Here is a 70,592-nt window from a genome sequence, read left to right as displayed (position 1 = left end):
TCTCAAATAGTTCGGGCTCGATTTTCGGTCACTGGGATTTTTGCCCACCCCTAGATCCACCTTACCTTTCACCGTATACATAAACATTATAGTATCTCTCACAACTACTACTGAATCTTAGGTCCCACATCTAATACGACTTGGACAAAATACGTTGCCCTTGTTCTTACTACTTAGGGCTACCTCCTCTTCTTCCAAAGATGGACCACGAGAGAGAACCCACCGCCGTCCTTCAACGCTGCCGCCTCCTCCGCGGCCGCCCACTCCGACACCGTCGCCACGCTGCTGGCCGACGACGCCGCGGACGTCGACGCTACCGACACTGACGGCGACGTGTCCGAGCCCGACCTGAATGGCCCACGCCTCCACCCCCTCTTGTCGCTGTCGCTGCTGCACCAGCTCTCGCCGCCGCCGCCGGCTGCCTGGTGGTTTCTGAAAGAACTTTGCCTCAGTACATGCATGCCCGCGTCATCTTCCACGTCGTTGGCGTCCGCTTCGTCCGCGTCGGAGGTTTCGAACCGGAGGACGAAGACGGCGGCCGCGTCCGGGGAAAAGAGCCAGCCGTGGAGGTCCCACGTGACCCGGACGCGGCCGCCGGGAAGGTCGAGCCTCTCGCTGCCGCGGAACTTCCATCGGAGTCGGCGGACCTGAAGGGCCTTCTCGCCGTCGACGGCGACCCACATGGCCGAGTCCTCCACGGCGAGGGATACCTCGTGCCTCTCGCCAGCGACGGCGACGGTGGTGGTGTACGCGTCTCCGGCCGCAACGGCGACGGCGTTCTCCAGGCGGGAGAGGAGGAGCCCGGCGGACGCGGGGGTCTCGAGGTCCCCGGCGGCCAGTGCGAGCTCGCCGTCGACCGAGACGTGCAGGGAAAACAGGGACACGGGCTCGGGCCGGCGGCCGGCGGCGAAACGGGCCCGCGAGAGGTCCCACGAGAAGACCACGACGCGGCCTCCCGCCGTGGAGAACCGCTTGGACCCGCGCCGCCGCCACGGGAGCCACGGCCGGAGCACAAAGCGCGCGGGCGCGACGTCCCCGGCGAGGCGGAGATCCGCAGCCAGGAAGAGGCCGAGCGGGGCGCGGGACCACGTCAGCCTGATGGTTCCGAGGTGCGTCCAGTAGACGGACGTTGACTCGGAGGTCGCCGGCGCCGGGGAGGGGTCACCCGCGGCGGCGAAGCAGCTGGAGAGCGGCATGGGCGCGCACGCGGCAACGGAGGCTTCTTGCTAGGTTTTGTGGGCGACTCGGGCGGGAGTAGTTGCACCAGTGCGTACGCAGCGGCGACTTGAGAGTGAGAGGGCGACTGCGAAAATTGACTTGGTCTCCCCTTTCTTTCTGTTTTACTTTTATCATAAAATACAACCTATTATATTAATTAAGTGTTTGTGTATTATAATAAAAATATAAGTATTAGATATAATAATATAAAGCAGTCAAGAGTAATAGCATAGTCAAACTAAGTAGATTATTTTTATTAGTAAGTAGATCAAATACCTATAACATATGAAAAGATTATAAGACGAGAGGGAATATAAAAAAATAAATAAACTCATATTTTATACGGTAGAGATTTTATTATTTTTTTCAAATATAATTGTGAAATCACCGTAAAATACATGCGTGTGAAGTCTAACGAAGGTTCAGGCAGTTTTTTTTGCTGCGACATCACACATGATCGTGTGCTCACTGTTCACAGCTACCTCTCTGTGGCCGGCGAATCACGACCGTTGACATGGCCACATAGTCATAAATTAACTGGGTCCCATATGGTATGCACCAACGACTCTGAAGTCTGATTTCTGAACTTGGTAGGACCTAAGCTTGTAAAACGTGTATGTAGTTTTCCATCTTGCGAAAAGAGCCTGTATGCAGTTTCAGTACTGCCAAGTAATAAGATTACAATTCAAAGTCTGCAAGAAAGGGCAACTGCAGTATGCAGTATGCTGACAATTTCCGGCCGTTAAATTCTACTCGGGAGTCTGAACACTGATTTGTTTCCAAACCTAGGGTCTACCACAAATCTCTGTCCTATTTTGAGTGTGTCAGGAGGATCTGATTGGGATTTAGTTCAAAATAAAACAAACCTAGGCCCAAACATGTATCCATGTGTTTTCATTAAGGGGAATATGCACGTCTATAGTACTTCCTCCGGTCAAAAAAAAGGTGTCTTATAACGTGTTTAGTTGGACTGCATTAAGTTTGACAAAAGGCATGTGTTGTCGAGAATACGTAGTTCGGATGTTTAAAGATGATACGAATAAACCTGTCGTAAAAAGAAAACCCTTCCATACCTGATATCATGATGTATAATGATAAAATTCAATGGTCAAAATAGTGCTCAGTTCAGTGACTTCCAAATGTAAAAGATGCCATTTTTTTAGTTGAGGAGACAAAAAGAAGTTAGACTTAGACCAATAATAATATTCCCTTCGGTCAAAAATACATAACGTTTTTTATTCTTCATGACTTTTTATGTAGAATTTTAACTATTATATTTTTATTATAATATAGTTATAATATCTAATAAAAATATAATATTATAAAAGTATTTTTCAAGATAAATCTACACACATAATTTTTATGTTTTCAAACTAAATATTTTAGACCCTATTAATGATCAAAATTTAAAATTTTGATTAGATCTCAGTGAAAATGTCGATTATTTATGACCAGAGGGAGTAACGGTCAAAGAGGAATGCATATAACAGATCTATGTTGGTGTAAAGCCATCTCTATTAGATGTTTAAAAATTCATCTCTATAACACTATTATAGTATTTTCTAACACTACTCACATCATTTTTTTTTATCTCCAACAACTACTATATTTTCTAACTTATATTACTCTCCTACTTCTTTCAACCCTACAGTCAGACATAACAGTGTTTCAGATCCTATGTTCCATCAGCAAATTTGCCCGTTCACCGGTGGCTAGAGGAAGATAGACCAGCGGCCAGCGGTAAGACCAGCGGCACGATGATGTGACTTTATTTTGGGGATCCGCTGGAGCTGAGCTAAGGAAGCTAGATTATGATGATGAAGCGATGATGTCCACTGATATGAACATCTGAAACTTTTATTCGAGCTGCGGTCAAAATAGGTAGTTGAAGGTTTGACCTCACCTGCCTGCTTGGCCAATGTGTACGCTAAGTGCCGGGTGCCGCTACAGGCGTAATTGTAAATTGTCTAGTACAGTTAAGCATGCTTTTTTAATAATAGAATAAAAGTATAAAACATATCTCGGGTTCTACATCTGCAGATGCATACAATTAAGCACATCCGAAGATGCATACAATTAATGAGCAGGGATGGATCCACCTTGAGGGTTTGGGAGGCTCTCCTGGTCGCCCGAGAAGCCCCTTAAGCTCTTTCAATTTTTGGTATAGAAGATGAAAAAAGAAAAGGAATAAGAGGAAGATTACTTTCTATGTGGTGACCTGATCCGTCACTGGATATGAGTACATACTTTTGAATTTTTGCTGCTTGTGTGATCCGTCTGGTAGTGTAAATTAAAGTTAGGAGTTATACCTGCAGATATTGATTTGTTTATGAAGCTGATGATAAGCAAGTTTTGCTTTGCTCCGATTTGATCAAAATTTGCTATGGCGTGTACTCACCGGTTTGGTCAAATTTTTTAGAATCAGGGAGCTTAATTTACTAGTTTTTAATACAATTGCACTTTAAAAGCAAGCACTCTTGCTAAAGTAAGCCACCTACTGCTAACTCTAATACATAATATATTAGGAGAAATATCCTAACCCACATATATTGTTAAAAAGTCGCCACTAGAAATTTCTCTAAAACCTTTAGGCTTCAGATCCAAAGCAGGAAGCCTCGCTTTCAGAGGTTGTAGGCCCCTCTAGCTAATGTCCTCCAAGATAGGAGAAGAAGTCATCATCCAGAGGAGGTTATGGGTCGTCTCTAATAACCCCTGACACCTCCGGTCTCACTAGCCTTCTGGAACCCTAATCTTCTAGAGGCCCCCATCTTCTGAAGCCTGGTATGCTCCCCGGAGCCCGTAGGGAGGGGTCATCAGATCTTGAAGAAAGATCTATCAAAGAAGGTCCACCAACAATCCTTCATCTATAAGGAAGTGATTTATATTTAATACGATACAAGTGGAGGTCATACTGACATCCTCGACGTAAGTAGAGGATGTCCTAACATCTTGGCAGTGCGGTGTCACAATAGGCGACTGGTAGAATACCACAACTTTAAAGCCACTTACACCACTGTATTGATATAGTAAATATATTCTAAATTAAGGGCAAAGGTATCTCACCTAGACCTATACTGTGTGATTCAATCGGCTCTAGGTCCCTAACGTATTACGTTATTTGTATCATTGTAAGGGCATATATGTACATCTACACCTTGAATGACCCTATACATACAGACCCTTGGCCATCAGATCAAAAGACCAATCCTTTTTACTATTAATATATTTGTTATTCCTTTCTCTTCACTTTTTCTTCAAGCTTAGTCACTCCTATGAGTGAGCTCTCGTCGTATTTATTCGTGCAAGATATCTTTTTACGTCAACATGATACTTTTTATGCTTCGCACAAATGTGCAGCTTTGTTATAAGCACGATTAGCATAAAAATAGAAAAATTCAAAATACTTCTGCTAAACTCTTTGGTATCATGGAGGATTAATGAAGGTTCCGGTCAACTTTGTTAGTCTCCTATTTGACCTTTTCAATTCAGAAAAAAAAAAGATTACGAAGACAGGTTAAAATCCCACTGGGCCAACCCATATATCAGTTTGGACCAACAAGTATGGGCCCCCACTGCAGCAAAATGCATTACTATTTCTGTAAAAAAATTGAAACATATTGGGATCGTTTGGTACGGATTCAGATTCTGGATTTTTTAGAATGGTCATATCCATCTAAAAAAAATCTAGTATACAGAGTTGTAAGTGGATTGAGGATATTTAGTTGAGACATATATTTTTATTTTAAATAAAAAATAAATGTTTTTAAAAAAATATTTAAACCACTTTATTTTGTTATATAAACTCTAGATCCAATATGGATCTCAAATCTAGAGTTATGCCAAATGGAGCCATAAAGTGCGATCACGATTTTAGTCGAAATCATGCTATCACCTTTAGTTTGTGCACCAAATAAATATGAACAATTTGAAAGAAATTAAATATGATGCCTATGTAATGTCATATCACACTAAAATTTTAGCTTCAAAATTCAAATGTGTTCTCTAAATATCTTTGTTCGATGAGATACAATTCAATGGATACAAAGGATAGAGATGGGAAATGCAAAACCATACAGGGTGTTTGCACATATGACTTATCTCAACCGTTCATTCCTCCCATCTGATACTCTTGATTCTCCTTGCCTACTCTATGATTTATTTACCTAATTCTACAGTACTAATCTCAACACAAATGAATAATACTAGTAAACCATATATATGCATGTACATATGAAAATTTACCTTATAGATAGAAATGGATTTTGGGTCGCCAGCAGGGCTTTGTATGGTTGCACTTTGTGGTGGCAAGTCGGCGCCTTGGGGATCCAGAATCCAGACTCTTCGCCGCCGTCGACCCCTTGATTCATGGTTGTTTAAAACTTTTCAAAGATACAATAAACCCTCCAAAAAGATATTTTCAAAACTGAACCCTTTCGCCATGCCACGAGAGCACGTTTCACTGGCCGCCGTGCTAGCTTCTTGCAGCGTCAACAGTGATGGCGTGGCCAGAAAAAAATACTATTAATTTTGGAAACAATTGTTTAGAAGATTTACTTTAAAATGCTCTCAGGGAAAGGCTTTAAAAAAATCTTATACATTTACCACCATTGCATCGCTAGCCTTAACCTAGTTAGAAAAGATGCGTTGTTGGCTTGCTGCAGTTAAGTTGGTAAAGGGTATCACTAGTGTTTAAGGTGTCAATGATTCTCAAGATTAGTCACACATGTGTTGATTTGACACAAGATCTGTTTATGTACGGTTGAGACTTATACCTAATTCTACGGTAAGTTGCACTCGAAAATAAAATTTTCTTCATAAGAGTTTCGTTTGGTGATAGTTGGCAAGTGATGGAGAAAGAGAGCAGAATCCATATAGAAATAATATTTTATTGTTTGAGACTTAACTTTAAGCTTAAAGACCGGTCATAGCAATATAAACTTTAATAATTTCTGTTATTATATATAAGGTTGGATCTTAAAATCATCCTTTTGGCTTACGACCCCTTTTTTTCACACACTACGCATGCCCTGAGATGAATTTTGACTGTGGCATATAGAATAAAAAGCTTTACAAGCATACCCATCGCTTTCCAAACCAAAAAAGGCAGTGGATTCTTTTGACAAACGCGGCCAAACGCGCGGGCTGACGTCTCTTGCATCGCGAGTCTCAAGGGCAGAGGACCGAGGCGAGGCAAGGCGAGGCGAGCAGAATAATTAGGCGGGGCGCATGTGGAGGCACATGCCAATATGCCATGATGAACTGAATCCTCCCCTAGATCCCACTCCATCAATCAGCGGGTCGCCAGTCCCTTCTTCGCCATTGCTGTCATGGATGACGCACTGCACAGGCGACAATGACCCCCCCCCCCCCCCCCCGCGGATCGTCCCTGCCATTGCTGAAGCTGCATTCAGCTGCTGCATGCGATGCGATGCAGTGCAGTGCACAGTTCATGGATTCGTCAGGATTGGGTACCAAGGCCATAAATTAAGCGCCTTTTGTACCTGACGCCAAGATTCTGACTGCGGATTTCAGAAGCACTTTGCTTGTGCGCAATCAAGTTACTCTGGCATAGAATGTACCACGGGCATGTAGCAGCTGAATGCATCGCCTCTGAAGCATCTATATCTTCTAAAAACAATATAAGAGACGCTCCCAACTGATTTCCAGTTAACAGCATTATCTCAAGTTTGCAGTCAATGTCGTGTTGCTATTCTCATCGGTTCAACATGCGGTGAAGTCTGTATGTAACCTCCTTGTTCAGTTTACTCGCCATTCAGAAGACCTTCCCAAGGTTCACGAAGATCAAAACCACTCCATTAGCTTCAACATTAGAAGCTCGTTGGAAGCACATGAATTTCACAGGAAATAGTTCAAATTTCCGAAGTAGACAAGAAAAAAAATCCAGCGTTGAACCTGATGGTAGAAAAAAGATGGCGCAATCCAACTTTGTTATACTCTGACGATGCTACCGTATACACAGGCTGCTCAAGAACTCGTCTGGCCAAAGTAATCTCGAGTTCTTCCTGGCATGGCTAATGCTACTAGCTCACTAGCTCAAGAGACAGAGAGACGAAACATAGCAGAGGATGGAGAGAGAGGGAAGCGTGTAGTACAAGTGTGCAACTAGTAGGAGATCTCCATGGAGAAGTTGGAATCTAGCAGCTCCTCGATCATCTGATCCACGTACTGCTCCTCAAGAAACCCCCCGCTCCACTCCGCCGCCGCCACCGACGGCGAGGGAGCAATTCCCATGCCCGCATTGCCGGTGGGAATCGTCGCGCGCGGCTGTACGGCAGGCGCCGAGGCGGCCGTCGTCGAGGCGTCCTGCTTGCCGCGCGCCTGCGCGGCCTGCACGGACGCGAGGTTGAAGCGGTGGAGCTTGGCGACGAGCGCGGGGGAGAGGAGCGACGACGATGCCTGCCCGTCGGCGCCGGCGCCGGCGGAGGCGTCGTGGGGGAAGTTGGTGCGCACGCGCGGGCCGCACATGATGCGCGCCGCCTCGTCGTAGGCGAGCGCCGCGTCCTCGGCCGTCTCAAAGGTGCCCAGCCAGATCCTCGTCTTCCTGCAAAGAGTTCCAGAATCACGACGCCGCCACGGTCAGCTCCACGCCTAGGATCAATCGGTGCAAGAAACACGCAATCGAGCAGGAAGGTGTTCGGGCGGATGCGGATGGCTAGTTACGTACAATAGGGGGTGGCGGATCTCGGAGACCCAGGAGCCCCAGTGGCGCTGCCGGACGCCGCGATACCGTTGCTGCGGCCGCGCCATTGGAGACGACGCCTTGCTTGCTCTTGCTGAGGATCGAGCGGTTTGGTGTGCGGGCTGTGGGGTGGCTTTAAATAGAGAGGGAAAAACTGCTGGGGACTAAAATTCGCGGTATGTTTGAAATAGTGTTGCTATATTTTAGATGCTTGAAAACAAAACTTTTCTCAGCCGAGGAATCACAGTCGTTGATCATCGGACATCCTTCCTTCTATCTACTTCCTCTGGATACCTGTCAATGATCTTCTCCTCTGCGTGTGCCGGTTGAATCAATCCCTCGCATCACCCACCTCCACCTGTCTCTAACAACTCTCCCGCTTAGTTAGCAGTTACGCTAATAAATCTATTTTCACGCTTCCCACCACCAACACCGTCAATCGGTTATCCTTCGTTGTCCGCATTTAACGATACCTGTATCACCGTCGTTACATCATGTGTGTCTTCTCTGGACCGACCTCCCTCTCTTAGAAGCTCTTCTTAGCTCAGAAAAAAAAATCACAAACCTCATCGGCAGTAACCCCGACCCCTAAATTCTTAGAATTCAAGTGTGTTGATACGGTCATCAGAAAACTTTTAAGTAATCAGATGTCTGAACTCAAGCGTGTGTTTGACAGGCTTATGAGTGGGGCCCACCGGCCCTTGCAGTAATTGGGTGCGTGGTTCCTGGGGGCCACCTAGGCTGAACATCCTTTCTTCTCTCTGCCTCCTGGGTCCTGGCCAGCCGCAAAGTATGCCGCAAAGAGCTCTACCGAACAGGTCAAGTCACTGTCCATTTCCCGTTTGGAATGGAGGTTTTATGGAGGGATCTTACAGGTTTGGCATTCCAAAGGAAAGGGACATTGTTCACGAATTTGTAACAGAGAAATACAGCTCCCAGTTCCCCAAAACGCATGAATCTAAGGGCACCCATAGTATCTGCAAAACCAGTTCCAAAAAGAAGTCGTAAGCCAAAAAAATATCTTAAGATTTGGTTTTATATTTTTCAAAAGACAACTTAAGATCTTGACGTGTCTTTAAATTTAGAGTCATATCCTAAATAATAAAATATTATTTCTATATTGATTCTCTTCTCTCCACATTTTACCACTAATGAAGACTACCAACCAAAACTCTCTTGAATACTTTTTTATTTTAAGTGGGACCTACTTTAGGCCAAATCAACATAGACATACCTAAACCAAACTAACACACGTGAAACCCATCTTAAAGCTCATTAAGACCTTAAACACTAGTGATGCCATGAGCACCCACCGTATGCCAAAGTTATCTCATGTTCTTGTCGACCCAAAATCCCAAATTCGATCTAATGTCCCTGCTTCCAAGAGAATTACATTTTTGAACCAAAGAAAATATTACAGATAATTAATTAACAACTTTTTGACAGGAAAGAATTTTCAACTTTTTTTAAAAAAAAACTTGAATTTGAACACAAATATATTAGAACTTTGAGTATAGTCATTAACTATTAAATAAATAAAAAGTTGACTTGGAACTGAAAATTTAACTTTGAACTCAGACTTGGAACTGAAAATTTAACTTTGAACTCACAGAAATCGAGACTTTCAAAATGCAGATATGGCCTCTTAACTTGGAATTTCAACTTCCAACACAAAACTTAGTTGGCTTTCTCTACTTTTTTGTAGTTAGCGTTTCACGGGTAGGAGGCAGCGGTTTCAATTCTAGCAATGGCGAAAAATATTGGTGGCGAGTCCAACTACATCAGAATACACTAAGGCACATTTGGATATATTTCAATTCAGTTTATGTGATTTAGTTAAATTTCGAACTACAAATCCCATATTACCATAGCAATCCATCGATCTATAACCTAAACAATGTATATCACGATATTTTCTGCTTAACCTGTGTTACATTTTCCCTCTTTGTTTGACAATGTTTGCCCTGAGCTAGAGGGTATCCAAGAAGTCGAGAACTACTAGTGCCTTCAACTCATATAATATTGCACAGCCCCATCTGACCTTATCATTGCTTGGTGGAAATTATATACCTAATCCAATGACTATGGGAGAAATGTGGTAATTTATGCCTAACTAGCCTTTTACCTACAGTGAAGTCCATGATTGATCAGCTGTATGGTAGGTAATCAAACAATTGATATATGCTCTTTAAAAAAAGAGAAATTTAGTACATTTAGGTTCAGAGCTTTGGATTCCTCACAAGGGTACAAAATATATGTTGGGATCTTGGTCAAGAACAGTACTCGCACAATAGACTAAGTAATGAAGAGTTTAATGCTTGTTCTTTGATATTACATCAGTTGAATAGAAGTATTTATAACGATACTTCAATCACCTTCATTATCATTACATATGTACACTTTATCCATAGGAATATTTCACTTAACCCTAGAAATAATTCCAAAATATTTCTAGATATCAGGCTATGTACATTTGTAAAGTCCAAACCTAACCATGCCCGACATATATCCCAAGGAACCCACGTCGAGCCTCCCTTCGGGTCTACTGCTGATTTCCTTCTGGTCATCTTCTCGGCATACCCTGTTTAACTTGTATGCTTCTCTCGGGATCAACCTTCGTTCTCTTGCCAAAGGTCTTTTTATTGTATCCCTTCGCATTCCGGGCTTCGATCTCCGCTTTATGCCCGGGCATCAGCCTTCACATCATGTTCAAGCTTCGTCTTCCAGGTTTTGCTATCGTTTTCACCCTTTGGTGTTCCTCTCTTCATATGTTCCCTTCGGGATCGTTGTGATGAGAGTATAGCCGATCTTCTGTAGGTAATATGATAAGTCGATTGTTGGAGTTTTGATGCTGATAATTCAAAGGCTTCGACCAGAATAGATAAAAAAAACCCACGAAATCACTACACCGCAACTCTGTGTTTATCAACCGTGCCAAGACGCATTCGACCTCACAAGAAGACTTTTTCTACAAGCGAATCGAGAATACAAACAAGAACAGGTAGATGCAATCTGAATCATACTAATTACCATTGAAATACTTGAGTTGAGTTCCAGAAACGATATACAGTGAAACTATCTAAAACAGAATAATCTAAGAAAACCCGAACCTAAACTACGACAACTATTGTATATTTATAGGAGGGATGTGAGGAGATCGATCTAAGCTCATGTGGTCTGAAAAGAGGCGTATACAGCTTGAACTCCAACCTCGACACACTTACAAGACCATGCAAGGTCCATAACAGTGACACATCATCTTATTTCATCGACTATGATTAATCTATTAGGAATCTAAGGGTGAGAGCAAATCCATTGTAAATATCTCATCATAAGCTTTTCAGCAAGTACAAGAATGTCTCAATTGGACCCTGGACGCGAAATTTATGCTCATGTTATTGATGTGATATTTTGAGATTCCGAGTAGATTTTAGAGACCAACTAGGGCTCGACTTTGAGTCCGACTTGGCCTTCGACTAAGGCTCAACTTTGAGTCTGATTTAGCTTTCGAGGGATGATATATAAATAAGGTTATGATGCCTTTTCATGTTCTTAAGCAGCAACATTAACAAAAAACTTATCACATCGCTTATCAAAAAGTATTTTATATGTATCTAAAGAGTGATGTGCTTATCACATCGCTTAGTGTCTACTATTCTCTGCTGTACTGTATGATATTTGATCTTACCCTTGTAAAACATAGTAATAACATCACTATGGCACTATCGGTATTGCTATCTTGTCTTGGAGTTGACTGATGTAAGCGAAATCAACAAAAGAGACCAAGGTGGTACCTGCTTCAACACTATATCCTTTTTAATAATCATCACGGTAACACAGGTGGCACGCTCCGTGCAAGAAATACAAATTTACTTCATCCATGTCACAGCTAGAATATACTCCATGTGGGCCACTAAAATATCTGCTTTGGATATCGATAATGTTTTAAATAGTTAAATTGTAACTTTAGAGAGAGTACTCGGCTCAAAACTACTTTTTATTGCAACATAATCCTGGAGTGGATCAGACAACCAACCAGTTGGAAAGCTGCAATGTCTGTCCGGATGTGTTGCTGAAATCACCTCATTGGGCTGCTACATCGTCAGAGTGCATCTATCCATGCCATCCTGTCGCATTGGGAAGAGCAGACGCTGCGCCTTGGCCTTGGGAAGCGCAGATCGAACGCGCCGCAAAAGACAAAAACCATCGCAATATATTCGAGTGCCTGCTGCTGATGCGACATGGATACCACCTCTGCAGCTGCAAATTCTGCAATCTGCATGCATGCGTGGAATACCTGCCATCGACTGGTCTTTTGTGCATGCACCGTATCCAGCACAAGATCTTCGTTCGTGTGGAATCTTTACATTTTGATCTTTTTAGAAACATATTCTATCACTAGATTTTTACAAAAGTAACTTTTGAAAATAGATCTTTTTATATAACACTATGATATTTGATGTCATAGTTGAATAGCATAGGATCGTGATATTTAATATCGTACTATTGATCTTTTATTTTGAAATTAAAATATCATGCATGATAACTACATGACGTTAATTATTACGACTTTGTGTCATTCAATCACAACGTCAAATTTTATAGCACATTAAAAATAATCTATTTTTTGACATTATTTCTAATATACCCATCCGTAGATTTTTTTAACAAAAACTAAATTCTAAAAATTTCACCTTCGTTCGTCTCATCTTCTTCTTCGATGCTAGAAGTTAGAGGGTCCTCAACAGTGGAGTCAAGTAATAGACTATATTACAGCTAATCTCTTCAATAGTTTATTTAAATGGTTGTTTATAGCTGTTTTTAGTGCTTGCATATACGTATGAATAATAGTGATCCATATTAAACATAATCATTGTGGCTATGCGTGTGATCACAGGAAGACAACAGCATGAAACAGAATTTCACCACTTCGAAAATATAATCTTCGCAAATGACAGCCAAAGAAACATCTTTAGAAAACATGGCCACATGACTAAATTCATCAGCAAACATGGCCACAGGTCCTCTCTGTCACCATGATTTTTACGAGGCTTTAATAAGGAAACTGGTACTTAGAAGTCCATTTTACTAAATAAACAAGTAAACGTAAGATCACTACTATTAAGAAACCATACTATTTTCATTCAGAAGATGCATTTCTTGCACAAGAACCACCAAAAAAGTACAAAACCATCTCGCGACAGGGACCGCCTTCAAAACCTGTTAGAAAAAACAATCGGACCTGATGAATTGTCAGCCAAACAAAATGGCCAAGAACAGGACACCATTTTGCGAATGCCAAACTTTTTTAAAAAATAGCAAGTACTGAATCGTATCAACACAAATGAAAACAAATCAGATTGTGCAAAATCTAAACAAGAAACTGATCAAAATAGTGTCAATACCTCAGCTAGTGTTGCCGAACACCTTCTCCCTAATCTTCAAGCCTATCATGTGCTGAGCTTTCACCTCATCAGTCATCTCCCGCTGATGAAAGATTTGTACGTTTCTATCATAGCCGCTCCTTCCGGAGCCTCACCGCCTCAATCTTTGCACGTGAAATGCACAGCTGGCACTATCATTTTGTCATGACGTTTAGTCACGGAACCTCGAGGTCTATTTATTAAAGTTCTCTCTAATTTAATTTTTTTAAAAATAATTCTTCAAAAAAAAAGATTACGTGGCTGAAAGTGATTCTCTAATAATTCTCTAAGATAAATTATATAGAGAAAGTGATTCGGTGAGATAAGTGAATCAGAAAAAACTAGTTTTTTTAGCTTACAACATCTAATTTATTTCAGAGAATCACTCTAAAAACTGCAACGTTTGACAAATCTCATACTAATTCTACTTTAGAAGTTGGTCAGAAAGCTCTGTTAAACAGATCGTGAATCTCCATGTACTTGTTCATGTCATCGTCCAAATCAGATTCATCAACCTTGATAATGCCTTTGCCTTTTGCATTGCTTAGTTTCTTAGCTGTTTTTGTCCCAATTGGACGCTTCCTTTCTCCAGCATCTTCAGGCGTGGGCATGCTAACCCCCAACTCCCCCTCATCATCCAACTTCTTTTTGTTCGACTTATCAAGTTCCTCCAAAACTACATGCCACTTCGGTTCGTCACGAAGAATCTTCCAGCAGTGCATAACTATGAATGGACCTTCCTTATAGTCATCCAAATAAAATTCCAAAGTCTTGCCTCTCAACTGGTCGTAACTCACAACCAAAACCTCGCTAAAACACTCTCAAGTCTAGTGTAAGATAGTAACTTTTGAGTACCCTCAGATGTTCGAGGCGCACTCGAAAGTAGAGCTGGAACTTGGACCGTGCTATTTTTGCCCATAGTACGATGTTATGATATGGCCAAAAGCACAGCACGGTATGAAATATTTTAGGCCAAACCGGCACGGCTTGAACACAAGGGTCATGTCGTGCCTGGGATCTTGACACGATAGCTTGGGATGTGCCCGTGCCGATATGATACGAAAAGGGTACGACACAATCTGCATGATCATTTTTCTATGTTTATCCTCTAATCTCTCTGATACAAAGCGTGAGACACTAAAATCATGTTTGTTTTGTGAGAGATACTAAGAGATAAATATATAAGCATGAGAGACATAAGTGTGAGATGGTAAGAGATAAATATGTAAGTATTATCAGGCGATATGGAGCATGAGAGAGAGATATATGAGCATGAGAGACACGAGTGTGAGATAGTAAAAGATAAATATGTAAATATTGTTAGACGACATAGAGCAGGACCGTGCCTAGGCCCGCATGGCATGACGATGGTATGGCGTGCCGAGGGCCATGCTTGGGTCTTTCTGGAGTTGACTCATACCGGCACGGCACGATACGATGGATCGATCGTATCTAGTAAGCATAGTATAACGTGACACGAGACACGGTAGGATTGAAATGTGCCGGCACGGTACGAAAGACACTTCTTTCAACTACTTGATACTTGGTTATCGGAGGGTGCGAGCTGCTTTCGGAATCTTTCAGCTAACCACGACAAGTGTTGGTCGTACTTGCTGACAGGGGCGAAGATAGGGGGCATGCACCCTATGTATGATGCAATTCCACTTAATACATGCGTGTAATGAGTATCAATGTTTCAGGTATTAATGCTTTTTTAACACATTTAAAGTATTAGATGTTGTCAAGTATATTACTATCCATGGTTATTATGATGCATGTAACAAATTTTTTTTTGCCAAACTTTACCAATTAAAAGTGTTTGTCCTTAATGGTCATAATTCATGTTTTATTAATCTACTATTTATTGACCTGAGCTTTAGCTACTTTTATTTATAGAGATTTTTTAGCATCTTATATGGTAGACCTATATCGAACTAGTAAAGACAATATCAAAATGTTGAATGGATATATATCATCATCTATTATTTGAAACGTCATACATTTGCTACCGTGGGCAAATTTTTGTACCAAAAAGAAAAAAGATGTTTTTAGTTGATCACGAAACATGGTTCCATCGTAACACATTTATTTTGTTCTTCTAAAGAATTAAAAATAGATTAACCAATATTAAGAGAAAATTGTGCTTTTTCATAAGGATCAATAATATAGGTTCTAAAACCGATTCAAATTTGTCTCTCCTTACCTCTTTATCGTCCAATCCTAACTCTGTCTCTACATGTAGGATGTGTGACTTCCATCTTGAATGGCCTAAGTGACTTGTTAAAAGACTGGAAGGCATCTTTCAACATAGGCACTGAGTGACTCAACTGTCTTCTTGATGGCTCTGGCTTCCTCTCGAACAAAGTCTGCGTCTAGCCACAATTTCTTGATCTTCACTAAAAAGTTGAACAAAAAGATTTGACCTAGTCAGAATTATGACCGGCATGAAGTGACCTTGACTATGTCGAGAAGTGATGGAATTAATTGGTTGGCACATTTAACCCCTAGAAAATTCCGGTGCCCACAGAATTTCAAATAGATTGATGGAAGTAATTGGCTGGGCCATTTAATCCCTGGAAACACCCACACAATTTAATACCTCTGTTACAAGGAGTTGAAGGGGTTTTCCTTGACCGTGCCTATATAAGAACGGGTGTTGTGCACAGAAGAACTAAGCCTCAGTCATCTCCCACATTACGCTGCTTTGCTACTGCTACACATGTTTCCCCATCCCTCCGGAACCCTACCTTTGAGATCCTACACTGGGAGAAGGCAAATAAGATTTTTAGGGAGCACTTTTTCGTGTGACTTCTCATGTTTGTCTCCGTCTATTTGCGCACGGCTTCATACATCTACTTCGTCTACACCGACCATGTAGTGTATGGCTACATCTTTTACAGCAAGCGAACAACTATGTCATGACAAGCGTCACCAACGGTACCACTGAAGTCAACAACAGTACCGTTGTGACCTTCCCTGTAAACATCATGTATGTCTTGGAAATCCTTCTATTCGTGCTTTGTTTGCCTATATCTTGAAAACTAGCGTGTCTAGACTATTGGAGAATATTTTGATGATGATTCACAGCCTGTTTAGAGATATTCTAATGTTTAAATGTACTAGCATGTCTAGTCTATGTAGGAATATCTATTTGATCAAATTTGCTAGAAAAATATTCATGTCATATCTAATATTTTTCTGGATTAGTTTAATTCGGAAATTGCTTAATATTTCAACAATCCAAAAACCTTATATGCAATTTTCGTTGTCTGGCTTTTCTACTGCGTTAAAATCGAGTACGTTTAATGGAACATACTTCAAAAGATGGCAAAAGTCACCTTGTGGCTCCCCGCTATGAAAGTGTACTGTGTGGTAGCTGGCAAGCCTGAGGGAACGACTACTCCTGAACAGGAGAAATTGTTCCAGGAAGCTACCATCATCCTTGTGGGTGCCGTCATAAGCGTGATCGGTGAGAAATTGGTCGATGCATATCTACATATGCAAGAAGCCAAGGAACTGTGAGACGTGCTCGAAGCCAAGTTCAGCGCAACTAATGCAGGCAATGAATTGTATGTCATGGAGTAGTATCATGACTAAAAAATGATCGTTGGTTGTTTTGTAGTCGAGCAGGCTCATGAGATATAGTGCATTGAACTTGAACTCATAAAATGTGTGTTGCCCGATAAATTTGTCGTTGGAGGCATTATTGTCAAGCTCCCTCCTTCATGGAGGACCTTTGCCACCTCTCTAAAATATAAGAGACAGGAGATCTCCATCGGGAATCTCATTGAGTCTCTTGATGTCAAAGAAAAGGCACATGCAAAGGACACACATTCCAAGGGGATTGAGGACCCTTCTAGCGCCAACTTGGTGCAGAAGAAGAATGACGGCAAGTTCAAAGGGAAAAACAAGATCTCACAGACTACCAACTTCAAGAATAAGAATAATTCAAAGGAACATCCTTACTTTTTGTGCGGTGAGATTGGACACTGGGCCAAGGACTGCAAGAATCGCAAAGGCGGGAAGGGTCAGCAAGGACAGAATTCTAAATCTGCCAATGTGACTATTGGCAACACCGAGAAGGGAGTATCGGAGTATGGTAATTTACCTATTGTTCTTTCGGTTAGTCTACCAATTGATGGATTGATACTGGTGTTAATGTTCATGTGTGTGCTGATATTTCATCATTCTCTTCTTATCAGGTCGCTCGGGATTTCTCAGTCTTGATGGGGAATGGGTCACATGCTTCTGCTACATGGTATTGGTACGGTAAATCTAAAGTTTACTTTAGGAAAGATCGTGCGGCTACAGAATGTATAGCATGCCCCTTCTATCAACAAGAATCTTATAAGCGGTTCTCTTTTTTGTTGAGATGGGTTTAAGTTGGTCTTTGAGTCAAATAAAGTTGTCTTATCTAAGTGTGGACTTTTCATTAGTAAAGGCTATGAGTGTAGAGGCTTGTTTCACATTTCCCTCTCAGACTTTTGTAATAAAGTTGTAAACCATGTTTGTGATGGAGTTAATGGAGGTTGCATGATGTGACTTGCCAGTTTGAATTTAATCCCAAAAGTCATCTTAGCCAAAGGCTCTAAGTGTCTAGCTTATGTGCAAGCTAAGCAACCTCACAAGTCTCATAAGGCTACAGAGGAAAGAAACTTGGCACCATTAGAGCTCATAGATTCATATCTCTATAATATGAATGGTGTGTTGACGAAAGGTGGAAAGAGATACTTCATGACTTTGATTGATGACTTCACTAGATATTGCTATGTGTATCTGTTGAATTCAAAGGATGAAGCCTTTTCACTACTTTAAAATCTATAAAGTAGAAGTCCGATTTACACCCTCCAACTATCACAGAAGTCCAATTTGCAACACTAAATTACAAAACTAGACATACTGCAAGCCCTAAGTGACGAAACTGAAGAAAATACCTCCCGCACCCAAACCACTCCAGTTTCAGTACATGTCAGTGTGACATGGCAGTGATTTTTGCTAATGTGGCAGTGATTCAGGGTTAAAAATTGGACTTCTGTGGCAATTGGAGGGTGTAAATTAGATTTCTACCTAAAAAATAATTGCAGAAATGGGTGCACTATTTGAATAATTACAAAACTAGGTGACTAGACACATGTCGGCACATGGATTGCCGATAGGCGCTTGTCTGCAGAGGGTTGGCCTACTAGGGTTGCCATGCTAGATCCGCGTCGGCTAGGGTGGATCCATGTCGAGTAGCAAGAGCATGTCGACAATTGAGTGGCCGACAAGAGGCCACACATCCTAGTCGGTAGCTGGCAGACCGACAGGCCTTGTCGGTCGCCCGTTGGCCGAGATGCCCGACCCTGTCGGCATCTGGTTGGCAGCCCAGATGCCGATAGGCGCTGTTGTTTTAATTGGTTGGGACCGACTGAGCCTTCTTCCTCACAGAGAAAAGAGAGGTCTCGTCAATGCCAACTGGAAAAGAAGAGGGAGGTAGCGAAGGAGAGGAGGAGAGAGAGAGGCAGCGGGGAGAGGAGGAGAGAGAGAGAGGCAGCGGGGGAGCGACCGACAGTGGCCAAGGGTGGACCGACTTCAGTCGCGTGATAAGTTTTTTTATTTTTGTTCAACTGAGGTAGATAGGTTATATTTAGGTTAATAGTTAGGTTATATTTAGGTTTAAATCTAGGGTAGATAGCAAGTAGAAGTATTTAAGTTTACACCCTTCAACTGCCACAGAAGTTCAATTTTCAACCCTGAATCACTGCCATGTCGTGCTAACATGTACTGAAACCGGAGTAGTTTGGGTGTTGGGGTAGGGGTTATTTTGTCCAGTTTCATCACTTGGGCATTGTAGGATGTCTGGTTTTGTAATTCAGGGTTGAAAATCAGACTTCTATGATAGTTGGAGGGTGTAAATCGGACTTCTTCCATAGATTTTTAGTGGTAAAATCTGGAATACCTGACATGCACATTGATATAATCATGGAGTCTAGCGATGCTACATTCTTTGAGAATATTTTTACTATGAAAGACATGCTTAGCAGTTCTAATCCAGAGTCTGATCAAACTCCTGAGCCTGTCATTCCAACGGAATATGTTGAACAAACACTTGAGGAAAATCTTGAGGACAAAGACAATGAAGCTCCTAGAAGGAGCAAGAGACAAAGGACTATAAAGTCTTTTGGTGATGATTTCATTGTAAATCTTGTGGATGATACTTCTAGGACTATTTCAGAAGCATATACATCTCTGGATGCAGACTACTGGACAAAAGCAGTCAGTAGCAAAATGGATTCCATTATTGCTAATGGAACTTGGAAGATCACTAATTGTCCTTATGGTTGCAAACCTATAGGATGTAATTGGGTGTTTAAGTAAAAGCTTAGGCTTGATAGTACAATTGACAGTACAAGGCATGTCTCGTGGTCAACGGTTATACTCACAAAGAAGGCGAAGACTTCTTTGACACTTACTCACCTGTGGCCTGAATGACCACCATTCAAGTATTACTATCACTGGTTGCCTCACATAGTTTTCTCATTCACCAGATGGACATTAAGACAACTTTCCTGAATGGAGAGTTGGACGAGGAAATCTATATGGAACAGCCAGATGATTTTGTAGTAGATGGTCAAGAAGGAAAGGTCTGCAAGCTATTAAAGTCTTTGTATGGACTTAAACAAGCACATAAGCAATGGCATGAGAAGTTCGACAGAACTCTCACATCATCAGGCTTTGCTGTGAATGAAACTGACATGTGTCTGTACTACCGCCATGATAGGGGTGAAGGAGTTATTCTGTTCTTATATATTGATGGCATAATGATCTTTGGTACCAACCTTCATGTCATCGAGGAGGTCAAGACTTTCTTATCTCATAATTTTGAAATGAAGGATCTGAGAGTAGCTGATGTTATTTGGAACATAAAGCTGTTGAAAGGTGAAGATGGTGGAATCACACTTTTACAATCCTACTATGTGGAAAAGGTCTTGAGTCATTTTGGCTTTATGGACTGTAAATCTTCTCCAACACCTTATGACCCTAGTATATTGCTACGAAAAAACCAGGGAGTAGCTAGGGATCAACTAAGATATTCTCAAATCATTGGCTCACTTATGTATTTAGCTAGCGCCACCAGACCTGACATCTCGTTTGCTATGAGCAAACTAAGCCGATTTGTCTTTAATCTGGGGAGGATCATTGGGATGCTCTTGAGAGAGTTATGCGCTATCTGAAAGGCTTCAAACTGGATTTCTGATGCTGATGAGATCAAGACCACTAGTGGATATGTATTCACTCTTGGAGGTAGCACAGTTTCATGGAAGTCTTACAAGCAGACCATCTTAACGAGGTCAACAATAGAAGCAGAGCTCACAACATTAGATGCAACAACTATTGAAGCTGAATGGCTTCATGAACTCTTAATGGATTTACCAGTGGTTGAAAAACCGATACTGGCTATTCTGACGAACTGTGATAATCAAATAGTGATTACCAAAGTGAACAGTTCTAAGGATAACATAAAGTCATCTAGACACATGAAGAGAAGGATGAAATTTGTCAAGAAACTGAGAAACTCCAAAGTGATAGCTTTGAATTACATCCAAACGACTAAGAATCTAGTAGGTCCTTTTACAAAAGGTCTATCACGGAATGTGATAGACACTACATCCAGGGAAATGGGTATAAGACCCACGTGAGTCAACCATGGTAGCAGCTCAACCTATGTGATCATAGATCCTGTGAAGTAGGATATGAGAAAAATAAGCCATTGGTTAACTGGAGGAGAGTACCTTTACAAATCCACCCCGTTGGAGATGCAATACTCTCATAACCTGTATGGCAGGTTGATTTTATCTTAATGTATTTGTGGCTTTTATAAGCAAAGATATTGTCCTACAGTGCAGTCTTAAAAGAACACACCTATATGATCCCAACTGCTAGTCACAATCTATGAGATAGGGTAATCTCTAATAAGTTCATGAAAGACCAGGAGTACAACTTATATGCTCCAAAACCGAGAGGTAGCCTATGGCAGCCTAGTACCAGTAAAGACTTTAAGTGAAACTTATTCGCATAAAACTATCAATTCAAGGCTAAGTTCATTGTGCAGTTGCATATGAATGTAGATTTCTATTCTAGGTGAATGTTCAACCCTAACCAGTCTCCACTGAAACATTGGTATGCCAAACATTACAGTGGATTAGATGGCAATTCCATGTGCCTTGGGATCTGGTGGGGAATTGATGGAATTAATTGGCTGGGCCATTTAATCTTGGAAACGCTCAAACAATTTAATACCTCTATTACGAGGAGTTGAAGGGGTTTTCCTTGATCGTATAAGAATGGGTGTTGTGAGGAACTAAGCCTCAGTCCTCTCCCACATTCCCCTATTTTGCTGCTGCTACACACGTTTCCCCATCCTTGCTTTGACGTGCATAGAGTTAGGGAGAGCTAGCCTCCGGAACCTCTCCTTTGAGATCCTGCACCAGGAGAAGGTGAATAAGGTTTTTGGAGAGCACTTCTTCGCGCGACTGCTCATGTTCGTCTCTGTCTATTTGTGCAAGGCTTCGTACATCTACTTTGTCTACACCAACCATGCAGTGTACGATTACATCTTTTATAGCAAGTGAACAACTACGTCATGGCAGGCCTCACCAATGGTACCACTGAAGTCAATAACAGTACCGTTGCGACCTTCCCTGCAGATAATATCATGTATGTCTTGGAAATCCTTCTATTCATACTTTGCTTTGGTTGTCTTGGAAACTAGCATTTATAGACTGTTGGAGAATATTTTGATGATGATTCATAGCCTTTTTAGATATATTCTAATGTTTAAGTGTACTAGCATGTCTAGTCTGTGTAGGAATATCTGTTTGATCAAACTTGCTAGAAAAGTATTCATGTCATATCTAATGTTTTTAGAATAATTTAATTTAGAAATTACTTAATATTTCAAAAATAAGAACACTTACCTGTTATATCCATCTTCAATGCTGCTACCTCCAACGAGTGGGTGTTTTCCTTATTGGGGATTGCCTTCTTATGTTCTTCTGCAAGTCGAGCGGATTGGGCTTTCTCCATGGCGTACTCTTCCTTGAGAAACACGAGCTCCTTCTTGAGTCACTCATGTTCCTCCTTGAGGTGCAGGGTGCGAGCCTTCTCTTCCGCCAACATGAGTTGAAGCTTTTGTAGCTCAATGGTGGGGGTCTAGGAGGCCGTGAAGAGGACGCGCAACAAGTCCATGAGCGCCTCAAAGTTATTGGAGGTCTGGAAAACAAAAGGAATATATGAGGACAAAGGGGGCATGTATCGAAGAACTCCTGAGTAAGAATTACTTACTTGGATGATGGCTTGGCTCCTAGATTCTTGGGCTGACGCAGCTACCTAAGTGCAAGGACCTAGTACCTACTGGCAAGATAGGCAAAATCTGGCCCCCGAATAGGCTAGTAGCATGTACACCACTGGTCATTGGGGGATCGATGGGGACCTCAGATGTAGTGGCCACCACGTCCTTCTTGGTGACGACGACCATTGCCTCCTCTGCCACGCATGAAGAACATGGAGAAAGAGGAAAATTTTGATGCCCCATGCATGCTTTAAGAACATACAGATGATAATGCACCTATATTAGCTGAGGAAGAGGACAAATATAATGAAAAAAGTGCTACACTCTAATAAGGTGAGAATTATATTGATGTGCTGAAATTGCCCACTACTCATGCTATTGTACAGCAACCATTAGTGGATCATATTGCTGATTAACCTTTGTCACAAGATGATTTGCTTGTTTTTCCTTGTGATAAAGAAGAGTTGTATGATAATACTTCACTCATTTATATACCACAAGTAGTGAATGAACATTTTACTTTTATTTTGGAACCACATAATTGTGTTGAAAATAGACATGTTTTTTTCAAATTGCTTGTGAAAACGATGAGCTAAAATTGTTGTCTTCTTTAAATATTATGGGTTATATTAAATTTGATATTTTATGTGATCTCACTAGTTTAGAGGAGAGAATTTTTTGCCTATTCTGATTTTTCATGGTTAACTAGAAATACTTTACATATTATAGGCAAATATAATGATAAAAGAAAGTATATAGCGCATCAAGTATATATTTGATAAAATATGAAAACCTCCTTTTGTTGTGAAACAATATGATCACCTAGAGGGTTGCAATAGCCCTAATCATGCCATGTCAAGTTTCCCTAGTTTTGTTTTAAAACAACATGATCAGTCTCAAGAAGATGATCATTGTTGGTTGCTATCGTACACTAAATCCGCTCCATGTGCCTAAGAAAAAAGATCAAATTGTCATTTTATACACATCGGTTCAAACTGAGGACAGATTGTTGTCAAGAAGGAGAGGATGGCGAGACCACGTTCATCATGGACGTAACCATAGCTAGGTAATCCGTACAACTGGTATATTTTTGTGTACGTGATTTTTTAGATTTACATGATGTAGCAAAAATGGTCCTATTATGCTATGATTGTAATTTGGTGATTAATGATAATATAGTCAATGAGACTAACATGTTTGTCAAGAATATATGTTCGTAGGTCTCATGGATGCAATACATAAAGAAGTCACTGTAGCCGGGATAAAGTTTGGTCGAATTGAAAAAGTCCTAGAAAGATTTGCCTCACTAGATGATCTGGTGCTCTGTGTGTTGAACTCACCGGAGCATATTTGACAAAGGGAGAGAGAGGCCTGAAGACCTCACCGGAAGGTTCGGTGATTAGCGAGTGTACTCACCGGAGCAATTCTTCTAGAGAAGGGTATCGTGCTGAAGAATGAAGGCTAAGCCTCACCAGATAGTCCGGTGATTAAAGTATGGCAACACTGGAGTGTTTCTGTCTAGAAGGCAGAATGAAACAACCCACCGGATAGTCTAGTGATCGGAGGAAGATACACACCAGAGTATTTCCACCAGAGAAGGTTGCAACCATTAAAAATCAAATATCAACATGCCGGAAGGTCCCGTGATGAAGCAAGGCTACACCGGATAATAAATAGTGCAAAAAGGCAGAACAAAATCTAAGGCATCGGATAGTCCGCCTGATGAAGTGATGTGCACCGAATGCTAACACCGGAGCAATTTACACAGAGAGGATGCATTTGGCTCGGATGGCTCAGGATAACTCACCGCATAGTCCGGTGATGGAGATGAAGTATACACTGGAGTATCTGGTATTCACAGAGGCTTAAATGGGGTTCAACAGCTAGTTTGTGAGAGTGTACTCATCGGATGATCCGATGTTAGTAGTATTATTCTCACCAGATCATCCAGTGTTAACAACTTTTCTAAGCTGTTGGGTTAACAGCTAGTGCGCGGGTTTGAGACTATAAATATCCCTCCACTCAGTTATTTGATGGTGCGGCATACTGCTGAACTCTAGAGGAAGCTTATACATACTTAAGAAGACATTCAAGCCACCAAAGTGCTTAATGTGATTATCCAATGTGATTAAGCACAAGATTAGTGAGTGATTAGTGCTTATAGGCCTAGAGAGAGTGTTGCTAAGTGATTGTTGCCTAGAGAGTGGATCAATGAGTGATCCAACCTTATACCAAGTAGTACGCTGCCTTCTTGGAGTCTTGGTGACTCACTGGTAAGCTTATTGACCCTCTAACTTGGTGTGGAGCGGCGTCGAGAAGTGTGTACAGGGACGCAGAGACCCTTACCTTGGTAGCTCAAGCTCCAAAGTGATCAAGATAGCAAGAAACCGGAAGAGATGCTAGTGGTGAGACCTTGCCTTGGTAGCTTGGTGGCTTATCCGGGTAGAGGCCTTGTCTTTGTGACTTGGTGGCTCAAAAGCCGTGACCAGGTGCCGATCGAGAGTATATTCTTTATGAAGCTCTAATGTGGATTAGAGGTGGCATTCATAACATCGATACCACGGGATAAAAATCTCTTATGCCGAGTTTACTCTCTCTACCTTATTTACGTTTTGGTATTTACATTCTTGCAATTTACCTTTTTAGATAGGTTGCAAGCGTTTTGATTGGTAGAGTAGACTTACTAGATAAACCTAGAGCATATTTAGATAGAAATTGATATAGATTTATCTTGTGTAGTTTTTCGAGTCAAATAGATTCTAAGTGTCCTAATTCACCCCCCCCCCTTCTTAGGATGTCACCGAGCCCTTCACATGAAGATAGGCATAAGATGATGAACAATAGCATGCCACTGCTTCCCTTACTTCATGGTGATCATGATATTGTGTTGTACTGTGACAACTATGACTACTCCAACATATACAACTACTTTCACTATATGGCCGAACCTACCTCTGCTTCATCTATATCGACACAACTACAACCAGATCATGATAGATTGATAGCACCATATTATAAAGGTCATAATTATTTCATCCGGAGTTTAATTGAGGCGTATGAGTAGTTGATGGAAATCATATTGTCTTATATTTCCAATGGACCCAATCCCACATCAAAATTCATCCAGGAAGGCCTTCAAAATGTCACGACAATTTGCTATTTGTTTTTGCCAAATGTTACATTACCTTTTATCGGCCTTTGGGCCTTATAATTTCATTTGGGATCCAGACTCATGTTATTGTGCGCCCCTACCACTAAGAGCACACCAAGGGGTGCCCTAGGGCATCCACCTCCTTGGTTATCTCCCCCTCCATGCCTACCCACACCCGTTCTCTTATGTAGTTTGTTGCCATCACTCTTAGACTTGGATTTTTCTTTGATTATATCTACACACATTGTTTGTGAGGTTTGTGCTTCTGTACTGAACCTACTAGGCTACTACTTTAGTTTGTGAAACCACAACTTTTAGTGCTTAATCTAATTCACAATTTTTAGATTGCTTCCTCTACGTTCGTACTTGTGGTCTCAATTCGCATGCAGAGATTAGCCTTATTGGCTAGGTTAGCCATGTTTGTGCGTGATTGATAAACAATGGGGCCGTGATGTAGCAATCCATGAAGGCCTTCAAAATGTCGCAATAATTTGCTATTTATTTTTGCCAAATGTTACATTACCTTTTATCGGCCCTTGGGCCTTATAATTTCATTTGGGATCCAGAATCAAGTTGTTGTGCGCTCCTACCACCAGGAGCACACCAAGGGGTGCCCTAGGGCATCCACCTCCTTGGTTATCGCCTCCTCCATGCCTACCCACACCCGTTCTCTCATGTAATTTGTTGCCATCACTTTTAGACTTGGATTTTTCTTTGATTATATCTACACACATTGTTTGTGAGATTTGTGCTTCTGTACCGAACCCACTAGGCTACTACTTTAGTTTGTGAAACCACAACTTTTAGGGCTTAATCCAATTCACAATTTTTAGATTGCTTCCTCTACGTTCATACTTGTGGTCTTGATTCATATGCAGAGATTGGCCTTATTGGCTAGGTTAGCCATGTTTGTGCGTGATTGATAAACAATGGAGCCGTGATGTAGCAATTGCGAGGGTTGTGTTCAGTTGTGATCGGAAGCCTTATATCATCAATATCGAGTCTCTACAAATCGACTTATCATTACATGTCAAAAGATCAGGCCAAAACTCCTCATCATAAACTAGCGACCCTCTTCTAAGCAGAGTGGGGGGTCTAGGTGATGAGAAATATGTAATTAATAATTATATATTTACTCTAAATATGATATATCCATAATGGGTATCCACCTTTCACGTGTCCTTAACCCGTTTCGGTAGTTTTCATAACTGACATGGGGTAAATAAGGCATGTGCCGATATTACCGGTAATTAACCATGCTCGATGCGAACGTCGTCCCCAGATTAGGAAATAATCTCCTAGATATCTTGGAGAAGTATGATCCGAAAAATCTACGCTCAGAAGAGTCCAAGTAGGATAAGACTGCCTCGCCCGGACTATATAAGAAGAGGAGGAGGTACATCTAAGGCATCACAATCGAGGAGAAGGAGGCACAAATCGACATCCAAGAAATCGTCAGACAGAATAAGCATAGTCAGGTAAGAACCAGAGACACCCAACGAAAATCCACGACAAGATTAGATTCATTCGACTAGGTTTTTTAGACATAGAACATGAGAAATTTTGTCTATAGGCTTCGAATTAGATCTGTACACCCTAGTAGTAATCATCTTTTACTAAGATTAATCAAAACAAGTCATAATGTAAGGCTATTATCCTAATGGAAGCTTGAATCTGTATAAAAACTTATGTCTCTATCTCCGATATGCACGTTGTGAACAGCAAGTATCCCTACTTAACTATAGGTATTTGCTATGGATTTACTAATTATTGACATATACCAGCAGACAATTAGGGCTCTACAAGGGTTACCTCTGCATGTATGCAAAAATGGTCCAGACTTTCATGGCATGAAAGAAACCCATGCAATGCTGCATGAGTGAATGAGTGGTGCTTTGGACCAGGGCAGTTTTGTTCCTTTTTTCATGCATGTATGTTTGCTGGTGATCTGATCTGACAGATAGGATTTTGAGGAAGGGTCAGGAGAGTGATGTCATGTTCTGGGGGGGCCATTGGGAGATTGGGCAGGTTGCTGCAGTGTGCTTCTTTTGGAGGCTCATGGCATACGCCACATACACCAAAACTATTGAGCCATGTGGGTGGGTTATAACTGTAGGTAGTACTTCCTAAAAAAAATAGTTATTGTTTTAGAATTTTATTTTTTTCTTATATAGATGTTGTTTTAGATTTTCTAGGTAGTGTTTTTTAAACAACTTTTAATTATAATACTTGGAGGTTGAAATATGATTAAATCAAATTAGCATGGTGGATTGGTGGGTTGGGTTTATTACTTGGAAATAAGAAAAATCTATAGGGGTAGATATGTTAAATGTGATAGTATCGATTGTCACATTGGTTGAATGCTAAAATGACATTAAAAAAATAATCGAAGTTAGTACTTAGTATTTTTAGACTATCTTCAACAGATACTCTAAAAATTCATTCCCTATAATACTATTATAGTATCCCCTAATACTATTACAACATCTCCTATTTTTTTCATCTCCAATAGCTACCTATTTCCTACCTTTTATTACTCTCCTCTTCTTTTCGGTCCCACAGTCATACTCTATAAATAGTGTTCGCAAATTTGAAACACGCTCCCTCCCAACCGTATCCCTACAGCAGGTGATACAACAGCTATTAAAGACCGATACGGGAGCTAGGATCGGTAAAAGAATAGTATAGTATCGAGCACATTGTTGCAGACTCGATTTTGCAAACTTTGCTGGAGCTTGCCTTAGGCAGGGGTGGTGGTAAGCAGGATCTAGTCTAATCACTTGATAAGTGATAAGGATGGAACCTCATCCATGCTGGCTCTTATGTCTCTTTTATCTTCTTTTTGTTTGTGTGGACTAATTTCTTGCTGAGGAGGTTATGACGGGATGTTCATGTTGATTTTTTTATACAAATGGCAACCGCCAATTGGCTAACATATATACTAAACAATGTTAGGATCTAGCATTCTTTGCTACATGAACCTCAGAAGAATTGGGTGCATACTGCATCTACCTTAGTAGTAGGGGCATTAATCAGATTAGCTCAGAACATGATAACACATGCTATAAAGAAAAAGAAATGTGCATCAGGTTTGAGTTTGACGAAGTGCTGCCGATTACAAAACATTATAAATTTCGCCATGCATAGAGTTTCTATCAAGAAAAGAGTACTGGACTAGTACGATAATTAATAAAAGGGGAGATGAATAGAGGCTAGGGCTCTGCTACCCCAACCATTTTTGTGCAAGCACGGGTGTTTCTGCCTGTTGAACTGACAGTCCGCCATGGCAGGAAGCACGAGCTGCTACTGCTAGTGCTAGCTACGTACTGCTCATACACAAGTCCAAACACAACATTACTATAAAATAAGTCAAAAATAGTGATATATTAATACGGGTTGTACTGAAACTAAAATTAAACATGTATCAGTATCGGTTCTTAAGTTTTCATACACGAATAATAAGTGAGTCGTTAAGAATCGATACTGAAACTATTTATCAGTGTCAGTCCGTAGCTAGAACCGGCACTGATATTAAGTATCAATGTGGGATCGAGCCACGAACCGATACTAATGATTACTACTGTCACAATTTATCTTAAAAAATCATAACTTTTTCACACAAAGTTGGATGGTGAAAAACTTTATATGAAAATTGTAGATCTCGATGAGATCTACAACTGTGTAGCTGACAACTTTTTAATTTAAGATCATTTAAATGCCCAAATAATTTTAACAAAATTTTAGCTATGTTCGATGACAACTCATCTTAAAAATATTCATAACGTTTTTATACAAAGTCGGATGAAGACATACTTTATATGAAAATTATAGCTCTCAATGAGATCTACAATTGTTTAGTTGATCATTTTTTTTATTTAAAGTTATTTAAATATCCATATAACTATTCAAATGTTCGGTCAAAAGATATCAAAAGAATTGATTTTGCTATTATAGTCAAGAACGAACGATAGCTGAGATGATTAGAACTTTCACGCGTGAGGGTTTGTTGTGAGGTCGTGTTCGAGTCCTGATTACCGTATGCGAGCAAAAATTGCGTGACTTGTGCAGTCAAGAGAGCAGCATGACTGGTTACATGCCTCTGGTTGCAATTTTTTTTTTCTTTTTTCAACCTTAAAAAATTTAAATAACCCTAAATAAAAAATAGTGCTGGTTGATGGATCCAACTGTACTATCAATATTAAGTGGTGGCTTTGATCGATATTAATATAGTTTTTAGTATCGAATAATCAACAACGGTTAGAAATACATCACTGATAATAATTTTAAACTGCCGCTATAGTGCAAGCTCGCCATGTCGTGGGGGCACGACGCCGATCGAGCTGATCGAATCCACGGAGAGATCCCGCATCAATCAATCGCTGGTCCTTGCTCACGCCACGCGCTGGCGTGGCCGCACGACGGCACTCCGGCCCCTACGGTCCCATGGGAGAGAGGGACGGTCGTGTCAGCAGTATTCAGGATCAGATGCTGAGTTCAGAAACCAGAGATCCGAGGGCGGATCCTGGTCTGATCTCCCGATCTGTGGCCCTGTGGCTACACAAACGCCCCTGTCCAGGAGCAGGCAGACACATGTTAGATAATGATTGTTGTTGTTGTGTGCGAGTGCGAGGAGCGCATATGGTAGATGATACAGCGAACCGCCAGTACTGGATAGGGTAATATTAAGCATAATTCGAGATTTAGAGATGTTGATGTGATATAAGAGTCTTGCCGAACTAATAAGTTAGGAGCGATATCACAGTTTGATTTTATATGAGATTTGAAAAAGAGAAGATTATTCGCTAATTTTTCTTCTAGTTTCTTTATTTATTTTTATTAGTAAAATCAGTTTTATATCTGTAACCGGTAACGAGACGAAGAGAGTGGAGAAATGATAAAAGTAGGTAAAATATTCTAATTTTATGTGTTTTTATTATATGATAGGAGATTAGGGTAAGAGATGATGCAAGAATCAACTTATATGTTATACAGTAGAGATTACTTTTTGTTCGTTTTCGAATAATCCACACTTTTGACGAAATGTGTACAAAGTTCAAGTCTTTGTGAACAAAACTTTTGGTCAATTATCAGTTGTAAACGAAGGGAGTATGTTAGTAAAGAATGATGATCTCACCTGCTGAAACATTTGAAACATGGAAGGAAGGTTGGAAGTAAGTGATATATAATGATCAATCGCTGGTGATGGATGAGGATCTGTTAATCCAACATGATCATGTCATGTTCCTCTAGGGGCTCAGTCAACCATGTGAGAGCTGCTATGCTTGGTCTCTGCATGCATGCAAGTCCTTGTGCTGTTCTTTTATTTTATTTTCCTCTTCAGAGGCTAGCACTAGCAGCAAAAGTGTTCCTCTTCGTCCTTGTTTATTGTTCTTCCTCTCTTTTTTTCCTCTCATTTTTTGCACTCTTGTCTCTCAAGTTTCAGAGAATAGATGAATGATAAAGGGTCAGGTCCATCATATCATGTCACCTAACACATGCACCGGTTGCCCTCCATCATATCATGTCACCTAACAAGTCGCAAGATGTGAGGACTCTGTGTATTCCAATGAAGTCACATCAGTCCATCGCCGGAAGCATTTCCATGCAGAAGATATCAATCTTCAATTTATTTTCATTTCTGAGCTTTCACATTACAAAAGCATATTCACAATTAATCTTTTTCTAGGAATTTCCCAACAATTAATCTCAATTTTGAGCTTTCAATATTAATTAAAAGAGTGGTCGAATGCGGTCGTCGGTTTGTTTATAAATATTTTGACATGCTTCAATGTATAATTTGAACTACCATCTTCTTACTAAGATATATTTATAAAATCTAATAAATTAATAAGATTATAAAAGTATTCTTCAAGACAAATTTACCTATATGATTTTTTATGTTTTCAAATTAAATATTTTAAAATTTATTGATAACTAAAGTTTCTAAATTTTAATTGAATCTTATCAAAAAATTCAAAATATTTCTGACCGGGGGGAGTGCTAGTACAAAACAAACACCCGTTCGATTTTCAAGCCGACAAAATTATGTGAGGGCATGCGTGTACTTTGAAGCGGATTAAATCTAAGTGTGAGCTAATGCTCGCAAACATGAAACGTGTAGCGCGGCTCCCATTGCTCGAAACGGAGTCGATACATATTGCACGTGCACTTATTGCACTTATCACTGATGAAAAACAAGAGCATCTCCACGTGTTGCTCAATGAACAAAACGAAGAGCACTTCCACTCCGAAGAGAGAGAGAGAGAGAGCATTTCCACGTGTCGCTCATTCTCGGTCGGCACATGATCATCGCTATTCGCCAGCTCTTTTCTTATGTACTAGTTGCTAAAAAAATTCTTGCCATTGGAAAAACACCACCTAAAAAGTACCATGTAGCCATGATTGTGAGGTCCATAAACCATAAGGACGATGAGAGTGGCCAATGGGATTCTCGAGGAGCTCAGAGTTCATCCCTCAACTTTGTCCCAAGGCCGAGCTCACCGGGGTTTGAACCCGAGTGTCGCACCTCCCCGAGTAAGAAGGGCCCTATTAAAAAAAAACTTTTCCTTTAGCCTCAAATTAGTTTCGGATCCAATGTGAAGCACCACATGGCGTGCGTAGTCAGCGATGAGTCACTAGAGTTTTGCGGTGGTTGTGTGCGCATATGAGAAATGTCAGTTATACTTCTCATGTAGCCCGCACCGAACCCATCTATTTCAACCTGCTTTGTCTCTCCTGCCCCTTCCGTCTCCATAGCGGTCTCATGTCATGCGTTCTGAGCGCAGGATGAGTGTGAGGAACGAGGAACTGAGTGCAAGTCCGGTACGCAGCCTGTGGGTTCCAATGGCATGGAAGTGGAGGTAAGGTATTTGCCAAATTTGAGTTAGGATTGGGGAATGAGGGATCAATTGGTGTCGAGATTGTTTTGTTTTCCAAATGATCTTTTGAATTTGCTTTGATTTTGACTGAATTTTGTAGCTTAGTCGATTACTCCAAGAACATAGAGAGGGCAAGGTGGCTAAGATAGGGCTAAGATGCTGCTATGGCCTATACCCAGTCTTGGCTTGCAACTGGTCTTGCTTAGATGCAGGAAGGAGGTTCTTGGCATGCTCCCAAGTCGAGCAGCCATGCGTTTTCAAGTACTAGATAGACCTAGAATTTCAAGTACTAAGAAAAGATGAACGGGTTGTGAGCCTGATCGGACTAACGGAGAAAAATAAGGGCAAAAGAGACAGCGATGACTCACCAAAGGGCGCTCACCGCTGACTAGGCACACCTATGGCGCTCCACATCGGATCAGAGACTAGTTGAGGAACGAAATTAAGATCCTGTTTGTTTACTCTAGATTGTGAATTCTGCAAACAAACGGTTAGATTCTGGAAGTGGATTTTGCAAACAAACGGTTAGATTCTGGAAGTAAATTCTGCAAATATATTCCTGGATTATGACATAATCCACAATCCACTCAAGTTAACCTTCTACAATTCACAATACAAAATCCAAAATCTAGAATCTAGAACAAAACAAACAGGGCCTAAACCTTGGCGCAAAGTTGAGGAACGAAAATGGCTAATCCTCCCAAATTAAAAGGCTGGCCAGCAAAAAGTCCGGGTTCCATTACGGCCGGAAATAGCTACCCAACCCATTCCCTGCCCGGCAAGAATGTTGGGCCAAGCCAACAACATTTCTCGCCCAGAATGAGCCTAGTTCATCTTGGACTGCCCATTGGCTGCCTCTCCAGCTCATAAGTGATATCGGGCCAATTCTGGCCATGCTGCCATTGGCCCGCGTTTTGGTTATCAGAACCTTCTGATTTTGATCGATGGCTCGTACAGATGAAAGAAGAAGGCACTAGTGTTTGCATAAAAGCAGAGATCTGAATTAGTTTGAATATCAATAAAAAAATTCTAAAAATTTTATACCGGGAATATGGGAATACATATTTATATTTGATCCCTCACTTAATCAAAATTGTACTAATTCCAAAAACTGTTCATACTATCATTATATTTTAGCAATAAAATATAAATTGATTCTCCCATCACCGCTTTCCCCTACTCTCCTCCTATGTAATAAAAATCTCTAAAATTTAAATGATCTATCTACTTTTTTCATCCACTCTCGTCATTCATTCTCTCCACCTTGTTACTAACTACATATAGGTGACATATTTTACTAATAAAAATAAATTAATAAATTATAAGGGAGATTAACGGATAATCTCCTCATTTATTGGATCCCATCTGAAATCAAATTATGATATCACTCTTGACGTATTTTTTCAACGGTGCTCCTATGGTGTATCCGTATCTTTATATCTTGAGTTTGTGCTTGATGTTACCGCGTCTAATATTTATGTTTTCGTTGTAACGCATATGCACTTAACTAGTTATAGTATAACGACGAGTGGTTGCACTTTTTCTGTTCATATGAAGGAAATGAATATGTGATTTAAAAAAAAAGTATATACCCTTTACTAAAACTATATGACAGTGTTGTGGCTATGGGTGGATCTCCGGGGCAGGGGCCTTCAGCTCCACCACCCGGGCACACTTACAGCCCCACTACCTCCAGGCACATTTCACAGCCCTCCTCCCCCTACATAATTCTTGGGCATAGAAGACGATGAAGAAGAGGAGAAGAGGAGAAGAAGAAAGAAGAAGAAAGAAGAAGAAAATAGGAGGGGAAGGAGATGAAGTGGCAAAGCTCCTGCTTCTGTGCTCTAGATAATTCACTGACAGTGATGAAAATGGTTACAAAAGAGGGTAAATCAGCCGCTTTAAGGTTATCAACCTAATATTTTCGGAGTCCTTATGTGAGGAATTACAAATCCTGTCTGTCTTCTGGGTTTGGAGAAGTACCGATTTTCAAGAAAAATGCTAAGTACTTTTGCAATGGCAATTGGAATGATATTAAGTCCCGAGGAATTCGAAAGTGTACAAAACGTAAACGTAGGTACGAGGCCTGTAAGCATTGAAGCCCATCCCACTCTTCTTGTTCATTAGAAGCCCACTACATCGAAAGCCCATTCCACCCCCTGCTCGCCCCCGATATAAACCCGCACGGCCTCCATTTCGCCGAATCCTCCGATCCAAGGGTTTCGTCGCGCCGCCTCCGCCTCCGCCGCCGCCGCCGACGCCGCAGCCATGGTACGTATCGCCGACCTGTATGCTCACGCTCTCGAATCCATGGGCTACGCTTTTAGTGTTTCGCTGACCCGACGCTTCTTTCCGTCGCATCGCGTCCCCTCGCAGCCGTCGCACAAGACCTTCCGGATCAAGAAGAAGCTGGCCAAGAAGATGCGCCAGAACCGACCCATTCCCTACTGGATCCGCATGCGCACCGACAACACCATCAGGTTCGTCGATCTCGACTCTCCTAGTCGCTTCGTCATCTCGCGGTTTCGATCTCCGATTGGGCTTGTCCGTGTGTCAGGTACAACGCGAAGCGCAGGCACTGGCGCCGCACCAAGCTCGGGTTCTGAGCGAGGGATGAGGTGCAGGGCGACGATGCTTGGGGAGGCTAGGGTTTTACGAGTTGCGTGATGCTTCCATGTCCCCGCAAGCTAGGAAGTGATTCGGGGATGCTCTTGTTAAGATTTTGCTTGTGTTAAAGGGATTATCAAGTTGTGCTTGTAGCGTACTGAGGATATTATGTTTTGCTGATCACTGAAGAACCAGCTTTTGTTCTGCTGAAGTTTACTTACCTGCAGTGGCTTAATCAGTTGATCTCTAGCAAATCATTTCGATATCCTGATTTAGTTGTCTGAGTGTTGTGCTAATCCATTCCTGGCATGTTGTTCTGATATTAACTAGGAGCTGCCTAGTGTGGCTCACTGGTGATTTGGTAGGACATTGGCCTGCTAGTTTTGTAGTGGTCTTGGCTTCCGTTGAGTGACCAGCTGTAGGCTTGCGCGATTCCTTGGGCAGTACTAGTATTATGCGCAAAAAAGAGTTATCTTGCCTTTTGCTGTCAGATTTTGGCCCAAGAATAGAGCAAACAGTTGTGCTGACAGTTTCATTGCTACCAGAACTTTAAGAATATTTGTTGCTGATTTTTTTGTTATCCTAGCAGCATTCCTACTGGTGTAGGGTTTTTATGGTCCATATTACTAGAAGGATACTCGACATTATAGTGTCAATGCACAGATGCTTGTAGTTCTTTCAAGTTTCAACTATAACCTAAAAGTTATTAGGCTGAGTAGCCTTGGTGTTGTATTGTCCGCCATTGGAATTGTGACTGTGGGAAGATCAGAGTCTCATGAAAGTTGAGTTGCTTCATTGATTTGTAGTTTTGTGAGTTGTGGCACTGGCAGGCCCATTTATGAAGAACCTTGATCTGAACATGCTGTTGATTGTAACAGGAAGCATAAGTATTTTGGATCTAGATTTAATGGCAAGGAAGTGTTCTGGACTCATGGGTTTTGCTACAATTTTGTGTAAGCTATTGAAATTGTATTATTGTTAGTGCAAGAAGATATTTTGCACGAACAAATGTGGTGAGAGCGTATTCATAGTACCAAGAGGGAGGAACATTAAATATGTTGATGGTAAAAAAGGTCGGTAGTCATCTATATTTATAGTATCTGCAGAGTGAAATATACAAATATGTCTCTACAGAGATGATATAAATATAGCCATGTTGTATGTGTATAGATGACATGGGTCTAGGTGAGATGCACTTACTCTTAATCGAAAGATACTCTCTAATACGACAATATTGTGGTGCAAGTGGCTGAGGTGTGGTGCATGACTGGTTATTTATTACGACATCATACTGTCAAGATATCAGAATGACCTTTATTTGTGCTTAGATGTTTGGATGGTCTCTACTTGCACCCTATTAAATGTAAGTCACTTCCTTGTAGGTGGAGAATGACGGGTGGGTCACCTTTAGTTGATCTTCTTTTAAGGTCTGACGACTCACTCTCGGGGCTTTGAAAAGCTTGCCCAGACTTTGGAGGGTATGGGCTTCGAAAGGCTAGGGTTTTAGAGGGTTTCAAAGCCTGATGATCTGCAAAGCCTCTAGTGACACATTTGTCCGCAAGCGCGGGTTGGTGGGTCTAGGAGTGTTGGGGGTTCTTAATGACGACCCTCAACAGGAGCCTCTTGCGAGGACGGTCAGCAAAGCTGCTAGTCCCATGGTTTTTTTAGCAGGGCCCCTAGCGGTCTCTGGCTGTGCAGTCGATGGCTTGTAGCTCTTTGTCTTCACGCAAATCGTTTGGAAGGTCCCACCTAGCTGGTTTGGAATTTGATCGTCCGACAACTCCTGTGAATGGGGTATTAAATGCGACTTGCGGTTAGCAGGCAGTGGCGCCTTGTTAGGTGATAAGGGGGCACGTGGCGCCTCGTCGTAAGAGGGTCGTGGGGAGCGGTTCTACTCCTACATGATTGTGGCCTCATGGGTGAAAGGATGGGGGCGTGCATGAGTTTCCTCAGGAGTAAAGAACCCCCCTTATCTTTATGAGGGTCTCGACCAAGCGGTGGTTTTGCTCAGCACCTTGTTCTTACCTTTGTCTGCATCCACGTCCGCCTGTGTGTTCTATCGCAACGCTTACAGCCTCCACCGTTGTTCAGCGTTCCTCGCCACCTCCTTGGGGCCCTCATGGCCAGTTCCAGCGCTCGAGGCAGGGTCGACATGTCGTCGATGGGTGGGGTCGATGAGGCACACGGGGCGATCGGTACACAGGTGGCGCCGATACCTCTGCCACTTCGGGGGTCGTCACCGGGCATGGAGCTCCGCCGTGCTAGCAAGAAGTATCCCCAGCAGACCAGCGTGCTAGAGGAATCCATTATTGACGACGTCGCGCTTGATCAGATGGTTGAGGAGGAGAAGATCCCTTCCAGATCTGTCGTACGGGCTCCGGGGGGAGAGGAGATTTCAGAGCCTCGGGGTCATCAGACCATGGTGTTCGAGGCCTTCCTTAACGCGAGTCTTTGTTTTCCGGTTGTGTTGCTCCTTGATGAGGTGCTTTGCTACTTCTTCGTGGAGCTTTCGCAGCTCCACGCTAACGCTATCGCTCGCATGTCCATCTTCGAATGGGCCATGCGAGTGGAGGGGTGTGAAGGAAGAGTGAACCTTTTTGCCGCCATCCATTATGCGAGCTATCAACCGAAGATACGGATGGCGGATGGGGTGATGAAGGCCCTCAGCTTCAGCAACGTCAACTTCCAGATGCAGTCGAAGTATCACGACCTGTTTTCAGCGAAATCCATCAATGGTCGGTGGTACACTGGGTGGTCGGAGTGGTGGTTTTACTATGATGTCGGCTTCGGGTCCCCCCTTCGCTCCACAAACCATGACATCGAGTACGTCTCGACTCCAGTGACCGACATCTCGAATGCCCAGCTTGCTGTGCGGTTCATGCTCCTCCAATGGGTGCCCTAGAGGATGAGCATGTGTGATCTTGATGAGGAGTTCACCATACTGCGTGTCTGACCCCTTCGGGCAGACTAGAATTATGTCTTCGAATAAGGTGGGGAGGAGGAGGTGAATGTGTACTTCGGGCCCACCATCATTTCAGGTGAGTCCTCCCCGTTGTTTTAGTTTTGAATCCGCAGATGTGAAATACCTCTCCTTTCTTCTTTTTTTCTTCCAGAGGATTGCCTTCAGTTGGAGCGAGCGGCCGAGGTCACGGAAGTGTTCTTCGGTCTGCCTATTGTCGCGGAGCGAGACCAACGTGTAGGTTTGGTCAGGGGCTAGGAGCGGTACACCGCATCTGCCGCTATCTCGGGACAGATGCTTCGGTGTGGTTAAACCTGCTGGAGCCCAAGGTTACTGGGAAGCGAGGGCGCACAACTTCTGGTGCCACGACCTTCGTGATTCCTGCGAACCCACTCCGGGCCTGGTCTCCATCTGCCTCTAAGGGCTCGCAGACCAACTCGATGGCTAAGTCGTCCGGAGCGCCGCTAGACGATACGAAGCGTCAAACGTGGGCCGGGAGCACAGGTGGCCTGGCCGAAGATGAGGCCCAACCCGAAGGAGGCGACTAGGGAAAGGAATCGATTCTTTCGAACCTCGCCGACCATGGCCAGAGCTGAAGAGGGGGTGTGGCGTACCTGGATTTTGATTGGGGGTTCGTCGACTCAGATGATGAGGACTGTAACATCCTGAGTTTTAGTATTATAGAAAATCGCACAATTCACTCCTACTTGCATGCCACAACCGTCACGTAGGCCATACCTTCAAGATGATAGAGGGTCCAATGTTGCTCTGGCACGGAGGCTAGGGCTTCGAGATGCCAGAGGGTCCAATGTTGCTCTGGCACAGAGGCTAGGCCTTCAAGATGCCAGATGGTCCATGTTCGTGCAGGCATGGAGGCTAGTTAGGCCTTCAAGATGCCGGTGGGTCTATAGTGTTCTGACACATAGGCTAGGCCTTAAAGATGTCAGAACATCCATACCCCTCCGGCTCGATGACGGAGGGAATTTTGAAGAAGAATATAACTCTATGTAGGTTTGTATGTATTGTTATGAGTGAATCACTAATTTGCGGTAGAGACCCTTCCTAGCTCAGTTGAGTATCCCCAGCATGCGTCAACCTAAGGCTATTTTGCAGGCCATGTAAAAGGCCAAAGGTTAACTGCCATGTTGGAACTGGATCGGAGGGGTGGATGGTATGTTGTACCTTATATGGGTAGGGTCTCTTCGGGGAGTCCTGAGCTAGTGGCCCCCCGGATGGTCCAGCGGCTGGACTCCTACAACATGGTACTTGCGGTGGGTCTTTGCGTTCCAACTATGCTCTAGAGGGGTCCCTTGTATGTCTGCCAGACGGTAGGAGCTAGGCCTGTTGGACTTGAGGACCAGGTAGGGGCCTTCTCATTTGTTGCACAGTTTTTCTAGAGCTAGGGCGTGTTGAAGCACTAGGTCTCTAGGTTCGAAGCTTCGTGGTATGACCTTAGGATTGTATTAGGTCTTGGTTCCGGTGATGTAGTGGTTGAGATTCCGAACAGTGTGGAGCCACGTGCCTTCTGAGAGGTCAAGGGAGAGCTCTCTTTTCGTTGTAGTCTACGGTAGGTGTACCTAGAGTGAGTGTCCTTTCATCTCAGTTGGAGTCATAGCTTCGTCACCGAATAGGAGTCGAAAGGTGGTGAAGCATGTGGGTCGCGTGACCGTGGTTCAGAGGGACCACAAGACTTTTGGAAGTTCCTCAACCCAAAGGCCTCTAGCCAGGCCTACCAGGCAGCGATTCAAGCCTGAGAGAATGTTGCCATTGGTGCGCTCGACGACGCCGTTGGACTGAGGATGACGAACGGTGGCGAAGCACAGTTCGATGCCGAGTCCGGTATGGAATTCTCTGAAAGGTCCAGAGTCGAATTGCATTCCGTTGTCGACCGTGAGTTGTCGTGGAACGCCGAAGTGGCAAATTATGTTTTTCCAAAAGAAGCTCTGGACATTCATCGATGTGATTGCCGTGAGGGGCTCGGCCTCGACCTATTTTGAGAAGTACCCCAATGCTACTACCGCGTACCAAAGGTTGCCCTTGACGCGAGTGAACGGTCCGATGAGATCCATTCCCTAGTGCGCCAGAGGCCAGACGAGGGCGATTTGCTATAGTGAAGCCAGGGGTCGGTGGCTCCGGCACCCCATCCATTAGCATCCTTGGCAAGTGTAGTCAAACTTCTCCTCATTGGACATAACCATGGGCCAGTAGAGCCCCTGGCGTAGTGCATTGCCAGCCAGGGCGCGAGGCGCTAGGTGATCACCGCAGAGTCCTTCGTGAATTTCTCGGAGGAGGTCGACCCCTTTTTTTTCTTAGTGACACAGCGGAGGAGAGGAGCACAGACCCTCGCTTTATAAAGTGTGTCGTCTACCAGGAGATATCCCCTGGCGTGGTTTTTAATGCGATGGAGCACGATGGGGTCGTCCAGCTCCTCTGCTCCGTTTAAAAAGGAAAGGAGGGGGACCCTTCAGTCTGGGGCTCCGATAGGAATAACAACATCTGTCGTCTTATCTGGGGTGTCAGTTGCTGGCCGGTGGAGGACCTCAAATAAGGCGCCTAATGGCATGTCTCCATTCCCAGCAGCAACTTTTGCCAGGACATCTGACTGTTCATTGTCTGTTTGTGGAATGCTTCGTACTGATATACCACGGAACAACCCTTGGGCCTTGTGGATGGCCTCAAGGTATCAAACTAGGTCCGGATGTCGAACCTAAAAGCTCTTGTCTACATGCCCCGCGATGACTTGAGAGCCGGTCTGGACAATGATTCTGGTGGCTCCTAAGGCTCGAGCCTTCTGGAGACCCAAGAGGATGGCTTCATACTCAGCAATGTTGTTGGTTGTCTTGAACTGTAAGCAGATGGTGAACTTGGCTTGTTGGTCCATAGGGAAGATGAGGACCACCCCGGCCCCTGCGCCAGCGGAGCCATACGCTCTGTCAGTGTATATTATCCACACATCTTGAGTAGGATTCGTGGGAGGTCCAGTGGGCGCTAACGTCCATTAGGCGATGAAGTTGACTAATACCTGCGACTTGATGGCCGTCTGGGCCTCCGATTGTGAAACATGTCGCCAACCAGGTATGAGGTTGGCACAGTAATGTCGTGGGCGAGGAAGTTGTGCTGGAGCTTGTGTGAGGCCATCAGGAGGGCATATTCAATCTTCTCAAGCTTGGTGTAGTGTGTCCTAGCCCCCGCTAGGGCCTCCTACACATAGTACACGGCTCACTATACAAAACGACCTTTGTTGTCCTCCTTCTGTATTTGCGCAACACTTATAGTGACGGCAGAGTCGGATAAGTACAGAAGGAGCCCTTCATCGGGAAGGGGTATCGCAAGCGACTTGAGGTTAGAAAGGTGGGTCTTGAGGGTCTCAAAAGCGGCTTGGCACTCCGGGGTCCATTTGAAAGGCTCAGAGCCCCCCAGCGTTTTGAAAAATGGAAGGTCATGCTCAGCGGATTTGGCGAGGAAACAACTAAGTGCTACAAGGTGCCCGGCTAGGCGTTGGACTTCCTTCGTATTGGTGGGGGGTGACATTTCCGTGATGACACGAATCTTGCTAGGGTTGGCCTCGATGCCCCTTCAGGAGATGAGATATCCCAACAGCCTGCCAACCTTGGTGCCAAATACGCACTTCTTAGGATTAAGTCGCACGCCTGTAGCTCGGAGGATGTCAAATGTTTCTTGGAGGTTAGTGACGTGGTCGGCCTCGAGCTTGCTCTTTATGATAATGTCGTCGACGTAAGCCTCGATGTTGCGGCCTAATTACTGCTCCAGAATCTTGTGTACCAAGCGGCAGAAGGTGGCTCCGGCGTTTCGGAGGACAAAGGGCATCTGAACGTAGCAGTATACCCCGAAAGGGGTGATGAAGCTAGTCTTGCTCTCATCCTCCGTAGCCATCCACACCTAGTGGTATCCAGAGTATGCGTCTAGGAAGCTCAGCAACTCACAGCTGGCGGTAGAATCTACCAGTTGATCGATGCGAGGAATAAGGTATGGATCTCGGGGGCAAACTTTGTTAAGTGAGGTAAAGTCGACACACATTCGCCATTTCCCACTGTGTTTCTTTACCAGGATAGGGTTCAAGAGCCACTCGGAGTGTATGACCTCTCGGACGACGCTGACCTTCAAAAGCTTCTGGACTTCCTCCTTTGCGGCCTTCGTCCTCTTAGGGGAGAGTTTACGGAGCCCCTAGCGCATCGGCCTGGCCTTCGGATCAACTCGGAGGGCATGCTCGATGATGCAGCGGTCAACCCCAGGGAAGTCCTGCGGGGACCATGCAAAGGCATCTAGGATACCTCACAGTGTGGTCAGGAGCTGGGCTTCCCGCTTCTGACTGAGTCTGCCCCTATTTGGAAGGTTCGGTCGGGCTGGTCTGAACAAGCAGGAAGAAATTTCACATTCCCATCCGCTCGTGGTTTCGGAGGGCCACTGTGCCTGGGGTATGCCAAAGGGGGGGGTCCTCCGAGATTTCTGTGGCCCTGTTATAGATGTGTCTTCCATTGAGAGGGGCAGGGTGCCCGTACTCAATGTGCCTTGCCAAGTCTTGGTCGCTGTGGGTGGAGATTAGCCCTTAGGGTCCGGGCACCTTTAGGCAAAGATAGTTGTGATGGGGGACAGCTTCGAATTTGTTCAGAGTCCCCCGTCCCAGGATGACGTGATAAGCGTTGGGTACATCCACAACGTTGAAGGTGATAACTTTGGTCCGCGCAGCGGGGCCCTTGTCGAAGACGACCGGGAGCTCTATTTGGCCTAGGGCGTCAAGTGGAGCCCCGTTGAATCTTTGCAAGGGCCTATGGGCCAGGGAAAGCCGACTCCGCGGGATATGGAGCTGGTCGAAGGTGTGTACAAAGAGGAGGTCCGTCGAACTGCCTCCATCGACTAGTACCTTCCAGACCTCAACTTCTACAATGCTGACTGAGATGACCAAGGCATCAGAGTGGGGGAACTTCACCCCCTCAGAGTTATCAGAGGTGAACGTTACAGTGGCGTCGGCCCGTCCAGGGGAATGGTGATGGATACTGGTTACCCCAACATGATTCACCCCCCCCCCCTATGCGTAGTCTCGCCACTATTGATTTAAGGAGAAGCCAGAGCTTCCTCCCTCGATTATAGCGAGCACCACCTACCTGGCTATGCCCCCCTCTGGGATGTATTGGTCCGTAGGTGGTGGAGATGGAGACGGTAGAGCTAGCTGAGAAGGGTTCTGCAAGGCCAAGTGATCAACCTGGTGAGCCGTTGCTGATCCACAGCCTTTGGGTCGCTCGCTGTCATCCCTCTCAACTATTGCATAAGATGCCTGCCTCCCGAGGTACTCCTCTCGGAAGGTTGTGAGGGTATGGCAATCTTCAATGCTATGTCCACGTTCGGCCCCATGTAGAGTGCACCAGTGCCCTTCCTCAGGGTACTGGCCCGGGGCATGGTATCGTACAGGGAAGGCTTTGGGGCGCCCCCGGTCGCGACCCTTAGAACGGGGCGGGTTCGGAGCCCCCTGGCCCGGGTTGATGTTGAGGTTGTCGCGGCGCTGTCACAGTCGTCCCTTATGGCCTCCGGAGCCGTTAGCCTCTTCGGAGCCCCTTTTCGCCAATAGGGGAGGAGCATGGGAAGACCATGCTTGCGAGGTGGACTTCTCGTGAACAATGGTGTGGGTCGTGGTGGCTTGTGCAAGCCCCTGACGGAGCCGCTCCTCCTCCGCGTGTGCATGCTCCTCAAACTTGCACAAGAGGGCCTCCACTGATCGCACCGGGTGCCGGTTCAGCCGATCGTAGAGGAAGCCATCGACCAGACCCTGAGTTATTGTGTCGATGATCGATGAGTCTGAGATGCTCTTAATCTGGGACTTGGTTCGAGAAAACCTCCGAAAATAATCTCATAGGGTCTCGCCTGACTGTTGTTTAACGTTGAACAGGCTTTCGGAGGTCACCGGCTCGATGAAGATACCCTGGAAGTTGTTGCAGAAGAGGTCTCGGAGCTGGGCCCATGCGTAAACAATCCCGGGCTCCAGCGTCTAGAATCATCGAAGGGTTACCCCTTCCAGGGCGAGGGGGTAACACTTGGTCATGGCGGCCTGTCCACCTCCGCTGGCTTCTAGAGCGAGGGCGTATGAGCGAACAAACTCATCTGAGTCTGAGTCGCCCATAAACTTAGGCAACTTCGGAGTCCGGAAGCCCTCCGAGAAAGGTGCGACCTGCAGGTCCGCCTACAGGGGAGAGTTGTGATTTTGTTCTAGGGCCTCGCGATGACGAATCCAAGGCTCCGAAAACTGCGCACTGACTGCAGGGGGTGCCTGGTGGCTATGGGCTGTGGGGATGAAGCCCTCGTCAGTCCCTGAAGCCAGGGTCGTGATGGCGCTAGCTGTTAAGGGAGCGGCGATGGTCCCGTGGGCAGGTTGCTGTGCTACCCACAGGGCCGTTTGCAGATCCTCCAGCTGAGTCTGGAGGGCCGCAACGCGTGACTATTGCTCGGTAAAGGCGGTGTTCACAGCGATGGTGCCGGCTACAGCCCCTAGGGACGCGACTAGGCCCTCGTTATGCTGCTGCTGCAGGGCCCCAAAGGCGGGCCCCCCCAGCACCAATCATAGCCGTGGTCAAGGCCGAGCTGCTAGTGGCTATCACCAGTGTGGCGTGTGGTCCTTCGCATAGGCGTGAACGGGGCATCAACCTCGTGCGTTGTGGTCTTGGTGGTTTTTTTTGGGTGGCATACTACCTCTCTAGCACTTCTATGTTCGTCCCCACGGACAGCGCACTATTGGAATAAGAAGATATCTTGCACGAACAAGTGTAGTGAGAGCTCACTCACAAGAGTGGCTCAAGCTTAGAAAAGAAGTGAAAACAGAGAAACACCAAATATATTGATGGTAAAAAGGATTGGTCCTTAGCCTGATGGCCAGGGATCTGTATTTATAGTACCAGCATGGTGTCAAATGTACAAGTATGCTCCTACAGAGATGGTGATACAAATATTGCCATATCGTATGGGTATAGACTCAGTCGAATCACACAACATGGGTCTAGGTGGGATGCACTTACTCCTAATCGGATGATAATTCTCTACTACGGCAACATAGTGGTGCAAGTGCCGGGGCGTGGTGCACAGCTGGTCACCTATTGCGGCGCCGCACTGCTAAGATGTCAGGACGGCATCTACTTGCGCCGGGGATGTCAGGATGGCCTCCACTTGCGTCATATTAAATGTAGATCACTTCCTTGTAGGTGGAGGACGGCTGGTGAGCCTCGTTTGGTTGATCTTTCTCCAAGTTCTGAGGACTCACCCCCGAGGCTTCGAAAAGCCTGCTCAGACTCCGAAGGGCTGGGGCTCCGTAAGACCAAGGCTCTAGAGGGTTCTAGAGCCTAGTGATCCATAAAGCCTCCGAAGACCTGTTTGTCTGCAAGCGTGGGCTGACGAGACCAAGAACGTCAGGAATTCTTAATGACGACCTCAACAATTGTCTTAGGATCATGAATTTTACCTGAATAGATCCATTTGCTGATGTTTCCCAAGAAATGTTGTCAAGCGTTTTGCCCATCTGAATCAGTGGATTATAGTTATTTTTTTGCTGTTTTACCCCCTCCCCCCTAGATTGGGATATTTGCATTCACTAACATAGATCTCATTCGTTGAAGCTTTTTCCTATTGTGAGATTTTATAAAACAATTTGAATTGTGAGAGTTAATTTTTATATTCTGATAATATATTTTTGCTTTTGCTGTTAGAGTTAGAATCCATAATTAGAATTCAAAAAAGCAAGACCTTTAAACCAATTGTTATTCATTCTTACGTCTGTCTTCTGTCCTAAGATTTAGCTGTCTATGATCAGTTCAAAAAAATTAAACTAAATTCTAAGCTATCGACGCACATGTTTGTAACTTCGCAAGGCGCGGCAAAGGAGTTTTGAGGTCCCGCGAGAACGAACACGTCGGGAGCTCGCAACACCTGCTCCGAGAGAATGAGATCCTCTGACTCCACCATGAGCTGCTGTTGAATCTCAGATGAATATGATTTGATGCTACAATATCTGATATCATGTTACTGTTCACATTCTCACAAATTAAGTAAGAGGGTTTGGATCCTGCTCAAGATGACACGTGGCGCACGTACGTCGAGCCAGCGCATTCAGAGACGAAGCGCGAACCAGAGGCACCCCACGAAGATCGGGCAGCCAAGAGCTCTCGGCCCCGGCGCGCGCGGTGCCCTATAAGAGGTATGTCCCCGCGGCATGGCCACGCCGTCTTCGCCCATCCACGGAGAGAGAGGCAGAGGCAGGCAGGCAGGCAGTGCATGCCCGGCCCTCCCTCCGTGCACCCCCTCGCCGGCACGGTGAGCCAGCCGGCGTCCTCCTCTCTGGCAAGAAGCTCGCCGCACCCACCCCTCCAATAAAAGAAGAGAGGGATCCAATAAAAGAACACAAAACGAGAGTGAAAGTTTCACCAAGGGAATAAGCAACCATGGCGTCCATCTCCCTGGAAGACATCCGCAACGAGACCGTCGACCTGGTACGTATGCAGCATTCGTTCTCAGTCATCGCCATTGACGGGCGCTGATGCTTGGTTTTGGGTTTTGCAGTCGAAGATCCCGGTGGAGGAGGTGTTCCAGAAGCTGAAATGCGACCGGAAGGGGCTGTCCGGCGCGGAGGGGGAGAACCGGCTGAAGCTGTTCGGCGCCAACAAGCTGGAGGAGAAGAAGGAGAGCAAGCTGCTCAAGTTCCTGGGCTTCATGTGGAACCCGCTGTCGTGGGTCATGGAGATGGCGGCCATCATGGCCATCGCGCTCGCCAATGGCGGCGGCAGGGCGCCCGACTGGCAGGACTTCGTCGGAATCGTCTCGCTGCTCATCATCAACTCCACCATCAGCTACATCGAGGAGGCCAACGCCGGGGACGCCGCGGCAGCGCTCATGGCTGGGCTGGCGCCCAAGACCAAGCTGCTGAGGGACGGCAGATGGGAGGAGCAGGAGGCGTCGATCCTGGTGCCCGGTGACATCATCAGCATCAAGCTCGGCGACATCGTCCCGGCCGACGCGCGGCTTCTCGAGGGCGACCCGCTCAAGATCGACCAGTCGGCGTTAACCGGCGAGTCGCTCCCCGTGAACAAGCACCCCGGGCAGGAGGTATTCTCCGGCTCTACGGTGAAGCAAGGCGAGATCGAGGCCGTCGTCATCGCCACCGGCGTGCACACCTTCTTCGGCAAGGCGGCGCACCTTGTCGACAGCACCAACAACGTCGGGCACTTCCAGCAGGTGCTCACGGCCATCGGCAACTTCTGCATCATTTCCATCGCCGCCGGCATGCTGGTCGAGATCGTCGTCATGTACCCGATCCAGCACCGCGCGTACCGCGACGGCATCGACAACCTCCTCGTGCTGCTCATCGGCGGGATCCCGATCGCCATGCCCACCGTGCTCTCGGTCACCATGGCCATCGGTTCCCACCGCCTTTCCCAGCAGGGGGCTATTACCAAGCGCATGACCGCCATCGAGGAGATGGCCGGCATGGACGTGCTCTGCAGCGACAAGACCGGCACCCTCACCCTCAATAAGCTTACCGTCGACAAGTCCCTGATCGAGGTGTACTCCAAGGGCGTCGACAAGGACATGGTGCTCCTCTATGCCGCGAGGGCCTCTCGCGTCGAGAACCAGGACGCCATTGACACTTGCATCGTCAATATGCTCGCTGACCCCAAGGAGGCCCGCGCCGGCATCAAGGAAGTCCACTTCCTCCCCTTCAACCCGGTCGAGAAGCGCACGGCCATCACCTACATCGACGGCAATGGCGATTGGCACAGGGTCAGCAAGGGTGCTCCAGAGCAGATCATCGAGCTCTGCAACATGGGCGCCGAGGCCGAGAAGAAGGTCCATGCCTTGATCGACGGGTACGCCGACCGCGGCCTCCGGTCGCTCGGTGTGTCCTACCAGCAGGTCCCTGAGAAGAACAAAGAGAGCGCCGGCGACCCGTGGCAGTTCATCGGCCTCCTGCCGCTGTTCGACCCGCCGAGGCACGACAGCGCGGAGACCATCCGCCGCGCTCTCCACCTAGGCGTCAACGTGAAGATGATCACCGGTGACCAGCTCGCCATTGGCAAGGAGACCGGTCGCAGGCTCGGCATGGGCACCAACATGTACCCCTCGACCACCCTCCTCGGCGACAAGAACAGCACTGTGAACGGCATGCCCATCGACGAGCTTATCGAGAAGGCTGACGGCTTCGCTGGAGTCTTCCCCGAGCACAAGTACGAGATCGTGAAGCGGCTCCAGGACCGGAAGCACATCTGCGGCATGACCGGTGACGGCGTGAACGACGCGCCCGCGCTGAAGAAGGCGGACATCGGCATCGCCGTGGACGACGCGACGGACGCGGCCCGGAGCGCGTCGGACATCGTGCTGACGGAGCCCGGGCTGAGCGTGATCGTGAGCGCCGTGCTGACGAGCCGCTCCATCTTCCAGCGGATGAAGAACTACACCATCTACGCCGTGTCCATCACCATCCGCATCGTGCTGGGTTTCCTGCTCATCGCGCTCATCTGGAAGTTCGACTTCGCGCCATTCATGGTGCTCATCATCGCCATCCTCAACGACGGCACCATCATGACCATCTCCAAGGACCGCGTGAAGCCGTCGCCCACCCCCGACTCGTGGAAGCTCAACGAGATCTTCGCCACCGGCATCGTGCTCGGCACCTACATGGCCCTCGTCACCGCGCTCTTCTTCTACCTCGCCCATGATACCGACTTCTTCACGGTACGCACACCCATGCCATGGATGCCATTACCATGCACCGACTTCTCGCAAGCAAGCTCACATACTCATTCACTGACCCTCCGGTTTCGATGCGAAATGAAATCGCAGGACGTGTTCGGCGTGAGGTCGATCAAGGAGAACGACAGGGAGCTGATGGCGGCGCTGTACCTCCAGGTGAGCATCATCAGCCAGGCTCTCATCTTCGTGACGCGGTCCCGGAGCTGGTCCTTCGTGGAGCGGCCGGGCTTCCTCCTAGTCGTCGCCTTCTTCGCCGCCCAGCTGGTGGCGACGGCGATCGCGGTGTACGCGGAATGGGAGTTCTGCCGCATCCAGGGGATCGGCTGGGCTTGGGGCGGCGCCATCTGGGTGTTCAGCGTCGTCACCTACCTCCCGCTCGACGTACTCAAGTTCATCATCCGCTACGCCCTCAGCGGCAAGGGCTGGGGCAACACCCAGAACAAGGCAAGCGAAGCTTTCCTTCTTGCCTTCCAAAAAGGAAGCTATCCTTCTCAAACTCCTCCATTAATTATTGATCTTGCGATGCCGTGGTCCTGATTGGTTGCGTCCTCTCTCTCTCTATCGTCTCCAGTGACAAGGGCGAGCGCGAGGCACAGTGGGCGGTGGACCAGCGGACGAGCGCGAGGCACAGTGGGCGGTGGACCAGCGGACGCTCCACGGCCTGAACCAGCCCGCCACCTCCTCCGACCTCCTCGGCAGCAAGGACGAGCGCTCCGAGCTCGCCGAGCAGGCCGCCAAGCGAGCCGAGGTCGCAAGGTATGTTCTTCTTCGGCTACTCGGCCGATCATCTTGCCATTCCTCTTTATGGAAGCAATTGATGGTTGGTTTGGCGGCGTTGCGTTGCTTGCAGACTTGGGGAGCTGCACACACTCAGGGCACGTCGAGTCGGTTCTCGACATCGAGACCATTCAGCAGAGCTACACCGTCTGATCAACGGCGCCCGGCGGTCTGCGGCGGTGGCCGGAGAGGGAGTCCTGCGTTCTTCGTTTCCTTAGGTGATCTTGTTTTGTGTGGGTTTTGAGCGGCAAGAGCTTGTAAAACTCTGCTCAATATGTATGTACGTGTTGTTGTGTTCTCTACTTCTATAATATACGTACTGGTACACACACTTATAATTGTGTTCGTTCCATCATCGTCTTGTCAGCAATTTGTTGCATCTCTGTTCTACTTGTGAGTTATAATATCGCAATGCATAACTGATCCCCTACATTTCAAAAACATTTTCCACATTTCCAAATGCACGACTCCTCAAGACTATTGGAACACCACTGCAGAATATAGGTTAAATGGTTGCGATTTTGCAACTCAGTCTCAAACAAATGGTTTTCTGGAAAACAAAATACTCTATTGATCTGAATAATCTCTGCACGCAAAACAGTAAGAAGTACGGGACAAAATTAGGGAAAGAAATGGGAAGCAATTAGAGAGTAATCTGGAACTCTAGGTAAATATGTCGAGGACCGGCTCTGATGCACTTTAGTAGGCCTAGAAAATGCTTCCTGGGGCAACAAGAGACTCAGCAAGCTTCAGCACAAACATGTAAGTTCACATTAAAAAACATATAGGTCTGAAATACTTCTTGAACACCGAACTTGGACATCTGAAGTGAAACCAGTCTGGCTTGTAGTTTCTGCTATGTGTACTTGAATCGGCATAATGGCTTCATAGTTCAATATGCACTATGCAGTAGCCCTGAGCAATGCACCATACAGGATGAAACCCTGCGATTTGTGCAATCCTCCTTAGACTTCAACTTATCCACCAGTTTCAAGTATCTCCCTCAATTAGTCACATGAATATCCCAGATGAAGCATAACATGCTTGAAGTTTGAGCCACAAAATGGTATTCACGGCGAAGCCTTCACCTTCCAGCACGTGAACTCAGAAGGTATTACATCTTCGTCACAGGAAATCACAGCTTTGGCAGTCACCTTTCCAACCAAACCATGATACAAAAGACCCCTGGCACCAAGCCCACCAACTAGCCAAAATGTACAGTTGCTCCTCTCGCCCATTACCTCATTCAAACAACCCAAAAGTGGCAATGATCCATTAGCTGTCAGTGGAGGCATGGCTCGTATCCCAGCTCTTGCGCGTACAAAATCCCATTTACTTATTCCTAGATAAACACCAGAAGCTTTTGGGAGCAACTTTTCCATTGCAGTAAGAGCTTCTTCATCGGATACCACTGAAACATAGTTCTCAGACTTACATTGCCACGTAGACCCAATAGAAACGGTACGGGGACCTTGGAATGTCAGCCACACATCAGATAAAATTGAAGGGCTCTGATTGCCATATTCTTCTCTGTAGGAAGTAAATGCATTAATCAGATAGTTCCAGCTAATGCTGTAACAACTAATGACTTTCAGCACAGAACCTCCTTACACTGTATCTGATGGCAACTGGAATTCAGCAATAACTCCTCTACAAGTTCTAAGAGGCAGCTTATTTGCGAGTTCTGGAAGTGAGCAAGCTTTGGCCCCAAGGCAGATGATAATCAAATCATAATCTCCGTATTGGACTTTCCAGGTAGTGTACGTTGGGTTAGGCCCAGAGAACGGGGCGAGGTCCCGAATGAAGGCCCGAACAATTATTGGACCTTTCCAGGAGACCAGGAGTATCCAGCTACATCACGCTTTCCTCTCGAGGAGAGCAGCAGCTCCACCACCAGTTGAATGTACAAAGATGGGTGAATTTGGAAAACACAATCACAAATATCACCTAAGTTGAAAAATACCATCAGTATCCACATATCACCCTCACATCCAAGGGTATTTTGCAATATAGGTATCTTTGCAACAGTGTACACATAATTCTCATATCATCATCGAGCATCCGGCATGGCAGCAGGCATGTACAGTTACAGTGTACTTCGACAGCACAGCACTCAAGCATTACAGAACATACACAAGCAACCAAGCAGGCGCAAAATTACTGTACAAGTATCAGGGCAACAGATACAGAACAGAATTCAATACATTTCTGCTGTGAAGACGCTACACGCTAAGCATTTGTTGGTTGTTGCTGGTCAGGGCTAGATCAGCGCAGGTGGAGATTCTGATGGAGTCTACTGGTCCTACGTTAGTGCCGTCACAAAATGCATCCCAACTACAGTGGTAAAAGGCTTGCTGCTTCAACATAGGCAAACCCACCAGAATGCGCCCTATGTCTAAAGGTTACTTCAGCCGGAACGAACACGGCTAGGGATGCAAGTGGGTACACAATAGGTAGTTCTGGGTCAGCACTTAGTTTATTTTTTTTCCCTTAATTTAATTGGGTAGGAGTGAATCTTTAGTTCAATTTTTTGAGTTGTAGGTCGACCCAATGACCCAGAAAATACTAAACTTACATCCCTAAACACAACCTCCAGCATCTTGTCCACCTAAAGTTTCTCCATTACCTCATCATGTTCCTCCACTTATCCTTCAGGTCCACCTACAACATACAATCAGTCATACTTCATGGAAGATTAGTAACCAAAGCAACTCCACTGTAATATCCAAGTACCCACCGGTGTTCTACCGATAAAAACATCTGGATTGTTAGTTAAAATGTCCTTCCAATTGCCACTACCATACCTACACACGAAACAAGTAGAATAAAACGGTGAGGAACAAACAAGAAAATCACAGAAATTGCCAAGAGGCAATTTAAACAGCATTTGCGTAGAATGAAAAAATTCAAATGCCAAAAAATAAATTTGAACAGCAAGACAAAATAACATACTGTTCAACACCCTTTCTTATTGTTTCTTCTTCTAACATGCACCACTTCCTTGCCTTTCTACGTTTATTTTTGTTTCCTGCCGGTTGCAAAGGAGAAACTGGCATTCTCCTTGGGCTAGGCAGGTGCGGTCTACGTAACGGTGGTTCCAAACTCTCAGGATCAGGTGACTCCTCCCACTGCAAACAACCGTTTTTTTAGCGTCATGACCAAAATCTAATGTTTTTCTGGTTATGTTACCAAGTTATCTTACAGGCTAACTAAAAAGGGTTCTAATAGAGTAATACCCAATACATTTAACTTGCACGTCATGATAAAAACCAGATTATATTAACATTTACTTTGTGAGATGCACACAGCCAGTCTGATGCGCACAGGGACTGTAGTAAAAATTATTCATGATTCAGTATTCTAATTTAAGTAGATACCTTACTGAATGCAGATTATATCACCTAGCAAAATAAATTCCACCAACTATTAGATTTCGTAACTTCATTTGACCATTTCTTGCCATGGTCTGAACAACTTATCCAACAAAGCATGTCCTCCATGTATTTCATAATATATTATCCAGATTTTGCAGAAACCACAGTAAAAGTAGGCAGGAGCAGAAACGTAGCAACATAGAGAACAGTTTATATTGAAAGCTCAAGCAAGGGAACAAACAGCAAAATGTATACACATGATGTTTAATGCAAAATATTGACATGATCAAGGCACTGAGATTACGTAGATTCTTTCAACTATAATGATATTCCAGGCTAGCTAGTATAATCACAAATTCAATTTAACATTCAAAGTGAGTGAGGTATGGACAATGTTCAAAAAGTAATGGAAAATACATGTGAAAAAAACACACCTGAAAGGTCCGTGCTGTTGGGTTCCAATCCATAAGGCTGTGAGGTGTGCCTTTACTCAAACCCTTATCTCTGTCATTAAGAGCACTTGGGCCTGCAGTGCCACAAGTCGCTGGCTGACCACTTACTTCTTCAGCATTTAAATTAACTGCCTTATCCATCCTTGTAGCCAACACCTCATCTGCAGCTGCCTTCGCAGCTGGAAGTGGATCTTCCACTACACTGTGGAGGTCGGCACAACTTGTTTTAAGCGCATCCACCACCTTATGAACTTCTGGCGTCGAAATTGGATTTACATGAGAGGTAGGTTCTTCAAGTTTGCCCAGAATCTCACGTGTTTTCCCTCTCCCAGCTGTAGGTTTCATTTTACATAATCAATTATATGCTAGGAAGGTCATGACCTTATGCACAAAAGAATCTCAACAAAGTAGGGAAAATGGTCTAGCAGCTAACATTACTACATTAGGCATATGAATGATGCACATAAAGACCTGGAGGTGGCTCAAAAGATAAGAAACTCAAACTGTTACACCAGGTTGCAGCCAAAAAAAAATACACTCAAACCACTGATGTTAGTGGTATACAAAGCATTAAAATATTGCAGTAGCACATTCAAATACTCACAAGAATAATATCATGTAGCTCGATCTATCATAAACAAAAAAATAGCAGAAAGAGCAAAATTAGCAAACAAGAATTCAAAAGCCGATTCAGGGACCAGATTCAACTCTTGGTGTTTTCAAAGACCAAGAATGCCCACTTAAATAAGATTCACACTTAAGCCAGATATATTTCCAGACCATGATGAACATGACCTCTACATTCTTACTCGACGTTACTAAAAAGAGATACAGGTCCTGCGTGCTACTTCCCTGAACTGTAGCACAGATAAAGCAAGCTACACTCAAATCCTACAGGCCACATATCAACCAAAGGTCCAATTGAGAACGAGTTCACTCGTTGAGCTAGGTTGCTACATCAGTATTAAAAACCATTATATGGACTTGCGGCCTAATATGCTGAAAGAAACTACAAAGAGCACAATGCATGTATGTTAACTTCAGTTGCATCTACATTACACGGTATAGATAGGGTATCTTTCGCTGCTCCCTCTGGGAGGAAGAAAAACAGCATGACCAAAATCATAGCATCGTGATTCATCCAATATAGAGGCTACCCATCAATTTGAAAATGAAACCATAATGATTAATCTAAAAGTAAACCTAAAATGGCTGCACTGCAGCAAAAAGATCCTCACCTAGCACGCGGTACTTGGCGCGGGTGGTCTCATCCGCCGCACGCCATGTCTCGAGGGCCCCGTTCCCAACGATCCGCTCGGCCGCCGCCTCCAGCCGCGACGGCCCAATCGCGGCCCATTCGGCGGCGAGGAGACCCTTCACCCGCTCCTCCGCTGCAGCTCTGTGGCCCCACAGCCCCCTGAGCACCACCTGCGAGAAGGAGTTCCCGACAGCGGCCTCGAACTGGTCCGCGACGGCGGCGGCCTCGTCGGAGCCGAACGCGGGTGACACCCCACCGACCCCGCGGCGCGCGCGACCGTCGGGGCGCGCGAAAAGCGCCCGCGCGGCGGCGTCGAAGTCGGGCGCGGACGCGGCGAGGAAGGCAGCGACGGCGAGGTGGGCCGAAGCCGCGGCGGGGGAGGGGGAGGGGGAGGGGGAGGGGAGGGAGGCGAGGAGGTGGAGGGAGTCGAGAGCGGAGGCGGAGACCGGGTCGGAGGCGAGGCCGCGGAGGAGGACCGCGCGGCGGAGGCGCGGGGTCGGGTGGGAGGGGAAGGGGAGCGCGGCCAGGAGCGCTTGCGCCGCGGCGGCGGGGACGGAGGGGTCGCCGAGGACGTGGTCCAGGATTAGGGTCGCGTCCGCTGGCGCCAGCCGCGGCATTTTTTTTCTCGTCGGTTTGGGGGCCGTTTTGGGAAGACGGGGAATGCGAGCGAAGTGGAAGTGGGTGTTCAGCGCCGTGTGGTGTCATGGCGGGCTCACGCGCCGGCGCGGCAGTTTTGCGCGGTTTCGGGGGGTTTGGGAGGGAAAGGATCCTAGAGAGTGAGGCGTGTTTGGTTTGCTGGCCGAGCGCTCGGCCAGGTCGAGCCTATACAAGCGCGTGTGTTGGGTTGCGTAGCTGAGCGTTTAGATAGGCTCTGAGCTTGTGAGGCTCATGGTAAACGGATTTAGATCCTGTTTCTCGCAGGACTGCTCGTTAGGTGCAGTAAAGTCTACGTGTGTATTTTTTATTTAACTCTTGATTTTATTTAGAGTATAAGAGTGATTTAAATATTTTTAGAGCAAACTAGAGGTCACTAATAACCCATTTTAATTTATTTGATACAATGAGCCTAAGCTAATATTTAATTAAAATTCTAAAAAAACCTATTTTTATAACTGTAGCAATTTTTATGCATCAAATAAATTTCCAAAAATCAGAAGAAAAAAAATCACTAATATTCTTATCATATGATGTACTAATTTATAAAAATATTTATAACCCTATGTTATTGAGTGAAAAAGTAAGTTGTTGATAGCACTAGGAAAAATGCAACTTCACATGTGGGTGTGAACACACGGGTTATCGCGCCTCGTCTTGATATCTATTCATCCATCGATTCTCTTGTTTATCTTTTTTCCACCTAACTCTTCAACACGAATCTCAACATAAATGAATGATCTTTATAGTCCATACGTCAACATGGTCAGTGGAATCTTCCCTTTCGGTTGGGGAGGTGCAGCGGCAAGACGAGGGGAGCCGCCGAGCTACCATGCCTCGCACTTCTCCATACGCGAGAGTAGCACATCCATCATCCGTGTCCGTGTAGAGATGTGCGGTGCGACGGATCTCTCCTCGCTCGGATATTTCTGATGTAACTCTAGCATGGCCTAGACAAAAGGTAGCGTTTGGTTGGTTGAACGAAGTTGAATAGCATATGATTGTCCTAGATGGAATGTGACTGGACAAGATAGTTCTGAATGATGTGATATAAGTAGGTTGTTTGGTTAGATATATGAGATAGTATGATAATGTATTTGGTTGGTTATATGTAATAGGGTGACTTGGTATAAGATTCTATTTAGTTTGCTGAATAGATTGATTTGGTTAGGCTGTATAGGATAATAAAAATATATATAATAGAGTATTATAAAGGAACTTACTTTTTCACTATATAAACTATGGCTAGAAATAATTATAGAAATTAGTTCATCACATAAGAAGATTATTAGTAGATTTTTCAGATTTTAGGAATTTATTTGAGGTCGTAACGATTGTTACAAATTATAAATGTAGTTTTTTTTAGTGAATTTTAGTTTCAATTTTGCACAAGCTTTTTGTATGAATCCAATTAAAATGGGTTGTACATGAATTATGAAACACGTCGATTCTATGATTCTTGAGAAACAGAAGACCGCTGTTTTAAATAGAAAAAGAAATTTTGAGTAATGCTCATTCATGATTATTGTTCACATATGGACGGCGTCGTTCCATCATATCTACCGAATGAACCAGTATAGCATCTAGTAGGAGTATTTCAGACATATGTATCGGTTCATCCAAAATAAAATAATGTCATTCAAGGAACCAAACACTAGGACTAGCTGATATCCTGGACGAGACCATCTAGGCATCCAAACACACGTAAACTAATTGGACCGAAACAGCTGGGGCGTTTCTGAACAAAGGAGGCGTGCCTTTTATGTCCTCAACTCCAAATCCTGAGCAGCAAATTGAAGCTCATAATAACAAGTGCTATCAGGATAATAACAGTAGCCTCAGATTGTTTAAGTGTTATCAAGAACATTAAGGAGATGCCTAGATGTTCCTGTATGATGGTTCTCTAAGATATTTATGAGAGGTCAAAATCTTTTGATTGTGTGCAGTTTGCAAACGAAGGTAGGGAATACAACAGAGATGCTTATTATCTCACTAAGTACGCTTGTATTCTTAGAGCTGGCCAGCATTTCTTGGCTCCCCTCCTGTATTCTTGGATGTAAACGTTCCAATGAGAAATAAAATCTTTATCTTCCTCTAAAGAAATAACGAGTGTCAAGTTACACATAATAGACGATGATGAATTGCTAAGTAAGCATCACATGGTCATATGGTCGTAGTTGGTACATCGGGACATTGGAAGGCGTCAAGAAGGCGTCAAGCACATACTGACCCGTCCTCGTGCAGTAGCCCGCTAACGTGCAAGTGGGTTCACATCCAGGCGCCACAATCCACTGAAAGAGGCAAGCCTTCGACAGAGGACCTAAAGACAAGTAGGAACACCACCTTCACCTCGCCAGTGGTGATAGTGATGAGAGGCGTAGGTGATGGGAGGGGACCAGAGGCAGTGAATGAGGAGAACAACATCAAGTTGAGCAATGAGAGCAACCACAAGTCCGACCCAGTGTCGGAGCAGCAGGGCATGGGCTTAAATGCTGAGAAGCAAAGAGAGATCAACAACAACACGCAGACATAGCAACACAAGAGAATGAGGCAGGCGCAGATGATAGACCAGAGGGCGGAAGTCATCATCAAGGAGAATCGTACAGTTGGCGTTGTCCAGATGCTAGAGAATCATTGTGACCCTATGATTTTTTAGGTAAACAATAATCCAATCATTGTAGGTCCTCAAGCCAATCAGCAAAGCCAGGATTCCACCTCACCGCAATACACACACCTGGAAGCCACGATCCAATGGCTCACAGCCGAGGCTGAGCAAGAAGACAGGTTCACGCGAGAGGACACTCCGAGCAAGGTGGCAAAGAACATGCCAACGCAACGTCGGATATGGCTGGCCATGCCAACACCGAGGTACATAACTTAAAAGAATTCATAACTAGTGTCACAGTGGCACCTCCACTGTCTCTGATTAAGGAGCCACCAAAATCAACTTCCTCACTGCATAAAAACACACAGCACACACCAAAAATGCCAAGACGCAATGATAAAATTGCAAATAAAATTACACCATGCAAAACAATCAAGTAGCTTGCGCAAGAAGTACTTGCCAAAAAACATATTGAACTCTCACCGCCTAGATTGACTAACAAATAACTAATCACTATTTGCAGTGCTTCGAGCAGCCTATGAGCAAAGAAGCGATGGAGGTCAGCACCATGTTGGTGGACAAGGGGAACCATCTCAAGTCAAAGAAGTCCAAGAAGGTGGCACCCATGGAGGTGGCCACAGCTTGAAGGGAAGGTTCTGCATGAAAAAGGTGCATCTTCTAGTCCATCATGAATAATTGTAAATGTGTAGTGAACATCACTGGTTGTACACCAGATGTAGTAATCCATCTGAGTCCAGTACTGCGTGCTTTCCATGTCAAGGCCAGTCTACCCTCAGGGCATTATCTAGAGTTATTGTAGTAAACCAGTAGCAGAATGCCTGCTATCAACCTGATGAGCCACAAAAGGAGAAATGGGAATAGCCATTGGTGACGAGGATTGAAGCAAAGGAAGAGAAACAACCATGAGATGAAGTTTTTGTCAGAGTTTGTACCATTTCACCCGCTTCAACAGCCTCCTAGTAGTGATCTATGTCTAATTAATGGCTCAAATTAAATGCAATATTCTATGTTGGAACGTCCATGGCTTAAACTCCTTGGTAAGAGATCCACAATGCGAAACATGGTGACATCCACGATGGCTAAAATTGTATGTTTGCAAGAAACAAAAATGCATGATTGGTCACAACAAGATGTGCTAGGACCTGATTGTGCCCAAACCTATGCGTTTCTTCTGTCCTTGGGGGTCAGTGCCAGCATCCTACTCGCTTGCTCATCAAACCAATTCTCCTTAGGTAACATCACTACAACTGAACACACCATTTCGATAGACATAACAATGCTCAACGACAATGTCACATGGTCAATAACACCAGTGTATGGACCACAAATAGGAGAATAGAAGTTGGCTTTCCTAGAGGAACTGAAGGTGGTCAAACAACATATGCATAATGAGTGGCTGTTAATAGGTGATTTCAATCTATTTTATAGGGCCGAGGACAAAACAATAGTAGACTAAACCACCGATTGATGGGGAGATTCAAGCGAACTATCGATGAATTGCAAATCAGATAAATGCCACTTAAAGCGAGACGTTTCACTTGGAGCAACAGACAAGAACTGCCAATGTTTACCCGAATCGGCCGGTGCTTCACCACACCGAACTAATCTTTTGTTCTATTGAGCAGGCCTACATGCAGTTTCATCGATGGCCTTAGATCACTGCACGTTAGTAGTCCACGATGAGGAAACGCCAGTGAAATATACATGTTTCCATTTTGAATCCTATTGGGTCAAAATTCAAACTTTTTGAAGACCGTTCAAGAAAACTAGGAACAACCGATACATATAGCGAATCCTTTGTTATGACTTTGTGTCGGGCTCAACAAAATAGCAAAGGCGCTAAAAATTTGGGCGCATAGATCGATTGTAAACACCAAGCTACGGCTGCCAATTGTGAACGAAGTGATCTACATACTAGATGTGGCTCATGAACAACTAGCGCTGACTCAGGAAGAGAGGGAATTCAGACGTCAACTTAAACAAAAAGTGTTGGTACTAGCTGTGATTGAATGTACCCGACAGAGGCAACACTTAAGAATGACGTGGGTCTGGAATGGGGACACAAACTCAAAAAATTTCCAAATTAGAGCTAACGCGCATCGAAGAAAACATTTCATTCAAACACTACAAACAGAAGAAGGGATTGCTCTAAATGCTGAACAAAAGGAGGCCGAACTCCTAAAGTATTTCAAAGGCCAACTGGGCATCAATAATTTGAGAGAATTATGCCTTCACTGAGAACAATTGGGCTACCAAACGACTGATCTCTTTGAGCCTGAGCAACCATTCCTGGAAGATGAAATTGAACAAACTATAAAGAGCATGCTAAATGAGAAGTCCCTAGGACCAGAGGATTTTTTGGGATTTTCTACAAGGCTTCCTGGAACATCATAAAGTATGATGTAGTGGCAGCGGTTCAAAGTTTTCACAGCCTGAATACTCTAGACCTTGCTCTCATGAATGAGGCCAATATCCTGTTGTTACTGAAAAAGGGACAAGCAGTGAAGGTAGCTGATTACAAACCCATTAGTCTCATCAATAGTGTCTTTCAGATCATCACAAAGCTTCTGACAAACCAATTGGGACAAAGAATCAAAGACATTATTTTGATCAACCAAAGTGAGTTTATTAAGAAGAGATGCATACACGATAATTTCATCTATGTCCAGAGCATAATTTGAGAACTACAAAGATCAAAAAGCCGACTCTGTTCATCAAACTTGATATCTCGAAGGCTTTTGATTCCATAAATTGTCCTTACCTACTCGAGGTGATGTAAGCTATAGGCTTCGGCCAAAGATGGAGGGGTTGGATATCCGAGCTCCTAAGGACATCCTCATCTAGAGTTCTTCTCAATGGCCAGCCAGGGCAACGAATCTGACATGCCAGGGGCCTTCGTCAAGGGGACCCTCTGTCATTGATGTTATTCATTATAGGAATCGAACCCTTACAACGCCTAATAGAACTGGCGGCATAAGGAAAAATCATCAAACCGGTGCTGCCACGAGGGGCACGCCTGAGATGCTCCCTATATGCAGATGATGCAGCAATATTTGCACGACCGGACACCACTGACCTCACGGCTCTCAGCATGATCCTTTTGGTCTTCGAGAGATGCTCTGGATTGGTAATGAACATGCAAAAAACAAAAATTTACCCAATAAGAAGTGAGGACGTACAAACGGAGACCCTACTGCAAAATTTCCTAGGCAAGGTATGTGACTCCCATACCGCTATCTGGAACTACCGTTGCACATGAGAAAACTGAGGATATCATAATTTCAACTGATAATTGAAAAACTGGGGAGCAAGCTACCAGGATGGAAGGGCAATTTACTATCTTTGGTGGGCAGAGAGACATTGGTCAGGATAGTAATGTCGTCGCAATCAACCTACTTTTTTGACCGTGTTCCCTCTTCAAAAATGGCTCACCAAAAAGATTGACCGTATTAGAAGAGCATTCCTTTGGAGAGGCGACGAACCTGAGAAGGTCACAGGGGCCACTGCCTGGTACGTTGGGATACGGTGTGCATGCCAAAGAACCTAGGACTATGCATACTAGAATTGCAGAGATTTGCTCGTGCACTATGACTTAGATGGCTATGGTACAGATGAAAAGAGGAGGAGAGGCCATGGGTTCACATGCAAATTCCTTGCGATCAGGCAGACCAGGACCTCTTCATTGCGTTAACCGTTGTAACCCTCGGAGAAGGTAAGAAAACACAATTTTGGCACTCTAGCTGGATCCATGGCCAAGCCCCAACGAACATTGCACCGAACATATATGCAAAGTCCAGAAGAAAGATACAATTGATTTGCAATGTGCTCCCCAATCACCAATGGATACATTGGCTAGGCCCAATAGAAACCCAATCAGCACTCGATCAACTGGTACTCCTTTGGGAAAAGTTGCAGGATTTGAGCATCACCGAAGGCACCCAAGACACCATCACTTAGAGATGAACTGAAAACGGAGAGTATACTACAAAAAGTGCATATCGAATACAATTCAAAGGAAAGTCCATAAGGCACAATATGAAAAACATATGGAGAGCAAAAGTGGAACCCAAATGCAAATACTTCTCATGGATCCTTCTTCAAAACTAGGTCCTAACGTGAGACAATTTGGCTAAGCATGGATGGGGCGATGCTCTAACATGTCGACTATGTGATCAGGTGGACGAAACAATTCCTCACCTGTGTAAGGACTGCCCATTCACCAAAGAAACATGGCAACTGATCACTAATTGGTTCAGCCTAGAGCATATTCCATAGATGGGTTCCTTCCAGACAATACGAGCGTGGTGGCACCAATCCAACAAACAGGTTGACAACAAACACAGAGGAGATTTCAATGGCATTGTCATCTATTTCTGGTGGCACATATGGAAGGAATGCAATAGAAGAGTTTTTGAAAATCAAACAATGATCGCACAACGAGTTGCCATATTGATCAAAGAATCCTTGATGTTAGGAGAGCCGTGTAGAGGGAACAGGTTGTTGATTCAAATGACGATTGAGTTATCATCTGTAATAGGCTCCGATTAGTCAGGTTCTTCATTTTGTCCCCATGTGGTGTTTGGTGTGCCTGGGTTACTATGTCGTTCCCCACCCAGGCGAGGTTTATTTTGTTGTAGTATGCTGCGTTTAACTTTGTAATGACTTCCTCTATTTTTTCTATTCTATGAAAAAATTAGCAAAGCTCCTGTTGTCGCTTCGAAAAAACATGGTTGAAGTTGGCAGATTACATAATACTCCATTTATAGCATATAAGTTTAGATGACCAAGAACAAGTTTGCTATCGTGGAGCGACACCGGAACTTCAAAAGTATATCACAGTTCTGATGAAAACACTGTCAACATAACTTGACCTTATGCTGAAAGTTCACCGAACAAGGAGCCCAAATATCAACTGTGGAAACCGTGATGGCATTGGCAATGGAGGAAGAGTATCCAAGGTAGAGTGTCGCTGATCGGCACTGGTCCAACCAACCTCATGGTCATAGGAAGAGTCGATTGAGGTCAACAGTGCGGCAAAATTTTACTTATGTCTTAAAGTCGATTAATATTTTATAATATATCTGAAATTGATCATCATTTTATTATATGTTTTATAGGGACTAGTTTGTAATAAAATTTTGTATCGATAAGAAAGATAAAGAATAAAGTTTGTTATAAACTAGTCCATATAAGACATAGATTAAAAAATAATCAATTTTGAATATATTATTATAAATTGATTAACTTTGAAACATATAATATAATTTAATTTTCCACCACCATTTCCGCTTCCGGAAACAATGTACGATGTATCCACCGATAAGAGTGACCTGCTCAGAGGACAAGACCAGAACGAACACGATGAACAGCAACAGCAAGGAGGGGAAGAAAATGTGACTAAAATCCATTGTAGTTAGACCATTCTAACTATATTCCTTTCATTTTGTTTTTTTTCTTATTTCTTTTTATGTTCTCGTTCTCTTTATTTTTTTTTATCTCTAATAGTTTTTTTTAAAGGATTTGTGAAAAGAAAAGAGAAAAAAATCATATCTGGAAAGGAATGATATTGAAAATTTCTCGTAACGAGGGCCATAAAGAAATAATTGAAACACTAAAAGAAAAAAATTCTTCGTGAAGATATTCTCATCCCTACATGGTCTTACGTCTCCGTCACGTTATTCGTTTGTAGCTTTAGACATTCTTATCTACTATTAGGACGAAGGTCTTGGTTTACTAGAGTAATCAGAATCCTATGGCTCCTAAGTAGTCAGCTCTATATCACGTCGCTGTAGAACAACGCGTAACTTATTTGTCTTGTTCCTGTTGGCTTACACGTCATTACGTCGCGTTAGATACGTTCCACTCCATCAAAACAGAAAAAGCCGTACCACACTTTTCGTTTTCTGCGGGTAAGCATCACGCTCTGATAGAGGAATGCAAGAGCATCCAGAAAATTCACAAACTTTTGCAGGAATTACATCACTGGACATCTCTAATAGTTATAAGTACTATCTCTTAGCTGAGAAAACATACTTTTTAATATTATGATTAATAATAAGTTCTAACTCTTAAAAAGAAGAGATGAAGAGCTATCACTTTAGCACATCTCTGCTTTGTGAAGTATGATAAATTATAAATGGTAGAATTCATATAAATTTTAAGAAATAGTTTCTCTGTTAAAAGATAATAGCTATTTATAACTATGAAAAATGCCCTAACTTACATAAAACGTCACTATCCATGTGACTCAGAAGGCTTAGACAGCACTTTTTCTCACCGCGCTGGCACATCAAATCAAAACGACAGAATCGAGATAAACCATGAACACGAGGGTGCAATGGACGCCGGTACATGAGATTTACCGACCGCTGCTACAACACCTCATCGTGTACATGCTCACGGTCCACTCTTACATTAGGGCTGCCATGGGTCATGGCCCATGGGAAAAGCACGACAGGAAGCATCAAGCATACATCGACTCTATAACTCTACAAGCATGCCATGTTCTCTTATCTTTTACCTTATTGATGTACAAAATCCAACCAACCATGACACGGACTGACACCTCCCAGGTTGCGGAGGAGACAGGCCGCTGAACAGAAGGGCGAGAGCTACGGCATCTATTTCTGTTGCTGCGCCTTGTTAGGAGAAGTTGCCATGGCGCGCAGGCTCTTGCCGATCTCTGTGAAGCTCGGCCTTACTAACGGTTCGGATGACCAGCACTGCTCCATCAATGACCTCCACTGGGGATCGCAGGACTCGGGCACGGGAGGTCGCAGCGTGTTGTTCACGATCCCACCTGAGCGAAGTTGGCAGAAAAGCTCAGGAATAAGAATGGCATTGGATTCGACCAGTGGGCTATAACCAACGGTGTAAGTTGTGATCGTACCTATAATGGCGCCATAGTGCAATTCGGCATAAGGCTCCTCACCAGTAAGTAGCTCCCACATCACAATTCCAAATGAGAAAACATCGACCTACATTCAAAGCATATGAAGGTGATTCGGGGAAATGGGAACGTATTCGTCCAGAGGCAGTTCAAAGAACGGGTGTGCACATTGGGGTGAAGGATGCAGCGGAACAAACCTTTTCAGAGACGAGGCTGCTGCTGCCATTCAACAGCTCAGGGGCCATCCAAGGAAGTGTTCCTCGCACTCCACCAGAGATTAGCGTCTGGCATTTAACCTTTGACAAGCCCAAATCACCAACCTACAAAAGTAAGACAGTTACAACAAAATCGGAGGCCCTTTAGTCAGAATGCAACCATAAAAATCAGAGATGCCTAATGTTCTATTCTACTAGTGGTGGAACCAATAGTCCTCTAAAGAATTACACCCTTGGAATGGCAAGTCAAGATATCTTTGATGTGACCCTTGAAAGATACAATAAAATGTACCCTGATCTCTTTATCAGAACACATATGATTGCACTTTATATAAAAATACAACTATACATGTGGGTGTACTTGATTAATACAAGTGAAAACAGATTTGGTCTTACTTAGCCACTTACTGCCTTGAATACAGATAAGAGGTCTATATGCATTTTTCAACAATGCACAAGTATCATAGAAGCATCATTACCCATACTTAGTCCCATACTAAATACCAAAGCATCGTCCATTGAGGAGAAAAAGCCCAATAAACAAATTGAGCTTTCGCTATACAAGGTACAAACTCATAGCTTTACTAGCTAACGTCACAATCACTCTTACATAACATGAGTTATAAGGGCTTTCTGATTTAATTTTCTGTGCTTGCACAATATTCGGCAGTGAGGGGATACGAAGAAAAGCACCTTGCATATAGGGCGTTGAGGATCTCTTAGGTTGACGAGCAGATTGTCACTCTTCAAGTCGAAATGCACAATATTCTTCCCATGCAAATATTCCATACCAAATGCAACATCCATTGCAATCAGTAGACGCCTACGCCGATCGAATATCCTGCTGAGTGAATAAACTGGGATTAAAAGTGTCACCATATGAAAAAGCATAATGTTTTGGAACTGAAAAGAGTAGCATACTTTTCATGTCTTTGCAATGCCTGTCGGAGTGAACCATTAGCCATGTACTCGGTTACCGTTGCAACAGATCCTCCTGGCCCATCTACAACAACACCATAAAAGGCTACAACATTTGGATGGTGCAAAGATGCAAGCTTGCCTGCTTCATTCCAGAAATCGGTCCTCTACAGACACAAGGGAAAATTAGAACATGGTGGATTCAAGTTAGGGAGGAAAAAAAAAACCCGTAAAGTCAAGTACACACCATGCGCTCTTGCTCAGATGCCTTCCCAGCAAAGCAACGATCATTGATTCTCTTTATAGCAACATCAGATCCTCTCCATTTTCCATGGTAAACAGTACCAAAGGTTCCAGAACCCAGTTCGCGCAATTCCTCAAGATCACTGTTCTTTATTATCTGCAATTAACAAAGTCGAAAATAAGGATGATGCACTTAAAACTGCAAAGGAAAGGTGTACATAAAAATAAAAAATAATTTGACAAAAACCTGAAGGTTATCGATGTCATCTAAAACTTGAACTCCTTGGCTTGATTTGTCTAACTGATCATTCCCCTCATCCTGAACCCAAAAGTAAAGCAAAAAGTTATAACCAATCAAAGGACAATCAAATTGAATTAGAGCAGCCAAGATAGAAACATCTCCCACCTGAACTTTTGCATCAGTTACTTCTCCGTGTGAATCAACATGATCCCCAGACAGTGCAGCTGTTTTGTCAGGATAGGGTGACTGAAGAACTGATGCTGCCACCCCTTCAGCAACAGCTTGTAATTGTTGCTTAATACTTTCTTCTCCAAATCCTTTCAGAAGAAAAAAAGAAAAATGAGGAAAAGGGAGGCAGAGCAATCATAACTTAGTCCATTATGGTTGTGAAATGATATGATAGTATTATCACCGAAATTTGTATAGAATGAAAGACTATACCAACCTTTGTTCAGTTTAACTGTGTGAATATCTTTAAAACTCGGGTCCCGAATGTGTGAAAGATTGCCCTCTTTTAAGAGTGTGGCAGCATTTGAACTGTTGATGTCAACCACATGGCCATCCACATATTGATCTCCAGAAACAACAGGTTCCTTAGCTAACTTGTTCGGTCTTGGAGGCACTACAGAAGCATTTCCCACTGCGTTCCAAGGATCCTGGTTTGAGAAAAGTGAACCTGTGTAAGCTGGTTCCCGTGTAGCTTCAACACGATCAATACCGGCAGTAGCCTGCAATGGAATTTTACTACTGCCATTAGGGGCAGCAGAAACAAGGTGATTCAGCATATCCCTAGGATGCTGTGGAGGAGGTCCAGCAGGAACCTGAGCACCAGAGTAAGGTGCCCTCACAGGAAACCTTTCATTGGAAACAGGTGGTTCGACTGGCACTTTAAGGTTGTTCGGGACAGGCACATTGAGTGGATGCTGGCTAATGTCAGGATGAACATTTCGTGCACCAACATTGAAAGCAGAAGGTGGTTGTTCATTATGACTCGCAAGGCTGTCGTCTTGGATCAAAGCAGGAGTAGTAAAGGCATTTGTAATTCCCATATGATACCCTCCAGCTTGAGATTTGAAGACAGAACTACCATCAATATTCACCGGTGGCATCTCAACTTTTGCGCCGCCAATGGTACCATGAGGAATAGCAGGCTTTCCTTGCACACTAGATTCTGGAGGGGCAATAGGACCCAAATGAACTGCTTGCACACGGGCATCAATAGCTTTGGCATAATCATGAGGAAGATCACGACCATATTCTCTAAGCAGCTCCACTACTGGATGATTAGAATTATTATATGCACTGGCATCAATCCCTTGTGGGCCATGCACTGGGACTTGTGATGGTTGCATGCTATAAGAGTACGGCTGCTGCTGGTACCTGAAAGGATCTGCCGCCCGAGACTGTGGAGGATGACCCACAAATGCTCCATTTGGAGCAGGTGCACTAGAAACTGGTAAAGCAACCATGGTGGGTTGAACCAGCACACCTGTATCTGGAGATGCAGTTGCCTGGACTACAGGTTTTCTGGTAGGAGGTATCGGCTCAAATTGAGCCATCCCTGCTGTGTTCTCAGCTCTTGGTTCTGACACATAATTAGCAGGACCTGGACTAAGTTTGCTGGATGCACTATCTTGATGCAGGCTGTAAAACATTGAAGCGGCCTCAGGGTTGCTCACTGCACGATGATTTCCCTGCTCCTGGATCATGTTATCTGAATGGGCGTGCGGCAATGCTTTCTGGCACATTGTGCAATCATCATACCTCATTGATGGAATGGTGGCCGAGCTAACCACCACAGGAATTGTCCCTGGGCTCGTCGCCACTGGCGTGCTTATTGTGCTTGTCACCACTGGTTGAACACCGTATCTCTGTGCATCACTTCTCTGCAAATGCACAGAAGGCAAAGGAGGAAGCTGCGACAGTGGTGTCTGCAGCACTCGGTAGTTCCGATCAACCGGAGCTTGCACTGGCCTTGTGAAATGCATGTTCTCCAGAACAGGCTCTGCGCCTGCAGAAACAGGCCTCAACGTACCAAATTGAGAAGCAGAGGTCGCCATAGAAGTCGTCACTGGAATGCTAGGCACAAACCGGCTCATTTGCACGGGCATAAAATTGACAGATTGCGGCACACCATGCACACTAAATTGTTGCGGATTGATGTATTGGACTTGCTGCGGCTCTATATACGGTTGAGGCATCTGCTGCACATACGAAGCAACCTGAGGCTGCTGGTGTGCCACATAAGTGGCAACTTGAGGCGGCTGGTGCGGCGCATAAGAAGGTACTTGAGAAGGCTGATGCGACGTCGCATAAGAAGCAGCAACTTGATGAGGCTGCAGCGTTGATGGCTCTGTCCTAAGCAAGATGGGATTCTGCGCCGGGATGCCCATCGCCGGAGCTGACACCGTGACGGCACTGAACCCCACCGATTCCGGGAAAGCATTATGGTAATGGGCTCCACCTGAATACGAATATTCGGACGGAACGGAAGGAGGCGGCGGCACCGCCCGCGGCGACATACCTTCCGCAAGGCCGCTGAACTCGGAGGCACCGGAGTTGTGCGCCGAGGACCCGGCGCTGGCGACGCTGTCCTTCCGGCGCATGGCCGCGACGGCCTCCGCAGAGACGCAGTTGATGGCGTCGATGTACCGCTCCCCCGACTCGTCGACGGCCGCGGCGAGGTGGGAGCCCGAGCCGGCGCCGGAGTCGTGCTCCCCCGCCGCGTCGCCCCCGGAGGCAGGGAACAGGAACACCCGGAGCTTGGCGGAGCCATCGGGCGCGGCGGCGGCCAGCTTCTCGTACTCCTCCATCATGTTATCGTAATCCTCGGGGTCCGACACGGAGATGAGCGAGTCGAGGTCCTCCCCGGGGAGCTGGTACTTGAGGAGCACCCCGCCGGAGGCCGCGGCAGCCTCGTCCACCGCCTCCACCTTCCGCAGGAACTCCCCGAAGGAGGCGGTGCGGGCGACGGAGATGAGCCGCGTCTGGCCGCCCACGTACCGCAGCGCCCCGTCCCCGGGCCTCGGCGCGATCAGGCCCCCGAAGCTGCACATCAGCTTCACCTTCCCCGCCCCTGCGTCCTCCTCCCCCGACCCCCGCGCGGCGCCCGGGCTGCTCGGGTCCCCCAACCCCGCCACCCCGCCTCCCCTGCTCGCCATCGCCGCCTTCTCTCCCAGGGCTCCCACTCACCCCTTCTCCTCCGCCCGCGCACGCGCACCACCTCACCGAGGCGCAGCGGGACGGCGGAAGGGGAAGGCGCGACGCGACTCTCGCGGGGTTCTCCCACTTGCCACTCTCGTCCGCGCCCGGGCCGGGCTCCACTGCGGCGGCACCGAACCGAATCGCGGAATCGGCGGTGGACCGGTGGTGCGGCGCGGGATAACTTCTCTGGTGGCCCCACTCCAAGCTCGTGCCTGACCCGCTGCGCTTTCGCCGTGCGCCCATGCGGGACACGGCGCGGCCTTATACGCGGCGGGGTCGATCAGGCAGCCGAGGCCATCATCGGATCGCAATCGTACGGTCGGATGGCTGGGTGATTATATACTACTATTAGCTAGCGAAATCTGGGAGATTTGCGTCTGCAAATAGAATCTTGATCAGTTAGGCGAACGTCGCTAACATACCACGCGCACGTATCTAGCGCGCAATAACGGCTCCAGAAGAGGCTCAGTTTCCTCCTCTTCTTCCTTCTTTTTCTTCACCTCTTTTCTCTCTCTTCCATTCCATACTAAAAATTAAAGAGGGAGAGAATATGTGTGAGGCTCTATGTATCTCCAAAAGGCTCTCTAAAACCCACTCCCTATATCCTCATATAGGGAGCCTTCCTAATAAATTTCACTCCCTATATTGCTATCCTCTCCAACAGACTCTTTATACTCCAATCCCTATATTCCAACAGTTCCCTTTCCTATCTCACCGACAGGTGGACCCTG

The 70,592-nt window shown here is 44.9% G+C and overlaps 6 protein-coding genes and 1 pseudogene across 9 annotated transcripts in view; 2 read left to right on the top strand and 5 right to left on the bottom strand.

The window, feature by feature from the left end:
- The window catches only part of LOC133925785 (uncharacterized), a 1,429-nt gene extending 60 nt beyond the window's left edge, over window positions 1–1,369 (bottom strand). The window contains exon 1 of the mRNA XM_062371538.1: window positions 1–1,369. This exon is cut by the window's left edge and continues 60 nt beyond it. Coding sequence (XP_062227522.1) covers window positions 180–1,196 — 1,017 coding nt within the window. The 5' untranslated portion in view covers window positions 1,197–1,369 and the 3' untranslated portion in view covers window positions 1–179.
- A 5,768-nt stretch (window positions 1,370–7,137) lies between these two features.
- LOC133925784 (ethylene-responsive transcription factor ERF003-like) lies at window positions 7,138–8,014 on the bottom strand. Its single transcript, XM_062371537.1, has 2 exons — window positions 7,904–8,014; window positions 7,138–7,780 (listed from the first exon to the last, which is right to left on the bottom strand). Exons 1-2 carry the CDS (start codon window positions 7,984–7,986, stop codon window positions 7,342–7,344), a joined length of 522 nt encoding a protein of 173 aa, XP_062227521.1. The 5' UTR covers window positions 7,987–8,014; the 3' UTR covers window positions 7,138–7,341.
- A 26,836-nt stretch (window positions 8,015–34,850) lies between these two features.
- On the top strand, window positions 34,851–35,519 carry LOC133926357 (large ribosomal subunit protein eL39). Its single transcript, XM_062372262.1, has 3 exons — window positions 34,851–34,972; window positions 35,078–35,181; window positions 35,259–35,519. Exons 1-3 carry the CDS (start codon window positions 34,970–34,972, stop codon window positions 35,305–35,307), a joined length of 156 nt encoding a protein of 51 aa, XP_062228246.1. The 5' UTR covers window positions 34,851–34,969; the 3' UTR covers window positions 35,308–35,519.
- An 11,313-nt stretch (window positions 35,520–46,832) lies between these two features.
- Window positions 46,833–49,940, top strand: LOC133926356 (ATPase 8, plasma membrane-type-like; annotated as a pseudogene).
- A 448-nt stretch (window positions 49,941–50,388) lies between these two features.
- Window positions 50,389–52,116, bottom strand: LOC133927542 (uncharacterized). Its single transcript, XM_062374011.1, has 3 exons — window positions 52,094–52,116; window positions 51,399–51,638; window positions 50,389–51,317 (listed from the first exon to the last, which is right to left on the bottom strand). Exons 1-3 carry the CDS (start codon window positions 52,114–52,116, stop codon window positions 50,858–50,860), a joined length of 723 nt encoding a protein of 240 aa, XP_062229995.1. The 3' UTR covers window positions 50,389–50,857.
- On the bottom strand, window positions 51,759–55,631 carry LOC133926355 (uncharacterized). 3 transcript variants are annotated; one of them, XM_062372261.1, is made up of 5 exons: window positions 54,852–55,627; window positions 53,596–53,945; window positions 52,740–52,915; window positions 52,525–52,591; window positions 51,759–52,448 (listed from the first exon to the last, which is right to left on the bottom strand). In XM_062372261.1, the coding sequence occupies exons 1-5, from the start codon at window positions 55,486–55,488 to the stop codon at window positions 52,410–52,412; spliced, it is 1,269 nt and encodes a 422-aa protein (XP_062228245.1). In that variant the 5' UTR covers window positions 55,489–55,627; the 3' UTR covers window positions 51,759–52,409. The 3 variants fall into 3 exon arrangements, 2 of the variants coding, with proteins under 2 accessions (XP_062228245.1, XP_062228244.1); XR_009911084.1 differs by lacking the exon at window positions 52,740–52,915 and having other exon boundaries at window positions 54,852–55,631; XM_062372260.1 differs by having other exon boundaries at window positions 51,759–52,591; window positions 54,852–55,629.
- An 8,688-nt stretch (window positions 55,632–64,319) lies between these two features.
- Window positions 64,320–70,146, bottom strand: LOC133926354 (uncharacterized). Of its 2 annotated transcripts, none has more exons than XM_062372258.1 (9): window positions 67,103–70,146; window positions 66,823–66,974; window positions 66,664–66,735; window positions 66,421–66,573; window positions 66,177–66,340; window positions 65,949–66,099; window positions 65,238–65,360; window positions 65,041–65,128; window positions 64,320–64,950 (listed from the first exon to the last, which is right to left on the bottom strand). In XM_062372258.1, the coding sequence occupies exons 1-9, from the start codon at window positions 69,816–69,818 to the stop codon at window positions 64,772–64,774; spliced, it is 3,798 nt and encodes a 1,265-aa protein (XP_062228242.1). In that variant the 5' UTR covers window positions 69,819–70,146; the 3' UTR covers window positions 64,320–64,771. The 2 variants fall into 2 exon arrangements, with proteins under 2 accessions (XP_062228242.1, XP_062228243.1); XM_062372259.1 differs by having other exon boundaries at window positions 65,949–66,096; window positions 67,103–70,144.
- Window positions 70,147–70,592: the final 446 nt, after the last annotated feature.

The sequence above is a fragment of the Phragmites australis genome, chromosome 8, assembly GCF_958298935.1.
Source record: "Phragmites australis chromosome 8, lpPhrAust1.1, whole genome shotgun sequence".
Classification (NCBI taxonomy): Eukaryota; Viridiplantae; Streptophyta; class Magnoliopsida; order Poales; family Poaceae; genus Phragmites; species Phragmites australis.
Note: the sequence above shows the minus strand (reverse complement) of the source record. Positions and strands in the feature narration are given on the sequence as shown.

Excerpts from the sequence above, each read along its gene's own strand:
- LOC133925784 (XM_062371537.1), bottom strand. The coding sequence starts at position 7,986 with ATGGCGCGGCCGCAGCAACGGTATCGCGGCGTCCGGCAGCGCCACTGG. Across the intron at positions 7,781-7,903 it reads GAGATCCGCCACCCCCTATT|GAAGACGAGGATCTGGCTGG; the intron begins GTACGTAACTAG and ends AACTCTTTGCAG.
- LOC133926357 (XM_062372262.1), top strand. Across the intron at positions 35,182-35,258 it reads CGCACCGACAACACCATCAG|GTACAACGCGAAGCGCAGGC; the intron begins GTTCGTCGATCT and ends TCCGTGTGTCAG.
- LOC133927542 (XM_062374011.1), bottom strand. The coding sequence starts at position 52,116 with ATGCATTTTGTGACGGCACTAAC. Across the intron at positions 51,639-52,093 it reads CATTTTGTGACGGCACTAAC|CTGGATACTCCTGGTCTCCT; the intron begins GTAGGACCAGTA and ends AGCGTGATGTAG. Across the intron at positions 51,318-51,398 it reads CAGTTGCCATCAGATACAGT|AGAAGAATATGGCAATCAGA; the intron begins GTAAGGAGGTTC and ends TACTTCCTACAG.
- LOC133926355 (XM_062372260.1), bottom strand. The coding sequence starts at position 55,488 with ATGCCGCGGCTGGCGCCAGCGGACGCGACCCTAATCCTGGACCACGTC. Across the intron at positions 53,946-54,851 it reads CGCCAAGTACCGCGTGCTAG|CTGGGAGAGGGAAAACACGT; the intron begins GTGAGGATCTTT and ends TGAAACCTACAG. Across the intron at positions 52,916-53,595 it reads CAACAGCACGGACCTTTCAG|TGGGAGGAGTCACCTGATCC; the intron begins GTGTGTTTTTTT and ends GGTTGTTTGCAG.
- LOC133926354 (XM_062372258.1), bottom strand. The coding sequence starts at position 69,818 with ATGGCGAGCAGGGGAGGCGGGGTGGCGGGGTTGGGGGACCCGAGCAGC. Across the intron at positions 65,361-65,948 it reads CTCAACGCCCTATATGCAAG|GTTGGTGATTTGGGCTTGTC; the intron begins GTGCTTTTCTTC and ends TTACTTTTGTAG. Across the intron at positions 64,951-65,040 it reads GCACTATGGCGCCATTATAG|GTGGGATCGTGAACAACACG; the intron begins GTACGATCACAA and ends AACTTCGCTCAG.